This window comes from Salmo salar, chromosome ssa04, assembly GCF_905237065.1.
Source record: "Salmo salar chromosome ssa04, Ssal_v3.1, whole genome shotgun sequence".
NCBI lineage: Eukaryota > Metazoa > Chordata > Actinopteri > Salmoniformes > Salmonidae > Salmo > Salmo salar.
In genome coordinates this window covers 87,466,512-87,538,600 of record NC_059445.1, presented here as the reverse complement: position 1 = coordinate 87,538,600, position 72,089 = coordinate 87,466,512, and the positions used below count along the sequence as shown (strand labels likewise).

The 72,089-nt window shown below is 45.2% G+C and overlaps 1 protein-coding gene and 1 pseudogene across 2 annotated transcripts; one reads left to right on the top strand and one right to left on the bottom strand.

Annotated features, from left to right (window-relative positions):
• Nucleotides 1–12,765: 12,765 nt before the first annotated feature.
• LOC123742588 (piggyBac transposable element-derived protein 4-like) lies at nucleotides 12,766–17,298 on the bottom strand (annotated as a pseudogene).
• Nucleotides 17,299–21,208: 3,910 nt separating this feature from the next.
• Nucleotides 21,209–43,294, top strand: LOC106604045 (solute carrier family 46 member 3). 2 transcript variants are annotated; one of them, XM_014198386.2, is made up of 7 exons: nucleotides 21,209–21,327; nucleotides 23,927–24,141; nucleotides 28,822–29,698; nucleotides 33,422–33,505; nucleotides 35,398–35,554; nucleotides 41,451–41,555; nucleotides 42,185–43,294. In XM_014198386.2, the coding sequence occupies exons 2-6, from the start codon at nucleotides 23,962–23,964 to the stop codon at nucleotides 41,548–41,550; spliced, it is 1,398 nt and encodes a 465-aa protein (XP_014053861.1). In that variant the 5' UTR covers nucleotides 21,209–21,327; nucleotides 23,927–23,961; the 3' UTR covers nucleotides 41,551–41,555; nucleotides 42,185–43,294. The 2 variants fall into 2 exon arrangements, with proteins under 2 accessions (XP_014053861.1, XP_014053862.1); XM_014198387.2 differs by lacking the exon at nucleotides 21,209–21,327 and adding an exon at nucleotides 21,667–21,850.
• Nucleotides 43,295–72,089: the final 28,795 nt, after the last annotated feature.

Genomic DNA, 72,089 nt, shown 5'->3' with positions numbered 1-72,089 from the left:
ATCAATTAACTGTTTAATTATTACGATGGTTAAATGAATCATGTAACAATTAACTCATTAGCAATCTTTGGGCACCACGGAAAAAGTTTGTTTTATGAGTTACCGTTTCCCAAACTAACTCAAGAATATCAGAATATTGGTCAAAGACGAGACGTGTAAATTTGGTGTCCGAAGGCCATTCATTTAACATAAAAAGATAAATATAATATTAAAACACTCAACTCTTACCCTTCTTTTGACCCAGAAATGTTTGTGTTGCAAACTATTAAATTAAGGGAGTTGCTGAGCTGTAAAGTGTCAAAACGTCCTTCAGTGTAACTGTCCGGGTTAAAATTCTAATGACAAAAGTGTTTTTAAAATGTAGAAATTCATCCTAAAAATATAAATGAACACCCACGGCATAATTGTGTTAGTGTTTGCAACAATATATAGAATAATGGGCGTTACATACTGTATCTAAAACATATTTAACTTGAATAACTTTTGTCCGGACTTTTGCGCTTCATCAATGTCATTCAGTATAACAAAGGTAAAAAGCCATTTTAAAGCATGTGAGACATCAGCACAGGCTGAGACAAAGCACCAACGGGCTGAGACACCACCAACGGACATGGGAACAATAACCGACAGCCCAATGGGGGAAACAAAGGGCACATTTATACAAACACAAATCAGAGAAGAATTGGAACCAGGTGTGCGTAATGACACAGTTCAGTGCAGACTAGAAGGCCCGTGACGTCGACCTACGGAACTGGTGAACAGAATGAGCAGCAGTACCGGGGGGGAATCCGTGACAATATGTTTACGTATGAAATCCGTCCTTCAGTATCACGCTTTTGTCCTTCAGCACAACAAAAGTTTCATGTTATACCACAATGTCACCAGTTATGCTGAATGATAGTAGCTTTGATCTCCCATGTTTTCACTAGTTTACAACATTTAATCATGCAATTCATATTTACTTGTTGTATGAATACTGAATATTATAATTTTCATCTATTTTATGTCATTTTAAGGTATTTCAAGGCACATTATATTTATACTGTAGATGCCTTTGTCTAATAAGGAGTGGGCTGCACGGCACAGACAAAAGATTAACGCAGATCCAGTTGCTACGGAGGAAAGACTAGCCAGAAGAAAAGCAAGGCATTGTTTTCATGGTTTCATGCTACTGTCAGCAACAGAATAGGATATAATTGTATATAAAGTTGGGTGGATAACACAACATTAAATTTCACTATTACACTGTAGTTAAAGTAAAAATAAATAAAAAACAGACGGGCACGTGGCCCGATCTGGTTAACTACTTAAAAGAGAAACTTGATTCTCTTGCGAGGCCCCAGTTTAACTGGCTGCACCAAGTTGAGCAGTGCCGAAATGTAAAAGACACACTTAAAGATCACGAGGTTGTAATCCACATGGACTTTTCTCAAAATGATGCGCGTCAGCTGCATACAGAGGTTCATGCTTTTCATTTTGGGGGTCGGCCGTAAGCAGGCAACTATACACACACAGGTGTTGTGTACACATCACAGGAATAACAATCCTATGCCTCCATTTCAGAGTCCCTCCGGCATGACGAGCGTGCCGTGTGGGCTCATCTGAAGCCAGTCTTCAATGATATGAAGGAAAAACTGCATGAGTGATGGCCCAGTCACGCAATATAGAATTTTTAAAAAATAAATCTACTTCCTGAGCATGGTGCCATTTCTCAAAGGTTTCAAAGAAGTAATGTGGAGTTTTTCCAGAAAAGTCCCACGGAAAACCCGATGGGGTTGGTGGTTCCATGAAACGTTGTGCAGATGAGTTTGTCAAAAAAGGGCGGTGACCTCCAAAGGAGCTCCACACGCTGGAGGAAAACGCGTAAAGTACTTCTGGATTGGATGAGATTAACCGATTTGATGAAGCAGTTCCAAATGAGTTACCAGCTGTCAAAGGAACCTTAAAAACATCCACCAGATCATCGCAAAGGAACCTGGAAAAGATCCACCATCGGGAGGTGGAGGAGGCATCTCCTGTGAGTGTAATGCTCCAACAGAGGTGGACTTTCAGAACCAAAATGCAGAAGTATAAACAGAAGATAGCCTGTCCACGACTGTGAAAACCAACCACAGGACTTAAAAGGAAAGTTTGCAATAGTCAATTTACGATTACCAGCTATTTGTCGGCCAAGTTCTGAAGGTTGTGGGAGAGGAGATGTAAATCAGTTGCATGCAACTAGCTGCAGAAAGAAATAATTAACTTGCGTGGCCCCAAGTTAAGGACATCACATACTACTTCAAGTCGGATGTCCAAGCAGTAATCTCCGAACCAGAGCCGTTTACTACAAAACGAAGGAATTCAAAAAAGTTTACAGAGCTTTATTAGTCCAAATTCCAAGTTGCACACCAGTTAGGCTACAGAATACTACACAAGAAAATGTCATACACAAGCAATCTAAAAAGAAATCCATGTTTTAAAGATGTTATTGAATGATGAGTTCAGTTTGAAAACGTTGATAAGTTCCATTTGATGTTCAGACAATGAATTTGGTTAATATTCTGATGTTCAGAATACAGAAATGTTTTGTATGTTGGTGGAATAATTTTTTTATGCAATTTCTTTCAAATTCCTGATGTGACGTAATTTAATTGAGAAAGATATCCACTGTTTCGTGATGATTTTAAGCAAAACTACAGTTTTTTTTCTTCACAATGTTTATGGAATGTTATTTTTTTAAATTAATGATTAGTTTGAAATGTTCAATGCTGATTTAATCCTATGTGAATTAAATTGTACCTCATGTTTCCGTTAAACCATGATGCATAGTAAAACCCATGTTCTTTATGTGTATGGGTAATTTCTCTCTCTAGTATGAAAGAGATCTAAATTCAGCTAGCCTGCGCATTTTAAAAATCTTATCCTGTTTTTTTTTTTACACAGTTTTATACCTTAAAAATAGGAAAAGAAAAATACTATTGCTGCTACAAATAATAGTTCATAGGATCATTATTGTTATTGCTGAAGGAATCACATTTAATCAATATTTGTGGGCCGTAGTGATATGTATCATTCAGGGTAACAAAATATTGTCATACAGTACAACACCAACATCAAATCTGCACGCACTCTAGTCTACATGATGACTCAGCGATAGTAAATAAATAATTTTAGTCAAAGTCAATTTGTGTAACTAACTAATCACACAGAATGATTTCTTATTTTACGATCCGGGTTGTTAAGTCATGAAACTCTGGTGGGAGAGAGAGCGAGAGAGAGATGGAGAGAGAGAGAGAGGGGGAGAGAGAGATGGAGAGAGAGAGATGGAGAGAGAGCGAGATGGAGAGAGAGATGGAGAGAGAGAGACGGAGAGAGGGGGATCTGGCTATCTGTCAGCCCTGTGCCGAGCTGATCTGACGCCTTTGAGTCATGACAGCCTTTCATTGTCTCTGTTATTAAATTCTAGTTTTCTATTTCTACTATTGAATGTTAACATTATGTTGTTGTTGTTTACTATTATTTAATTGTATTATTATTATTAACTTCTGTTTTATATTATTATTTCTAATTATTATATTAAAACACTGTTGCTAAGGCAATATTCACGCAATGTTTTTCATGCCAATAAAGCAGCTTGAATGAGAGAGAGAGAGAGAGAGAGAGTCCTTTGAATTGAATGAGAGATCCAGACCTCCAGCCTCTTAACTAGTTAAACCCAGACCTCCCAGCCTTGTAACTAGTTAAATCCAGACCTCCAGGCCTCGTAACTAGTTAAATCCAGACCTCCCGGCCTCTTAACTAGTTAAATCCAGACCTCCAGGCCTCGTAACTAGTTAAATCCAGACCTCCCAGCCTCTTAACTAGTTAAATCCAGACCTCCCAGGCCTCGTAACTAGTTAAATCCAGACCTCCCAGCCTCGTAACTAGTAAAATCCAGACCTCCAGACCCCTTAACTTGGTACGCCCAGAGAATTGCCCTAAAGGCGGTTACGCCTACTTCTGACCCGAGGGTATAAGACATGTGAGTTAAGAATTAACATGTCAGACTAAGTGACCCGAGCTGCAGCCCAGGTCTGAGTAGTCAACGAACCCAAGACGCAACACGAGGTTGAAGACAAAGGAACCCTCTTCTACCCATGCTACAGATGAGTAGCTGCGTATAAGAGGTTGAATTCAAGCAGGACCACCCGGCCTCCACTCTCCATCGAATCGTGGTATCTACACTGCTTTCATTCCTACGCTGTGAGCCCTGAGCTACAGGGCTGGCTGTCCTCAGAAGACCCCTTTCAGAACGAGGAAACAGAACGCTAAGCCAAAGGACAACCAGAGAGTTACGCCGGAGAAGTGCGTCATCCGAGAAGCCGAAATGGCCCACGCAGAGACCCCCCCATCGGAGACCTTCAACAATGTAATTACATCATTATATTCTGACCCATAAGAGCGGAAGTTCGGGGCAAGGCTAGGGTTAAAATAAGCATAGCTGACAAATGCACCCGAATGTATATTTCTCTCACGTACTTTCTCTCTCTCTTTTAAATCCCCATTTTGGGTAACACGCGCCATAGTGTGTTGGCCCGTTATACTAAGTCTTAATCAATAGCCTAGACTGTGTATCTTATATTATCATTTTAACTTGCTAGTAAATAAATCATCAACTAGTGTCACGTTCGTTGGAATAATGGTCGGACCAAGGCGCAGAGTTCCACATAATTTGAATTAATAAAGTGAAAACTTCAACAAATACAAAACAAATAAAGAATAACCAAACCGTGACGACAATGCAGTGCTAACAGGCAACTAAACATAAACAATATCCCATTACCCACAGGTGGAAAAAAATGCTACTTAAGTATGATCCCCAATTAGAGACAACGATATCCAGCTGCCTCTAATTGGGAATAATACAAATCACCCAAACATAGATAAAAACTAAACTAGAACCCCACATAGAAAATATAAACTAGATGAACCTCCTAGTCACGCCCTGACCTACTCTACCATAGAAAATAAAAGCTTTCTTTGGTCAGGACGTGACAACTAGATTGGTGTGGTACAGACTCATTGGTGGGACCCGGGTCCGTGCAGATTCCCGGATTATGCGACGTTCAAAATGAGACTGTAGAGGAAGTTGATTAATTAGCGACTGTTGTAAAAAAAAAATTACAAAAAAAAAAAATTCGACATTCTGATATTCTTTGAGTTAATTTGGGAAATAGAAACTCAATAACACCATGTGCACAATCGTGATTTGATCTTGTACCCCCACACCAAACGCGATCGAGACACGTAGGTTGAAATATCAAAGCAAACTCTGAACCAATTATATTCATTTGGGGACAGATCGAAAAGCATTAAACATTTATGGCAATTTAACTAGCTAGCTTGCAGTTGCTAGCTAATTTGTACTATTTAGCTAGCTTGCTGTTGCTAGCTAATTTGTCCTGAGATATAAACGTTGAGTTGTTATTTTACCTGAAACGCACAAGGTCCTCGACTCCGACAATTAATCCACACAAAACGGTCAACCAAATCGTTTTCTAGTCATCTCTCCTCCTTCCAGGCTTTTTCTTCTCTTGACTTTATATTGCGATTGGCAACTTTCATAAATTAGGTGCATTACCGCAACTGACCTATTTTGTCTTTCAGTCACCCACGTGGGTATAACCAATGAGGAAATGGGAGAGGCAGGACTTGCAGCGTGATCTGCGTCAGAAATAGAACTGTCTTCTATTTTAGCCCTTGGCAAAAAAAATTAAAATTCTTCACCTTTATTTAACCAGATAGATGTGGAGATAGTTTATTGCCTAAAATAAGGGGATACATGTAAAGAAATAAGTATGCATCGCAGCTTTGAACGCAGAGTTTTCTCGGCGTTTTGAGTATTTCAAAGTGTTGTAAAATGACATGCTGTTGGTTTCCTCTCCTTTCACCTTCAATGTGGATAACGCTCCCACTGACCTGCAACTTGAGCTTATCGCTCTTCAGTCTGATGCAGTGATTGGAGAACTATTCAAAACAAATGTTCACTGACGAGGTTCTATGCATCTCTCGATGAACACAACTTTCCAAAGATTAGGAGTCATATTCAGATGATGTGTGTACTGTTTGGGTCAACCTATGTATGTGAACAGACATTTTCAGTGATGAAATATAACAAGTCAAGGCACAGATCATCTCTTACAGATCATCTCTCACCTCTCAGCAATCCTGCACGTAGCGACGTCAGAAACTATACCTGGCTTCACTGCTCTAGTCAATGCCCATCAGAGACTTCACTCCTCACACTGATTGAGTAGTTTCTCTCTCTCTCTGTGTACTTTTCCCTCCGTGTAGTTCATTGCATGTTTAATAATGAAAATACCTACCAAAAGGAGAACATGGATGTGGTTTATTTCTGTGCTTACTGTAAACCAGTAAAATAAGTAGCATATCTGAATGTGATTTACAGTAGATATATCTGTCAACACAGTCATACACATGGTGTATAATCTTGTAATATGATTCTATCCCGCGATGGCAAAAATATATTCGAATGTGGCGCCCCATGAAAAAATAATTGCCCAAGCCTGTTCTAGAGGGTTAAGGACAATAACTATATAAAAAAAATACATTTAAAGTTATAATTCTAGTGAACAGCAGTGTTCAGTCACATTTACAACAATCACTACAAAAACGGAGGAGAACGATAGATAGCTATCGTTGGGAGGGATCACTTTTCAGACATTAACAGGGCATCAGACTTACAGTTGAAGTCAGAAGTTTACATACACTTAGGTTGGAGTCATTAAAACTCGTTTTTCAACCACTCCACAAATTTCTTGTTAACAAACTATAGTTTTGGCAAGTCAGTTAGGACATCTACTTTGTGCATGACACAGATTATTTCACTTATAATTCACTGTATCACAATTCCAGTGGGTCAGAAGTTTACATACACTAAGTTGACTGTGCCTTTAAACAGCTTGGAAAATTCCAGAAAATGATGTCATGGTTTTAGAAGCTTCTGATAGGCTAATTGACATCATTTGAGTCAATTGGAGGTGTACCTGTGGATGTATTTCAAGGTCTACCTTCAAACTCAGTGCCTCTTTGCTTGACATCATGGGAAAATCAAAAGAAATCAGACAATACCTCAGAAAAAAATTGTAGACCTCCACAAGTCTGGTTCATCCTTGGGAGCAATTTCCAAACGCCTGAAGGTACCACGTTCATCTGTACAAACAATAGTACGCAAGTATAAACACCATGGGACCACGCAGCCGTCATACCGCTCAGGAAGGAGACGCGTTCTGTCTCCTAGAGATGAACGTACTTTGGTGCGAAAAGTGCAAATCAATCCCAGAACAACAGCAAAGGACCTTGCTGGAGGAAACAGGTACAAAAGTATCGATATCCACAGTAAAACGAGTCCTATATCGACATAACCTGAAAGGCCGCTCAGCAAGGAAGAAGCCACTGCTCCAAAACCGCCATAAAAAAGCCAGACCACAGTTTAACTGCACATGGGGACAAAGATCGTACTTTTTGGAGAAATGTCTTCTGGTCTGATGAAACAAAAATAGAACTGTTTGACCATAATTATGTTTGGAGGAAAAAGCGGGGGCTTGCAAGCCGAAGAACACCATCCCAACAGTGAAGCATGGGGGTGGCAGCATCATGTTGTGGGGTGCTTTGCTGCAGGAGGGACTGGGGCACTTCACAAAATAGATGGCATCATGAGGTAGGAAAATTATGTGGATATATTGAAGCAACATCTCAAGACATCATTCAGGAAGTTAAAGCTTGGTTGCAAATGGGTCTTCCAAATGGACAATGACACCAAGCATACTTCCAAAGTTGTGGCAAAATGGCTTAAGGACAACAAAATCAAGGTATTGGAGTGAAGCCCTGACCTCAATCCTATAGAAAATGTGTGGGCAGAACTGAAAAAGCATGTGCGAGCAAGGAGGCCTACAAACCTGTCTCAGATACACCAGCTCTATCAGGAGGGATGGGCCAAAATTCACCCAACTTATTGTGGGAAGCTTGTGGAAGGCTACCCGAAACGTTTGACCCAAGTTAAACAATTTAAAGGCAATGCTACCGAATACTAATTGAGTGTATGTAAACTTCTGACCCACTGGGAATGTGATGAAAGAAATAAAAGCTGAAATAAATCATTCTCTCTACTATTATTCTGACATTTCACATTCTTAAAATAAAGTGGTGATCCTAACTGACCTAAAACAGGGAATTTTTTACTAGGATTAAATGTCAGGAATTGTGAAAAACTGAGTTTAAATGCATTTGGCTAAGGTGTATGTAAACTTCCGACTTCAACTGTAAGTGTTCAAAATTCCTCTAGTCTCCCCCTCATAAAGGTTTAATTAGAGTGGAGGCCAGGCAGGGTTTAACTAAACAACACTAAAACTAAAAAGCCTATGTGTAAACACTAACACTATAGCACTGTTTAGCTAAGTAAATACTCATTAAACTATACCATCAAATATGTCTGAGAAAATGGGATGATTGCTCCCTTGTAATACCAAACAGAAGGACGATATTGGCGGATGTGGTGGATTGACATTTACATTTTAGTCATTTAGCAGACGCTCTTATCCAGAGCGACTTACAGTAGTGAATACATACATTTTTTTCTCTTTTTTTCTCCTTACTGGTCCCCCGTGGGAATCGAACCCACAACCCTGGCGTTGCAAACACCATGCTCTACCAACTGAGCCACACGGGACCACTTGATTGAGACGCAGCTCATGCAGAAAAACAGATATCTTTAACTTAAACAGATTTGTTTTATTATGTTAATTACATTTCTGCGGGGGGCGTGGAAATTGTAGGCTAATTAAAAGAACTAGCAGTGTTTTAGCACCATTAAATATTATGAACAGGCTGGTTACCTGGCTACCCAGACTCCTTGCGCCAGCCAAACGCTACACATTTCTCTTAGTCAATCGTCCTTGCCTGGCTTCCACTGTAGTAAAACATGGCAGTAAACCCCCTTACCTAGCTTAGTAAAACAATGGTGATAACATGTTAAAGTCAATTTGAATAACCAATTGGATTCAGAAATCAACCCCTAGTCCAGACCATTAGCGAACAGAGTTAAGACTACATCAACCCCTAGTCCAGACCATTAGCGAACAGAGTTAAGACTACATCAACCCCTAGTCCAGCCTATTAGCGAACAGAGTTAAGACTACAACCAGTTCAGTAATCAACCCCTAGTCCAGATCATTAGTGAACAGAGTTTAGACTACATCAACCCCTAGTCTAGACCATCTTTTTTTTTAACTGTTATTTTACCAGGAAGTTGACTGAGAACACATTCTCATTTACAGCAACAACCTGGGGAATCGTTACAGGGGAGAGGAGGGCCAATTGTAAGCTGGGGATGATTAGGTGGCCATGATGGTATGAGGGCCAGATTGGGAATTTAGCCAGGACACCGGGGTTTAACACCCCTACTCTAACGATAAGTGCAATGGGATCTGAGGTCGCAATGGGATCTTTAATGACCTCAGAGAGTCAGGACACCCGTTTAAGATCCCATCCAAAAGATGGCACCCTACACAGGGCAGTGTCCCCAATCACTGCCCATTAGTGAACAGAGTTAAGACCACCACCCTGTCAGTAATCAACCCCTAGTCCAGACCATTAGCGAACAGAGTTAAGACTACTGTTACGAATCCCTTTGGCCCAGCAGTCTAGGGGGGGATGGATACGAGACCCGTAACATAAATCATGCAAATTATAATAGTGATAAAGAACAGTGAGAACCAAAAACCACAGACAACTGAAATCTACCGTCAAACTCAAAAGGTTTATTTTAAACACACGGTAAAGGGGTGTGAGAAAAGGGGCTGAGCTGGACCCAAGCAAAGAAACAATAATCGAAAACACCCCTAAGCTAGACTAGCCTATTTCCACAACAGCTAGCTAACTAACCAAAAATACAGAGGGTGGTCCGCCCAGTTCTAACTAGGGTACTTAGACACAGTATTCCTACGGGTAATGTATGCCCATGGGCGACTTGTCTTGGTACCCCCTTTTCTCACCAAACAAACAAACAGTCAACACTTTAACAAAAACAATACTCACAGGTGGGATGGACAAAGTGACATGTAGTTTCAAAACAAAAGAGATCAACACAGATGTAGAGCTAGGGACAGAGAGAGAGCGAGAGATTGAACACAGAGCGATTGAGAGAATGAACACAAAGATCGATCTAGGGAGAAAACAACTGACTGGGTTTTTAAACCAAGGGAAAGGGGCTGTGATTTTTGATTTGATTAGGATCTCTTTTAGTCCCCATTTGGACTAATCTTCCAAGAGTCCTTAAATATTAAAATACAATTTATATACGAACACAATTTCACATATAACACACTATTACAAACATACATAATAAACTAATGTAATAAACCAATAAGTAATCAATCTAAAAAAAAATATGGATTCTTCTTCATGTACTGTAATCCCACAACATTTCTGTGTATTATATTTAAATTGTTTTAAAATAATGTTTAAATTTATATATTGAAAGGTTTCTGATTTGCTCAGTTAATTTATTCCATTTCTTTATTGCGCTAAATCAAAATGTTCTTTTGCCTATTTCTCTTTTCTGTCTGGATAACGCATAGATGGTGGACAATGTATTCCTAGTATTTACGGAACGTCTGTCTCTTACCAACTGATTACCGTTGTGAATAGAACTTGGCCGTTTTAAATGATGTATATTATGAAATAAAATAAGCATGTTTTTTTCAATTATCTTGTCGATTGATGACCAACCAAGAACATTGCGTATGACTGCAACAGAAAAAACCATATCTCCACCGTAAAACAATCCTTGCTGCTTTGTTCTGTTCAATCTGCAGCCTCCTAACTTCACTTGATGATGCATTTCCCCAGACCACTGAACAGTAGTTCACTTGACTCTCAATTAAAGCTTGTGTTATTTGCTTAAGAATGTTTCCTGGTAAATATATAGCTATCCTTCTGATTATGCATGCTGTTTTAATTATTTTTTTTACATAGATTAGTTATTTGAGATGACCATGATAAGCAGTTGTCTAGCTGCACTCCTAATAGTTTGGTTTCTGCCACTTCTTCAATTTGTACTCCTCCCATACTTAATTGAATCCCATGCTGTTTTGGCCTTTTCCTAGTGGAACAGACCAACATAACTTTGGTTTTCTTGGTGTTTAAAACAAGTTTATTCTGGCAAACCCACTCCCTGATATTCTCCAAATCTCCTTGTAAAGCTTGCTGTACCTGTTGGACCGATTGTCCTGCTGCATAAATTGTAGTATCATCTGCAAATATAGTAGCTTGAGTTTCAGCTAAGGCATCGGAAAGGTCGTTGGTATATATTAAATAAAGAAGTGGCCCAAGGCAGCTGCCCTGCGGTATTCCACAGTTTAAAGCACGAGGGGAAGAAAATGAACCATTGATATAGGTGGACTGTTTCCTGTCAGTTAGATATGACTGTACCCAATTCGATGCTACCTCCTTAAAACCATAATGCATTAATTTTGTCAAAATTATCTCATGATCCACTAAATCAAATGCTGCACTGAAATCTAAAAATAGTACCCCCACAAACTTGCCATTATCCATAGCATTGAGCCACTGGTCAGTCATGTCAACCAGTGCAGTGGTAGTGGAATGATTTTTGCGATAAGCATGCTGATTGGCTGTAATCAAATCATTATTTTCCATGTACTCCCATATTTGTCTACTCACAATACCCTCCAATATCTTACTGAGTGTAGGGAGTAGACTAATTGGTCGACTATTGGCAGGAGTAGCGGGTTCTTTGCAGTCTTTTGGAATAGGACAAAGTTTAGCATGCTTCCATACATTTGCAAACATCCCCTTTTCCAGTGACCAATTAAATATGTATCTCAGTGGAACTGCAATCTGGGGAGCAGCACAGCGAAGCAAAAAATTTACCATAAGATCATAACCTGTAGATTTCCCATCAGGTAATGACTTCAAAAGGTTTAACACCTCCTCCACTGACACCGTTTGCAGACTACAAGAGCAGGTCTTGTTGCTCATAATATGATCATCAATCCATTGGACAATAGCTTGTTTGGAAGAATGTATGTTTACATTGTTGCTCAGTAAATTAATTTTCTTTGTGAAAAAATCTGCAAAATGATTGGCAATATCAACTGGTTTTGTTATTATTCTCCCGTCAACCTCCACACTAGATGGGCATGATGAGATAGATGTACCAAGTAAACCCTTAACTGTATTCCATACCTTTTTAGAATCATTTTTACAATCAATAAAAGCATTGTTGAAAAATAACTTTTTTTCCCTTCGATTCAATTTAACTGCATAATTACGCAATGTTCTATAATTCTGTTCATCAATTTCTGATTTTGATTTGGCTGCTAAGACTTTTAACATATTTCTTTGAGAAAAAGCCTCACCCAGTTCATCATCAATCCATGGAGATGGACGAGCACCAACTGTACTCTTTCTTATAGGGGCATGATGGTCCATAACCTCAATGAGCAAAGCCATAAAACATTCTGTAGCGTGATTTAAATCATCCTCTAGATAAATCAGCTCCCAGGGTACAGCAGCCAAATCATTTAGAAATAGCTCATAATTAAATGTTTTAAAATTTCTCTTGACCACAATCCTAGGGGGTTTCTTTGGAACCTTGGTGTTCATGGTTATGGTTACAATATTATGGTCTGTCCAGCCCACTGGCATTGATCTGGCTTTTAAGCATTGCGATGGTATATTACAGAAAATCAGATCAATGCATGTGTCTGAACGATGACCCAACTTAATTGATGATCTAGTAGTATCATTAACCATTTGTTTCAAACCACAGTTCTCCGCATATCTCATCAATTTTGTTCTATTCAAATTATTGTGATCCTTCCAATTTATATTAAAATCCCCCAAGATAAATACATCTCTGTTGCTATCTGTGGCCTGGTCAAAGCCAGTACATAAGTCATCCAAATAGGACACCTTAGAGCTAGGAGGTCTATACACACATCCCACCAATATGGCTGCCTGGTGAGGCAGATGTACCTGAGCCCATAGTGCTTCTACTTGACATACATTAAGGTCATCCCTCCTCTTAAAAGGTATATGATTCTGAATGTACAGTGCTACACCCCCACCATTCCTATTCCAGTCTCTTCTCAGTAGACTATATCCATGAATGTTCATTTGCCCATCATTTACAGATGCATTTAAATGCGTTTCGGTCAAAGCCAAAATATGATTATTATTTATCTTGACCAAGTTAATAACCTCGTGTATTTTGTTAGGAAGGCTACATACATTAACCTGAGCTATATGCAAGCCTTTCCTTGTCAAGTGAAGATCAATAGAGCATGTATCTGTTATAGTTGAAGTTGTCATGATACACTACAACATACAAACTCAAATTTGAACATTAAATTAAAATAGCCAGGGAGTTACTCTAGAGTCCCGATACAATTGCCCGTTGATATAAAGTTTATCCATCACCATGGAGACTCGTTGATTCAGGCAACGTTTTTCCTTCATGATGGGATATAGTTTTTTTCTCCTTTCATTGATCTCAGTGGGGAAGTGATCATTCATTCTAAAATCAGTGTTTCTGAGTTCTCTGTCCATGTTCTTCGTCATTTCCTTTTGCTTAAATTTTGTCAAAACATGCAATAATAGCCCGTGGCCTATTTCCAGAGGCCTTACCTACTCTATGGACTCTGGAGAAAGTGACATCACGCACAACAATCAGTGGGCAGTTTTAGTTGAGTTGACATAAAATCTCGGACTGTGTCCTCACAGCCTCTGCTGTTGTCATTCTCCGGTATCCCTGAAAATATTAGATTGTCCCGCATTGATCGACACCGTACATCAAGCAAGGTTTCTTTAAGTTGTTTGTTCTCCCTTTGTACCACCTCCACCTTGCTATGAATAGAGTCTACAGTACCTTTCAGCTCCGTGTTCTCTTTCCTTAGATCATCAATCTGACGTTGGCTAAATTCTAGACCAGCACATAATGCATTGATGTCCTCTCGTAATATATCCAAGATATCAAGTTTGGCAAGCCTTTCATTGATGGATTTTAACAAGTCAACATCCATATCTGTAAACCACTCGCCACACGCACCCTCTTACTAGGGGATGGTTTGGTTCCATCGTTGATACCAATTGTCCAACCTGATTTTGGTTTGTTTTGTTGATTGTGTTGGTTGTCCTTAACAATGCTTTGAGTCCTCCGAAGCTAGCGACATGTTTCTAAGAGTTCGTAAGTATCTCTCGTCAATGAATCGTTCAAGCTCTTCAATGGATTCTGAATCATCCAGCGTGTTTACAGACAGAGTTTAACAAACAAACAAATTGTTCAGCTGCGAATAAACCGACTTCAGCCCGTGGCTTCCTGAGCGGTGATGGGTACACTGAGCCTCCCCTCACCACCTCTTGGCCACCTCTTGATAGGTTGAGGGAAAAGGAACAGGCGTCTTCTGATTGGGGACTGATTGGGGAGTGATGATGGTCACCTGTGAGGGGAGAAGGAGAGACAAGAAACACACACCGGATACATACACAGGATACCTGTATCCGTAACAACTACATCAACCCCTAGTCCAGACCATTAGTGAACAGAGTTAAGACTACAACCCTGTCAGTAATCAACCCCTAGTCCAGACCATTAGTGAACAGAGTTAAGACTACATCAACCCCTAGTCCAGACCATTAGTGAACAGAGTTAAGACTACAACCCTGTAAGAAATCATCCCCTAGTCCAGATCATTAGTGAACAGATAACCCTCCCGTTGTCCTCCCATTCTGCCTACTCCCCGTGTCCCCGGGCGGGTCACCCTGTCCCGTCTCGGCTAAAGGCCCAGAGGGCACAAGTGTGACAGTAGGCGTGCGAACAGCCTTTGCAGATGTATTTCTTACACCTGCAGCACGCCGTGTGTGTCTTGGCGTCCTTCTTGGGCGGGCAGAGCTGACACCTCTTCCTCTTACTCGCCACTAGCGGGGCGGCGTCCGGGCCGGCGGAGGAGCGGCGTCGCAGTCGGCACTCTGCAGGACTTTGACGAGCACGGACGCGGCTTCGGTGCGGGGGAGACGCTGCCTTCTTTGTATCAAGGGCTTGACAAGCGCCTTTCCCAGCTGCTCCAGGAACACCCTCTTGTTCCGCTTCCGAGGCATCCAGTCGGGCTTGATCTCTCGCCATATGACAAAGGCGTTGTAGGAGGACACGTCGAGGATGTTGTGGAAGATGACCAGGGGCCAGCGGGCAGTCATCCGTCTGCAGCTGTAGGTGCCGACCACCTTGTCTAGGTTGTCCATGCTGCCCTTGTTGCGGTTGTAGTCTAGGATGAGGGCCGGCTTCCGGTCGCGGCGATCGCTGACGTCGGCCTCCGTGTGCAGCGTGCTCAGGAGCAGCACGTTCTTATTTCTCTTTGCCAGGTAGGACACCAGAGTGGCGGTGGGCGTGAAGGCGAACCTGGAGGACGAGACGTGTCTGCCCTTTCACTTGAGCAGCGCGGGAGGGAGGCTCGGGCTTGTTCTTTCGCACCGTGCCGACCATGGTGAGGTTCCTCTTGAGGAGCCGCTGGCCGAGTTCGTAGGAGGTGAAGAAATTGTCGCAGGTGACGTTGTGACCAGCGGGCAGCCCCTGCGTGAGATCGAGGACGACGCGGGCGCCCTGGTTCTTCTCGGGGGCTCCGCCGGCCGCCTTACCGGTGTAGACTTGCATCTTCCAAGCGTAGCTGGACTTTGCGTCGCAGGCCACCCACGACTTGATGCCGTATTTGGCCGGCTTGCTGGGGATGTACTGTCGGAAAGGACAGCGCCCTTTCGGGAGAGGAAGGAGATTAGCGGCGGCGGCGGCGTCACTGATGCTACCTCTCTATACTACCGCTGGCTCATCATTGGGGGGGCGAAGGGCGTTTGTTACACGCCGCCGATGCTACCGCTGACGCTACCTCTCTATACTACACAGATACACAGACGGTACCTCTGAACGGGACCAGTTGTTGGTCCACCGTCAAGTCAGACCCCGGGTTGAGAGGAAGGAGATTAGCAGCGTCGTGCTGCTGATGCTACTGCTGCTGCTGCTGATGTTGCTGACGATGATGATGCTACTGCTGATGATGCCGCTACCCCTCTATACTACCGCTGGCTCATCATTGGGGGGCGAACGGCGTTTATGTTACACGCCGACGCTGCCGATACTGCTGTTGCTGACGATGATGCCGATGATGATGCCGGTGCCGCTACCCCTCTATACTACCGCTGGCTCATCATTGGGGGGGCGCACGGCGTTTATGTTACACGCCGACGCTACCTCTCTATAGTACACGCACAGATAGTCACAGATACTCACAGCAGATACGCACAGACACTCACAGCAGACGCACAGACACACACACGGTACCTCTGAACGGGACCAGTTGTTCGTCCACCATCAAGTCGGGCCCCGGGTTGTAGAGGGCCGGCAGCCGCTCCTCCCACAGGTCCCAGACCTCTCTTATGGCCGCCAGTCTGTCGGCGGCGAGTCTCGCGGGTCTCGACCGGCGGTCGTCAAATCGCAGCAGCCTCGAGTACTTGTGAAAGACCTTGAGCGGCATGGTGGCTCGGAACACGGTCCTGCCGCTCTCCGCGTCCCACAGGCTGGCCGCGGCCTCGCCCCGGGACCTGTAGACGCCCGCTAGGATTAGCAGCCCTAGGTAGGCGCGCAGGTCGACCGAGTCCATGGGTCGCCAGCCGTCGCCGTATTTTCTCACCCCCTGCAGATTGGTCATGTCCACGACGATCCTTTCTATCGCCGGCGTGACAAACAGCCGGAAGGTGGACTCGATGTCGAGCGCGTCACCGCGGGGCCGGGGTGGCGGACGGCGCGGGGCGGGTCCGGGCCGCGATAGGCCTCGGAGGACCATTTGATTTTGCCATTTTTTGACAGCAACGTCTCCCTTCGGGCCCTTTGGGCAGAGGCCGCCGCCGCGTCCTCTCGCTCTGGCTCTCTGTCTCGCTCTCGGGCGGCGGCCGTGTCTCCCTCTCCCTCTTCCTCCGAAGACGAAGAAGAACAAGAAGAAGAAGAGGAGCGCGACCGCAAGGCCGAGTCGTCCGCATCACGTTCGGGGTCGTATTCCTCGCCGTCTTCGTCTTCCGAAACGTCCTCCTCTTCGGAATCGCAAAAGTCTTCTTCGTCTTCTCGGTCGACGCTGGAGGCTATCTGTTCCAGGACCTGAGCCGCACTGAAATCGGGACCGAGGCGCCGGCTGCGGCCTCGCGCTCGGCGGGGCCGTACACCTCGCCATCGTCGTCCTCGTCTTCTTCTTTTTCTTCTTCTTCCTGACAATATTAGTAGCCTCTCTACGGCCGGCCGACTGCACGCTGACGCGCCCGGGGGGGTGTCTCTCTGACCCGGCCTGGACAACTGCAGAGGGGGTTACGACGTACGCGTTGCTGACGCACAGCCGAGCCGGGGGGGTCTCTCTGACCCGGCCTGGACTACTGCAGAGGGGGATATAACATACGCGTTGTTGACGCTTCCCCCGGGGTCTCTCTGGACTCGGGGGTGGAACGGCTCCTAACGCGCCGCCGACGCATTGCTGATGCGCGGCCGAGCCGGGGGGGGGTCTCTCTGACCCGGGCCTAGACAACTGCAGAGGGGGGTTACGACATACGCGTTGCTGATGCGCGGCCGAGCCGGGGGGGGTCTCTCTGACCCGGGCCTAGACAACTGCAGAGGGGGATATAACATACGCGTTGCTGACGCACGGCCGAGCCGGGGGGTCTCTCTGACCCGGGCCTGGACAACTGCAGAGGGGGATATAACATACGCGCTGCTGACGCTTCCCCCGGGGTCTCTCTGACCCGGCCTGGACAACGGGGGAACGGCTCCTAACGCGTGGCCGAGCCGGCGGGTCGCTCTGACCCGGCCTGGACGCGGGGGAACGGCTCCTAACGCGTGGCCGAGCCGGCGGCTCGCTCTGACCCGGCCTGGACAACGGGTGGGTTAAGACTACATCAACCCCTAGTCCAGACCATTAGTGAACAGAGTTAAGACTTAAACCCTGTCAGAAATCAACCCCTAGTCCAGACCATTAGTGAACAGAGTTAAGACTTAAACCCTGTCAGAAATCAACCCCTAGTCCAAATCATTAGCAAACAGAATTAAGACTACATCAACCCCTAGTCCAGACCATTAGCAAACAGAGTTAAGACAACATCAACCCCTAGTCCAGACCATTAGCAAACAGAGTTAAGACTACATCAACCCCTAGTCCAGACCATTAGTGAACAGAGTTAAGACTACAACCCTGTCAGAAATCAACCCCTAGTCCAGATCATTAGCGAACAGAGTTAAGACTACATCAACCCCTAGTCCAGACCATTAGCGAACAGAGTTAAGACAACAACCAGTTCAGAAATCAATCCCTAGTCCAGATCATTAGCGAACAGAGTTAAGACTTCAACCCTGTCAGAAATCAACCCCTAGTCCAGATCATTAGCGAACAGAGCTAAGACTATATCAACCCCTAGTCCAGACCATTAGCAAACAGAGCTAAGACTATATCAACCCCTAGTCCAGACCATTAGCAAACAGAGTTAAGACTACATCAACCCCTAGTCCAGACCATTAGCAAACAGAGCTAAGACTATATCAACCCCTAGTCCAGACCATTAGCAAACAGAGTTAAGACTACATCAACCCCTAGTCCAGACCATTAGCAAACAGAGTTAAGACTACATCAACCCCTAGTCCAGACCATTAGTGAACAGAGTTAAGACTACAACCCTGTCAGAAATCAACCCCTAGTCCAGACCATTAGCGAACAGAGTTAAGACTACAACCCTGTCAGAAATCAACCCCTAGTCCAGATCATTAGCGAACAGAGCTAAGACTATATCAACCCCTAGTCCAGATCATTAGCGAACAGAGTTAAGACTACAACCCTGTCAGAAATCAACCCCTAGGCTTTAATGGAGCTTCCACTATGTTGTTACCACCCCTAGTTCATTCAGAACTGCAGATACTAAGGGCTGGTTTCCAGGACACACATTAAAACTGAACCTGGACTAAACAGCATGTTTTGATTGAGCGTTTTAGTCCAGGTCAGGATTAGTTTTACCTAATCTGTGTCCGGGAAACAGGCCCCAAAAGGCTAGGAGTTGTTTTGGGACCAAGTTTTATTTTCTGACTGATGAACTCTATAGGTTTGTAGAAACCAGGCAGAGAAACAGAGAGAGAAAGCCCCTTTACCAGAACTCAGCATCTGTCCCTTTTCAACCTTTACATAATATCTGTCCTGATGGTCCAATGGTTTGAAAAGGCTACCTGAAAATTCAGCCTGTTCTGGTGGGATGGAGCTTTGTCCTTTCCATGGTGACATCACCATGCCGTAAATTGGTTACTAGACCAATAAGAAAGAGAGTTCCAGACCTCTCTTCCAATAACAGCTAGTTTTCAGTTTCCCCCTCCCCATTCCCAGACAGTCCTATAGCAAAATGTATTGTTTATTTATTTCTGACCATTTTAATTTAAAACAAATCACATTAAATGTACTTAAATTGTTAGAAATTATTTTATATTGAGATAAAAAAAACTGCATTGGACCTTTAATACCAAAAACATAAACAATCATTGGCTACATAAGTACAACATCCAGTGGTGTAAAAATACAACTAAAGTAGTTTTGTGGGGGTATCTGTACTTCACAATTTATATTTTTGACAACTTTTACTTCACTACATTCCTAAAGAAAATAATGTACTTTTTACTCTATACATTTTCCCTGACATCCAAAAATACTCGTTACATTTTGACAGGAAAATGGTTAAATTCACACACTAAACAGAGAACATCCCTGGTCGTCCCTACTGCCTCTGATCTGGAGGACTCACTAAACAGAGAACATCCCTGGTCATCCCTACTGCCTCTGATCTGGAGGACTCACTAAACAGAGAACATCCCTGGTCATCCCTACTGCCTCTGATCTGGAGGACTCACTAAACAGAGAACATCCCTGGTCATCCCTACTGCCTCTGATCTGGAGGACTCACTAAACAGAGAACATCCCTGGTCATCCCTACTGCCTCTGATCTGGAGGACTCACTAAACAGAGAACATCCCTGGTCATCCCTACTGCCTCTGATCTGGAGGACTCACTAAACAGAGAACATCCCTGGTCATCCCTACTGCCTCTGATCTGGAGGACTCACTAAACACACATGCTTTGTTTGTAAATTATGTTGGAGTGTTTCTCTGGTTACCCAAATTATTATTATTTATATACGTTTTAAATGGTGTCATCTGATTCGCTTAATGTAAGGAATATGAAATGATTTATACTTTTGATACTTAAGTATATTTAAAAAAATAAATAATACTTGTATATTTTTATTGACTTTCACTTTTACTTGAGTCATTTTTCTATTTAAGGGTATCTTTACTTTTACTCAAGTATGACCGTTCAGTACTTTTTTTCACCACTGACGTCATCTTACCAATTATTTCCAAAATACAATAACGGTATGTTGAATAATAGCGAACACTTAACGGCTTGGCTGATACAGTATGGCAGGACCAACATGTTTTAGTTAACTAGACCAGTCAGTTAAAGAACAAATGGTTATTTCCAGTGACGGTCTACCTGGGAACAGAAAGACAGATGTCCTGGTCCTGGTCCATCCTCTAACCACTAGACTACCTGTCGCCCCGACTAACTAACTCAAACCGGAGTTATTTCCCCGTGTTTATCCATCCTTTTAAATGGTACACCGTAGACAAATGACATTTCGCTACCGGGTTTTTCGTCTCGGTCCTCCAACAATAATAATAATAACAACGTATTTCTCCTGCCACTGCGGTACGTTTCAACGTGACGTGACGACACGTTAACCTTAAATCACATTTACACAAAGTTATGGATAATTAGAAGAAAAGTCACTTAACTGACGGAGGAAAAGTGAATACAGCAACACCAAGATAAACTAATTCAAGAGGAGATTCCATACAGGTAAATTAGTTCCCTTTGTACGTCATATTTTGGTTAAATAATTCAGATTTAATACTAATTAAATAATAATAAAAAAAAAACAATTAGATGTGTAGGAAAACAGAAAAAGGAAGAAGGCTGTCAGTGACTGTGTAAATGTTGTGCTGTGTGCGAAACAAGCCTCACGGTACTCCACTGAGTGCTATCCAATCACAGGGCAGAGGGGGCTGAACACAGGAAATTAAACCTTTCATAAGTGGTAAATATCACCAAACTCTCAACAGATGTCCGCAGAAATGGTCTGAACATCCAGGACCAGTGGGAAAGGCGGTTTAACATACTTACTCTGAACCAAATGACAAACTAAAAGGTGAGAAATTGACTTATTTTTTTTGTTGTTGTTGCATGTTCTTAATAATTTACATTACATTTATCCTACTTTATCCTATGAACTTGGTCAGTCAGTGAGCAAAGTGTTGGCATGGTTACACTTTACTCACTTTTTTTTTTTTATAGTAGCAGGCTACATCTCGTCAGTTCCTGTTTGTGTCAGCTAATCTTGACACATCATAACAGCAAACAGCTCACTAAGACACTAAGCGTACCCAACAAGACATGCCTCCAGAGATCTCTTTACAGTCCCTAGTCCAGAACAGACTCCGGGAAACGCACAGTACTACACAGAGTCATGATTACATGGAACTCTATTCCACATTATTGAATAGTGATATTACACATTTTGTGTTGTAGATCTGTAGTGGTGTAATGATGTACTGATTCAGTTAGTTTTTTTGTGTGATGTACCTTAACTTCTCTAGGATAGGGGGCAGTATTTTTGACGTCCGGATGAAAGGCGTGCCCAAATTAATCTGCCTGCTTCTCGGGCCCAGAAGGTAGGATATGCATATTATTAGTCGATTTGGATAGACAGCACTCTAAGTTTCTGTGAGTATAACATAACTCATATGGCAGGCAAAAACCTGAGGAAAAAATCCAACCAGGAAGTGACTTGTAGTTTTTCTATCTAATCCCTATTCAAACTACAGTGTCTGTGGGGTCATTTTGCACTTCCTCAGGGCTTCCATTGGCTTTCAACAGCCTTTTAGAAACATGTTTCATCCTTCTCCTGTTACTGGGCAGAAAATAGGAGCTCAGTCAATCAGTGGACTGCCTGGGACCAGTGAGTTGTTTATGCGCGGGCACGCTTGGCGCGCCGCTCCTTCTTTTTCCTCTATAATGAATATGCTATTGTCCAGTTGGAATATTATCGACGTTTTATGTTAAAAAGACCCTAAGGATTGATTATAAACATCGTTTGACATGTTTCTACGAGCGGTAATGGAACTATTTGACTTTTCGTCTCTGGTTCTGCGCTCTCGCGTTATGCCTTTGGATTAGTGATCTGAACGCGCGAACAAAACGGAGGTATTTGGACATAAATATGGAGTATTTCGAACAAAAATAACATTTCTTGTGGGAGTCCTGGTAGTGCATTCCGACGAAGATCGGCAAAGGTAAGGGAAGATTTATAATACTAATTCTGAGTTTAGTTGACTCCAGAACTTGGCGGGTAACTGTATTGCTTGCTTTGATGGCTGAGCTCTGTACTCGGAATATTGAAAAATGTACTTTCGCCGAAAAGCTATTTTAAAATCTGACACAGTGGTTGCATTAAGGAGTAGTATATTTAAATTTCTTTCAATAACTGTTGTAAAGTTTATAAACGTTTATGATGAGTATTTTTGTAAATTGATGTGCTCATTCACCGGTGGTTTTGGTGGGAATACATTTTCTGAACATCACGCACCAATGTAAAATGGGGTTTATGGATATAAATATGAACTTTATCGATCAAAACATACATGTATTTTGTAACATAATGTCCTAGGAATGTCATCTGATGAAGATCATCAAAGGTTAGTGATTAATTTTAGCTGTATTTCTGGTTTTTGTGACACCTCTCCTTGCTTGGAAAATGGCTGTGGTTTTTCTTGTCTCGGCGCTGTCCTAACATAATCTAATGTTATGCTTTCGCTGTAAAGCCTTTTTGAAATCGGACACTGTGGTTAGATTAAGGAGAATCGTATCTTTAAAATGCTGTATAATACTTGTATGCTTGAGAAATTTGAATTATGAGATTTTTGTTGTTTTGAATTTGCCGCCCTGCTATTTCACTGGCTGTTGATAGTGTGTACCGCGGGTGGGACGCTAGCGTCCCAGATGTCCCAGAGAGGTTATTAATGTGGTTGGAACCCAGGAAGAGTAGCTGCTGCCTTGGCAGGAACTAATGGGGATCCATAATAAACCCCAGGAAGAGTAGCTGCTGCCTTGACAGGAACTAATGGGGATCCATAATAAACCCCAGGAAGAGTAGCTGCTCCCTTGGCAGGGGGGAACCATAATAAACCCCAGGAAGAGTAGCTGCTGCCTTGGCAGGGGGGATCCATAATAAACCCCAGGAAGAGTAGCTGCTGCCTTGGCACGGGGATCCATAATAAACCCCAGGAAGAGTAGTTCCTGCCAAGGCAGCAGCTAATGGGGATCCATAGTGATTATGTTAAGAAGTTTAATGCTAGCTAGCAACTTACCTTGGCTCCTTGCTGCACTCAGTCTCCTCGTGGAGTGCAATGTAATTGTCTATAATCACCGTCCAAAAATGCCGATTACCGATTGTTATGAAAACTTGAAATCGGCCCTAATTAATCGGCCATGTCGACTAATCGGTCGACCTCTAGTCCACTCCCCTCCCAGGGATCTCTGTCCACTCCCCTGGAAGACAAGGTAGGAGAGCTCAGTGGATAGCTATGCAGATCCGATCATTGAGGGATCTGTCTGTAGTGTCCTCTCCCGTCTCAAGGATCTGTATGTCCACTGAACTCTCCTACCTTGTCTTCAAGGAATCTGTCTGTTTGTCCTCTCCCCTCTCAAGGATCTGTATGTCCACTGAACCCTCCTACCTTGTCTTCCAGGAATCTGTCTTTGTGTCCAATCTCCCCTGGGAAGAATGAAGGGGTTATTTCTGATAGAGCCACTGGTAGCCTTCTATGCTTTCGCCAATTTCCTGGTCTATCCTCTGGTACCGCAGTATGTCTACAGGAGGCTATGGCAGGAGCTAACCAACAGCACCTACCCTGTCTCTGACAACACATCACGCTGCGATCCCTCCAACACCAGCAGCCATGAGGTTAGTTACTGTAGAAACCTACCCTGTCTCTGACAACATATCCTACCCTGTCTCTGACACCACATCCCACCCTGTAACATACCCTACCCTGCCTCTGACACCACATCATACCCTGTCTCTTACACCACATCCTACCCTGTAACAAACCCTACCCTGTTGCTGACACCCCACCCTGCCCTGTTGCTGACACCCCACCCTGCCCTGTTGCTGACACCCCACCCTGCCCTGTTGCTGACACCACCACACCCTACCCTGTCTCTGACAACACCACATCCTACCCTGTCTCTGACAACACCTATCCTACCCTGTCTCTGACAACACATCCTACCCTGTCTCTGACACCACATCACGCTGCGATCCCTCCAACACCAGCAGCCACGAGGTTAGTTACTGTAGAAACCTACCCTGTCTCTGACACCACATCCTACCCTGTCTCTGACACCACATCCTACCCCTCTCTGACACCACAACCTACCCTGTCTCCACCATGAGGTTAGTTACTGTAGAAACCCTCACCAACACAACTACATTTACTCTTGTTTTGTTTTACTTGTCATTGCAGACTGTAATCAAATGTATATTTAGTGTATAGATTCAAATCATTTTTGAAAAAGTAACTGTGGACTGTCATTTCTTGAGCACTGTCTACATTTCTCAATAACATGTCTACATTTCTCAATAACATGTCTACTGTCTACATTTATCAATAACATGTATCTCGATGACGTCTACTGACAGTGCTAGAAGACCCGTTACTATGTCGGTCTCACTATGCAGGAGAAACATTCCTAGTTGAGAAATATATATATATAATATCTCCATCACGTGATCGTGTCTACCCTGATAGATAAATATATAATATAGCCTACTGTTTCCACACTATAAGCTGAGTACTAAGGAAAACCAGGCACCTAAAATCTTAGTCCCCACGGCTGGTACATTTTTGTAATGGGGTAAGACCCTATGATTCTTTAGCGACATACTGAATCCTATACATTAGTGTATGAAGCAGGCTTTTTAGGCCTTTTTATAGTAGCAGGTCACTGTAATTGTAACTAGGGCTGGTACTCGGCACTCTATTGTCCCTCTGATCACTCTGACATAAATGTAATGGAAAATCTAATCAAACACTTCATGAGATCTCATGTTGCTCAACATTTCTATAGGCAATTGCGCAAGAAAAAAAAGCACTTTTTTTTTTTTTTTTTAAATAATAAAATCATTACATGCACAATTGCATTTGTGGTCACTTTTGATAATGTTGTTTTTCCTGCAAATGGAACATTCATGCTTATATCCTACTACCATGTGTGCATTGCTGCGCTTATAATGTGAATAAATAGACTAATAGTTTATCAACATTTTAAGCTAAACGTTCTGATCTGTCGCGTCAGCCACATTGCGTAAAAAAATATATTTTTATTTGATTTTTTTATTCTAGTGGTTGTATTCATTTGGGATCTATCGCATCCCATAATAACATCCCACAACTGTCCCAGACTTTTTGGAATATTTATTTCTCGCATAGACTAGGTGAACTGTTGTACTATGGGGGGGGGGTAGTAGATTGACATAGGCTAGTGCTTTTGCTGTTCGTTAGACCTACTCATCTTGTTGGCTGACATAAAGTAAATGTGGACAGTTCTTCCAATATCTTCAATATTTATTTAAAAAAATATATATATATATTTCACCTTTTATTTAATATGCACCACGGAATAAAGACACACGCTGTTGCTTCCTCGACGTGTCTGTCTTCACTTGTAGCCTGTGAGAAAGACACGATCACGTGACGGAGAGCTGTGTGAGTGAGCGGTGCTTCGGCGCAGGCAGCACTCAGGGAGAAGGGTACAACGGCCACTGGCCGCAAAGGGCATAGATTTTTTTTTTTGGGGGGGGTGGGATTTCTTTACGGCCACGAATGGGATGCTGCCGGGAAATTCGAGGCATTATCAAATGCTTGTCAAATTGTCAGAGAGAGACTGAAGTGTGTACAGCCTGCGCACAAAAAAAAAGCAGAGCTCATGCCTTTCCAGCGACTTTTTCAAATCATCATCTGAGTCTCATCATGCAGCCTTACAATGTATTAAACATCAACACATACAGCATTTGTAGAACAACTAAAGTTACATTTAATAACGCTAAAATTAATCATATAGGAACAGTTATTTCTTTGTTAACCGCTCAACACAGACTAGCCTCATGCTCACTTCCTCAAATCGTTTTGGAGGAAAATATCCTTTCTATTTTATTCAGCTTTGTTCAATTGTATTTTTCGTACTATAATATAAAATAATACCACGGAATTCTAAACAAATCTTATCTGCTAAATGAACTAGTGTCGCCCACAGCCACATCAGGGCCTGCTAAATGAACTAGTGTCGCCCCACAGCCAGATCAGGACCTGCTAAATGAACTAGTGTAGCCCCACAGCCACATCAGGACCTGCTAAATGAACTAGTGTAGCCCACAGCCACATCAGGACCTGCTAAATGAACTAGTGTCGCCCCACAGCCAGATCAGGACCTGCTAAATGAACTAGTGTCGCCCACAGCCACATCAGGACCTGCTAAATGAACTAGTGTAGCCCCACAGCCACATCAGGACCTGCTAAATGAACTAGTGTAGCCCACAGCGACATCAGGACCTGGTAAATGAACTAGTGTCGCCCCACAGCCACATCAGGACCTGCTAAATGAACTAGTGTAGCCCACAGCCACATCAGGACCTGCTAAATGAACTAGTGTCGCCCCACAGCCACATCAGGACCTGCTAAATGAACTAGTGTAGCCCACAGCCACATCAGGACCTGCTAAATGAACTAGTGTAGCCCCACAGCCAGATCAGGACCTGCTAAATGAACTAGTGTCGCCCCACAGCCACATCAGGACCTGCTAAATGAACTAGTATCGCCCACAGCCACATCAGGACCTGCTAAATGAACTAGTGTCGCCCACAGCCACATCAGGGCCTAACATCAGGACAACTCAGAGTTATGCTATTCTGTTCTTCTGAAATAGACTACATTTTCTTCATATCATGTTTCTTTAGACCTGTCTAAAATAAATAATGGATTTATTGTGGTGCTGTAGACTATATTATATTGGATTTATTTTACTTTTTAAAATGTAGATGTTCCACAGGTCTGTATCAGTGGTTTGTAGTCTGTGTGTGGAAGCCAGGAGATGATAAATATGTTTGTTAATTAACGGTCAATTACCGTGAGACCGACTGTTATTTGCTTGACAATCACTGGCTGATGAAATTTACATTTTATTTTGTAACCGACTAGGAGGTTACAGTAGCTGGTTGACAGGAGACTGATTCATTACTTGTTCAGGAGATGCCTGCTTGTTCTCGATTTCTGAAAGGCAAGGAACCACCTGTAGCCTACACCTGTTGTGGGTTAGGCAAGGGTTAGCTTCCTCCGGCTTGAAACCTAGATTGACATAAATAACATTCTATTTCCATGTAGAGCTGTCAAACTGACCTATAACAGAGCAGAGCATTGCCACATTTCTCCTTTTCACTTTGTGTACTTCCTCTTTTTCATCATGGCCATATAATAGTCTGCAGTCAACCTCTGTGGATGGATAGTGTGTGTTCTGTCTGCCTGTGAAGCGTGTTCTGTGTGTTCTGTCTGCCTGGGAAGAGTGTGTTCTGTCTGCCTGGGAAGAGTGTGTTCTGTGTGGAACTGTCTGCCTGGGAAGAGGTGTGGAACTGTCTGCCTGGGAAGAGTGTGTTCTGTGTGGAACTGTCTGCCTGGGAAGAGGTGTGTTCTGTCTGCCTGGGAAGAGGTGTGTTCTGTCTGCCTGGGAAGAGTGTGTTCTGTCTGCCTGGGAAGAGTGTGTTCTGTCTGCCTGGGAAGAGTGTGTTCTGTCTGCCTGGGAAGAGTGTGTTCTGTCTGCCTGGGAAGAGTGTGTTCTGTCTGCCTGGGAAGAGGTGTGGTCTGTCTGCCTGGGAAGAGTGTGGTCTGTCTGCCTGGGAAGAGTGTGGTCTGTCTGCCTGGGAAGAGTGTGTTCTGTCTGCCTGGGAAGAGTGTGTTCTGTCTGCCTGGGAAGAGTGTGTTCTGTCTGCCTGGGAAGAGTGTGTTCTGTCTGCCTGGGAAGAGTGTGTTCTGTCTGCCTGGGAAGAGTGTGTTCTGTCTGCCTGGGAAGAGTGTGTTCTGTCTGCCTGGGAAGAGTGTGTTCTGTCTGCCTGGGAAGAGTGTGTTCTGTCTGCCTGGGAAGAGTGTGTTCTGTCTGCCTGGGAAGAGTGTGTTCTGTCTGCCTGGGAAGAGTGTGTTCTGTCTGCCTGGGAAGAGTGTGTTCTGTCTGCCTGGGAAGAGTGTGTTCTGTCTGCCTGGGAAGAGTGTGTTCTGTCTGCCTGGGAAGAGTGTGTTCTGTCTGCCTGGGAAGAGGTGTGTTCTGTCTGCCTGGGAAGAGGTGTGTTCTGTCTGCCTGGGAAGAGGTGTGTTCTGTCTGCCTGGGAAGAGTGTGTTCTGTGTGGAACTGTCTGCCTGGGAAGAGTGTGTTCTGTGTGTTCTGTGTGGAACTGTCTGCCTGTAATATGTTACAGTTCCGTCTGTTTTCTCCCATCCATCAGTGACATTATCCATTACCCCGTGTGTTTAACTGATTGTGTTTTCAGCAGAGGTAACGTTAATAACTTGTTTACCTTGTTGTTTTCTGTTTACACCAGGAGGTCCAGAAGGCGGCGTCTCTCTTCTCCCTCTACACCGAGCTCTTCTCCATGATCCCCTCTCTGGCCGTCACCTTCATCCTCGTCGCCTACAGCGACCAGCGCGGACGCAAGATCACCATCATCCTGCCTCTGATTGGCTCTCTGTTCTACGCGCTGTCCTTCCTGGCAGTCTCCTTCTTCGAGCTTAACCTCTACCTCCTCATCGTTGCGTCGTTCGTCAGCGCCCTGTTCGGGGGCTCGGGGACCTTCCTGGGTGGCTGTTTCTCCTACATCGCTGACCTGTGTGAGGACGGACAGCAGAAGACCCTGCGTATGGCCGGGGTGGACATGGTGATCGGCCTGCTGTCTGGAGTGGCCTCTCTCTCTACGGGATACTTCCTCCGAGCAGCAGGCTTCAACTGGCCCTTCTTCACCTCTGCTCTGTTCCTGTGTTTCAACCTGCTCTACGCCGTCTTCATCCTGGAGGAGACGCTCCAACGACCTCCAGACGACCCCCTGGACGGCTCCCTGCGTCGCACCGCCATGCGTCAGCTGGCCTACGGGGTCTACCAGCTGTTTGCAGGGGCCAGCAGGAGGCGCCAAGTCCTCCTGATCCTTCTCCTGCTCCTCTTCGGCTCTTTCTCCTTCGCCAACATGGGCGGGCTCTCCATGATCACGCTGTACGAGCTCAACCAGCCGCTGTGCTGGAACGAGATCCTGATTGGCTACGGCTCTGCGCTGTCCATGACGGTGTTCCTGACCAGCTTCGTGGGCGTGACGGTGTTCTCTCGCTGCGGCGTGCCCGACGTCGTCATCATTCTCATGGGGATACTGAGTGTCATGGCGGGTATGACCCTGGTGGCCTTCGCCAAGACTACGCTCATGATGTTCCTGGGTAAGGAATAAGGAGGGTATTCACATGGTAACATGGTCAGGACTAAGGAGGGTATTCACATGGTAACATGGTCAGGACTAAGGAGGGTATTCACATGGTCGGGACTAAGGAGGGTATTCACATGGTCGGGACTAAGGAGGGTATTCACATGGTCAGGACTAAGGAGGGTATTCACATGGTCGGGACTAAGTAGGGTATTCACATGGTCGGGACTAAGGAGGGTATTCACATGGTCGGGACTAAGGAGGGTATTCACATGGTCAGGACTAAGGAGGGTATTCACATGGTCAGGACTAAGGAGGGTATTCACATGGTCAGGACTAAGGAGGGTATTCACATGGTCAGGACTAAGGAGGGTATTCACATGGTCGGGACTAAGGAGGGTATTCACATGGTCGGGACTAAGGAGGGTATTCACATGGTCGGGACTAAGGAGGGTATTCACATGGTCAGGACTAAGGAGGGTATTCACATGGTCAGGACTAAGGAGGGTATTCACATGGTCAGGACTAAGGAGGGTATTCACATGGTAACATGGTTGGGAATAAGGAGGCTATTCACATGGTCAGGACTAAGGAGGGTATTCACATGGGTAACATTCTATCCTCTGACAGGTGTCTGGGTTCCAGCTCTGCTTGACCCAATTTTTGTTGGTGCGCATGTAACCGATGTGAAATGGCTAGTTAGTTAGCGGTGGTGTAACCGATGTGAAATGGCTAGTTAGTTAGCGGTGGTGCGCGCTAATAGCATTTCAATCAGTGACGTCACTCGCTCTGAGACCTGAAGTAGGGTTGCCCCTTGCGTTGCAAGGGCCGCGGCTTTTGTGGCGCGATGGGTAACGATGCTTCGTGGGGTGTCAGTTGTGTGCAGAGGGTCCCTGGTTCGAGCCCAGGTTGGGGCGAAGAGAGGGACGGAACCTACACTGTTACACGCACAGTACGATTTTGACAGTTCCTGGTTCTACTGGGGATGAGGTCTTCTATGATAGGGGTCGTTCTCCTGGGACTATAATTGCTGCGGCTGTTCCAGCGCTGGGTGCTAGCAAAGCGCTTGGATGGGAACAGACCCTCTGGCGCGCCAGTGGCACCGGACCCTCCTATACATGTTTCCGGCGGTGGTTCTGGTTCAGCCCACGGTGGCATGCGCCCCGGGAGGGATTACCGTTGATTCTTGTGGCTCCCCAGTGACACAGCAGCGTTTATTCGTGGGGATCATTTGTCTAATAGGCATGGACTCGTGGCTTCTCCCATTGGCAGGGACCCTTTGACCCCGCTGTGCAGGGACCTGTTGACCGCCGCTGTGCAGGAACCTGTTGTCCCAGGCACACGGGCAGGTTTGGCACGCGATGCTAGATATTCCTATGGGCCTGGCTACTGACAGGGACAATCTGATGGCTAGAGGTTTACCTCTGAATGTTATTGCTACCATCCAGTCTCCAGGGCCCCCTCAATCCCTCCAGTCTCCAGGGCCCCCTCAATCCCTCCAGTCTCCAGGGCCCCCTCAATCCCTCCAGTCTCCAGGGCCCCCTCAATCCCTCCAGTCTCCAGGGCTCCCTCAATCCCTCTCTGAGGCGGCCGTATAGGTGCCAAGATTAACTCCAGTAGAAACAAATGGAGTCCTTTATCGAACTGGGACGCACATTCTCCACGTTAAAAGTCTACCTGGCTGCGATCTCAGCATGTTATGGTAGAGTTGACGCAGCCTCACCGGGGCGTCCTGGGGGACGTGGTTCCTGAAAGGTGTACGTCTTGTCAGGGCCGGTTTCTAGAACCTATTGCGCCCACGTGGGTCTTGGTGCTGGTTTTGGAGGCACTGTGTGCGGCCACCTTTTGAGCCTCTGGAGTTAGTGGATCTGAAAAACCTCTCCTACAGAACCTCGCTGCTCATGGCTTTGGGCTCGGCTAAACTTGTTGGAGAACTCAACATGTTGCCTGTACACCCTTCCTGTAAGTCATGGTTAAGCAGTGTCTCTCCCATTGGATTGTGGAGGCCATATAGCAGCAGGGGTAAGGGTTACCTAGCGGTGAACCAGCCAGGGGTCTGGCAGCGTCTTGGGCATTGTTTAAAGGGTTGACTATAGGAGATATTTGGGCTATGGAGAGCTGGACATCACCACATACTGGTGTGAGGTTTTATTGGTTGGATGGTACCGCTCCCAGTTTAACCCACAGGATACTGATGGGTCAGGGGGAGGGTCTCCACGGGGTGGGTGTTGGCTTTGGGGATGACCAGTGGGTGTTGCTATGGTGACCAGTGAGATATACCAGCTGGAGCGTGTGCTACGAGCGGGTGTTGCTATGGTGACCAGTGAACTGAGATGAGGCTTATAGATGACCTGGAGCCAGTGGGTTTGGCGACGAGTATGAAGCGAATGCCAGCCAACGAGAGCGTACAGGTCGCAGTGGTGGGTAGTATATGGGGCTTTGGTGACAAAACGGATGGCCCTGTGATAGACTGCATCCAGTTTGCTGAGTAGAGTGTTGGAGGCTATTTAGTAAATGACATCGCCGAAGTCGAGGATCGGTAGGATGGTCAGTTTTACGAGGGTATGTTTGGCAGCATGAGTGAAGGATGCTTTGTTGCGAAATAGGAAGCCGACTCTAGATTTAATATTGGATTGGAGATGTTTAATGTGAGTCTGGAAGGAGAGTTTACAGTCTAACCAGACACCTAGGTATTTATAGTTGTCCACATATTCTAAGTCAGAACCGTCCAGAGTTATGATGCTGGACAGGCGGGCAGGTGCAGGCAGCGATCGGTTGAAGAGCGTGCATTTAGTTTTACTTGTATTTAAGAGCAGTTGGAGGCCACGGAAGGAGAGTTGTATGGCATTGAAGCTCGTCTGGAGGTTTGTTAACACAGTGTCCAAAGAAGGGCCAGATGTATACAGAATGGTGTCGTCTGCATAGAGGTGGATCAAGGAATCACCTACAGCGAGAGCGACATCATTGATGCATACAGAGAAAAGAGTTGGCCCGAGAATTGAACCCTGTGGTACCCCCATAGAGACTACCAGAGGTCCGGATTTGACACACTGAACTGAATGATGCGCAGCCTGAATAGGACGATTTACTTGGTAACGTTCTGAGGCTGTTTTATTTGATTACGGCTGTGAAATCTGATTTCATGACGTTAAGACACACATTCAGATAGACATTACATCATAATACAACAACTAGATTTCAATGATCTTTGTAAAACGTGAATTACCGCAAAGGTTTAGCCAATAGTTCTGTCAGTCAGGTCTCGATCTAGCTCCTTTCCAAAAGGGACAACAAACAAAAATGACATCACCTGATGCTGTTCAGATATGGATGGAGAACCTAGTGAGTCAATAATGTGATGTAAGCCCTCTCTGTCCCTGGCTCTGTCCCTGGCTCTGTCCCTCTCTCTCTCTGTCCCTCTCTCTCTCTGTCCCTCTCTCTCTCTGTCCCTCTCTCTCTCTGTCCCTCTCTCTCTCTGTCCCTCTCTCTCTCTGTCCCTCTCTCTCTCTGTCCCTCTGAATTCAATTCAATAAATTATTGACATGAATGGAGGGTTTGCCATGGTTTCCACTGTTGCCAAAGAGGAAATATTACAACAAATGAACAATATGTTTGAGCAACAATATTACTTAAAATCAACAACAAAACAATCATACAATGTTATAAACAATTAAAACTAACAAGTTACAATTCAGGAAATGAAACCTACAAGTAAATCTGTCCTGTTTGTTCTTCTCAGTCAGGCTTCCAATGCTTCTGGCCATCATGCCATTCCCCGTGTTGAGATCCATGATGTCGAAGATCGTGTCAAAGACCGAGCAGGGTGAGTTTTTAAGTTCAGTTTCTTTGACTAAACTAATGCTTTAAAACCCGATTTAACAAAGCACATCCGTTAATAAAATTATTGAGAATGAAACATACAGATTTATTTAGACTTATTTCCGTGCCTTTCAGCAGCTACTCTTCCCGGGGTTTATTATGGATCCCCATTAGTTCCTGCCAAAGCAGCAGCTACTCTTCCCGGGGTTTATTATGGATCCCCATTAGTTCCTGCCAAGGCAGCGGCTACTCTTCATGGGGTTTATTATGGATCCCCATTAGTTCCTGCCAAAGCAGCGGCTACTCTTCCCGGGGTTTATTATGGATCCCCATTAGTTCCTGTCAAGGCAGCAGCTACTCTTCCCGGGGTTTATTATGGATCCCCATTAGTTCCTGCCAAGGCAGCAGCTACTCTTCCTGGGGTTTATTATGGATCCCCATTAGTTCCTGTCAAGGCAGCAGCTACTCTTCCTGGGGTTTATTATGGATCCCCATTAGTTCCTGCCAAGGCAGCAGCTACTCTTCCTGGGGTTTATTATGGATCCCCATTAGTTCCTGCCAAGGCAGCAGCTACTCTTCCCGGGGTTTATTATGGATCCCCATTACTTCCTGCCAAGGCAGCAGCTACTCTTCCTGGGGTTTATTATGGATCCCCATTAGTTCCTGCCAAGGCAGCAGCTACTCTTCCTGGGGTTTATTATGGATCCCCATTAGTTCCTGCCCAGGCAGCAGCTACTCTTCCTGGGGTTTATTATGGATCCCCATTAGTTCCTGCCCAGGCAGCAGCTACTCTTCCTGGGGTTTATTATGGATCCCCATTAGTTCCTGCCCAGGCAGCAGCTACTCTTCCTGGGGTTTATTATGGATCCCCATTAGTTCCTGCCAAGGCAGCAGCTACTCTTCCTGGGGTTTATTATGGATCCCCATTAGGGTTTATTATGGATCCCCATTAGTTCCTGCCCAGGCAGCAGCTACTCTTCCTGGGGTTTATTATGGATCCCCATTAGTTCCTGCCCAGGCAGCAGCTACTCTTCCTGGGGTTTATTATGGATCCCCATTAGTTCCTGCCAAGGCAGCAGCTACTCTTCCTGGGGTTTATTATGGATCCCCATTAGTTCCTGCCAAGGCAGCAGCTACTCTTCCTGGGGTTTATTATGGATCCCCATTAGTTCCTGCCAAGGCAGCAGCTACTCTTCCTGGGGTTTATTATGGATCCCCATTAGTTCCTGCCAAGGCAGCAGCTACTCTTCCTGGGGTCCAGCAAAATTAAGTTAGTTATACAATTTAAAGTTACAATACATTAACATATTTCACATCATACTGTGTGCCCTCAGGCCCCTACTCCACCACTACCAGATATATACAGTACTAAATCCATGTGTATATGTCATCATGTTGCCATGTGTCTGCGCCTGTGTTTGTCCATTCCTGACCCGTGGTTTGTTTTTAAACGGAGAACGTTCTAGACCACGGAGTAGGACCCTTCTCCGACCAGAGAGCCATGTCTGAAGTGCTCTTCTTTTCAAAGCCGTCCTCTCCTACAGGGACACTTGACGAAACGATGTGGAATGCAAAGCAACCCTTCTGTCCTGGACCTAGATAACAGGAGATGTACCCTGCTCTTTCTGTCTCAACGTTAGGCTGCAGTGTTGTCATGGAGACCGTCTCAACGTTAGGCTGAAGTGTTGTCATGGAGACTCTTTCTGTCTCAACGTTAGGCTGCAGTGTTGTCATGGAGACTCTTTCTGTCAACATTAGGCTGAAGTGTTGTCATGTAGGAACTTTTTCAGCACTTCTGCGGGGCAGTGATGCTTAACCTACGGTATGTGGTTTTGAACCAATTTACCTGACCGTGTATTCTCTCTCGCTCTCTCTCTCTCTCGCTCTCTCGTGTAGGAGCATTGTTTGCGTGCTTGGCTTGCCTGGACAGTGTGAACAGCAGTGTGGCGATATCTGTGTTCAGTAGTCTCTACGCTGCCACCGTAACCTGGTACCCTGGATTCTGCTTCCTGTTGTCTGCTGGACTCTGTGTCATCCCATTGGCCCTGCTAGTGTGAGTATTATATACTACTAATAATATACATCTAATATACTTCCTACTACTACGACGACTCTGTCATCCCCTTGGCCCTGCTAGTGTGAGTAATATACACTACTAATAATATACTACTAATATACACTACTAATAATATACTACTAATAATATACCAGTGTGAGTACTCTACTTAGTCTCCTCCCTACGACCCAGTGTGAGTACTCTACATTGTCCTATGACCCAGTGTGAGTACTCTACGTAGTCTCGTCCCTACGACCCAGTGTGAGTACTCTACATTGTCCTACGACCCGGTGTGAGTACTCTACGTAGTCTCCTCCCTACGACCCAGTGTGAGTACTCTACGTAGTCTCATCCCTACGACCCGGTGTGAGTACTCTACGTAGTCTCATCCCTACGACCCGGTGTGAGTACTCTACGTAGTCTCCTCCCTACGACCCAGTGTGACTACTCCTGGGTGTGAAAAGGAGGTGAATATCTGCAGTGTGATATCAGTCCACGGGCCAACAAAGATTTTGTCCGTTGTGGCAAAGGTTTGATGTTATTAAATTGGGACCTTAACTCTTGGCCTACAATTTACATTCCCAAGTGGAAATCAAGTTAACGTCATAGAAACATCTCCATCAAAATGTATCTGTTTTTACTGGGCTGTGCCTCAATCCATCACAACCGCCGATATTGCCCTTCTCCATCTGGGGTGGAAGGAGACAGACCAGGAGACGTCCCATCTGGGGTGGAAGGGAGACAGACCAGGAGACGTCCCATCTGGGGTGGAAGGAGACAGACCAGGAGACGTCCCATCTGGGGTGGAAGGGAGACAGACCAGGAGACGTCCCATCTGGGGTGGAAGGAGACAGACAAGGAGACAGACCAGGAGACGTCCCATCTGGGGTGAAGGGAGACAGACCAGGAGACGTCCCATCTGGGGTGAAGGGAGACAGACCAGGAGACGTCCCATCTGGGGTGGAAGGAGACAGACAAGGAGACAGACCAGGAGACGTCCCATCTGGGGTGGAAGGAGACAGACCAGGAGACGTCCCATCTGGGGTGGAAGGGAGACAGACCAGGAGACGTCCCATCTGGGGTGGAAGGGAGACAGACCAGGAGACGTCCCATCTGGGGTGGAAGGGAGACAGACCAGGAGACGTCCCATCTGGGGTGGAAGGGAGACAGACCAGGAGACGCCCCATCTGGGGTGGAAGGGAGACAGACCAGGAGACGTCCCATCTGGGGTGGAAGGAGACAGACAAGGAGACAGACCAGGAGACGTCCCATCTGGGGTGGAAGGAGACAGACCAGGAGACGTCCCATCTGGGGTGGAAGGGAGACAGACCAGGAGACGTCCCATCTGGGGTGGAAGGAGACAGACCAGGAGACGTCCCATCTGGGGTGGAAGGAGACAGACCAGGAGACGTCCCATCTGGGGTGGAAGGGAGACAGACCAGGAGACGTCCCATCTGGGGTGGAAGGGAGACAGACCAGGAGACGTCCCATCTGGGGTGGAAGGGAGACAGACCAGGAGACGTCCCATCTGGGGTGGAAGGGAGACAGACCAGGAGACGTCCCATCTGGGGTGGAAGGGAGACAGACCAGGAGACGTCCCATCTGGGGTGGAAGGGAGACAGACCAGGAGACGTCCCATCTGGGGTGGAAGGGAGACAGACCAGGAGACGTCCCATCTGGGGTGGAAGGGAGACAGACCAGGAGACGTCCCATCTGGGGTGGAAGGGAGACAGACCAGGAGACGTCCCATCTGGGGTGGAAGGGAGACAGACCAGGAGACGTCCCATCTGGGGTGGAAGGGAGACAGACCAGGAGACGTCCCATCTGGGGTGGAAGGGAGACAGACCAGGAGACGTCCCATCTGGGGTGGAAGGGAGACAGACCAGGAGACGTCCCATCTGGGGTGGAAGGGAGACAGACCAGGAGACGTCCCATCTGGGGTGGAAGGGAGACAGACCAGGAGACGTCCCATCTGGGGTGGAAGGGAGACAGACCAGGAGACGTCCCATCTGGGGTGGAAGGGAGACAGACCAGGAGACGTCCCATCTGGGGTGGAAGGGAGACAGACCAGGAGACGTCCCATCTGGGGTGGAAGGGAGACAGACCAGGAGACGTCCCATCTGGGGTGGAAGGGAGACAGACCAGGAGACGTCCCATCTGGGGTGGAAGGGAGACAGACCAGGAGACGTCCCATCTGGGGTGGAAGGAGACAGACCAGGAGACAGACCATCTGGGGTGGAAGGAGACAGACCAGGAGACGTCCCATCTGGGGTGGAAGGGAGACAGACCAGGAGACGTCCCATCTGGGGTGGAAGGAGACAGACCAAGGAGACAGACCAGGAGACGTCCCATCTGGGGTGGAAGGAGACAGACCAGGAGACGTCCCATCTGGGGTGGAAGGGAGACAGACCAGGAGACGTCCCATCTGGGGTGGAAGGAGACAGACCAGGAGACGTCCCATCTGGGGTGGAAGGAGACAGACCAGGAGACGTCCCATCTGGGGTGGAAGGGAGACAGACCAGGAGACGTCCCATCTGGGGTGGAAGGGAGACAGACCAGGAGACGTCCCATCTGGGGTGGAGGGAGACAGACCAGGAGACGTCCCATCTGGGGTGGAAGGGAGACAGACCAGGAGACGTCCCATCTGGGGTGGAAGGGAGACAGACCAGGAGACGTCCCATCTGGGGTGGAAGGGAGACAGACCAGGAGACGTCCCATCTGGGGTGGAAGGAGACAGACCAGGAGACGTCCCATCTGGGGTGGAAGGGAGACAGACCAGGAGACGTCCCATCTGGGGTGGAAGGGAGACAGACCAGGAGACGTCCCATCTGGGGTGGAAGGGAGACAGACCAGGAGACGTCCCATCTGGGGTGGAAGGAGACAGACCAGGAGACGTCCCATCTGGGGTGGAAGGGAGACAGACCAGGAGACGTCCCATCTGGGGTGGAAGGGAGACAGACCAGGAGACGTCCCATCTGGGGTGGAAGGGAGACAGACCAGGAGACGTCCCATCTGGGGTGGAAGGGAGACAGACCAGGAGACGTCCCATCTGGGGTGGAAGGGAGACAGACCAGGAGACGTCCCATCTGGGGTGGAAGGGAGACAGACCAGGAGACGTCCCATCTGGGGTGGAAGGGAGACAGACCAGGAGACGTCCCATCTGGGGTGGAAGGAGACAGACCAGGAGACGTCCCATCTGGGGTGGAAGGGAGACAGAGAGGTGTTGGACAGACCAGGAGACATCCCATGTGACTGCGTGCGTGTGTGAGAGTACTTGTGTGTTTGTGAGACAAAGAATGCATCTCAAACTTCTCTCCTCTCTTTCATCTGTACTGAAATAGGAAGGAAAAAAAACATGCCTGCTGAAAGCAGTGGCCTTGTGGTTTGTGTCCAACCTAAGATGGGAAGGTTAAGAGATCGATCTCCGGCCGAGTCACACCAAATACTGTTCAAATTAGACCTGATGCATCTCTGTTTGACACTCAGCATTAAGGCCCTGCGATAGACCAGCGTCCTGTCCAGAGAGTGTACTTTTACATCAAGCTGCCTCACGCTACAGAACCAGGAGATTCAGCCTGAACGCAGGTCCCAGTAGAGAACAAGAGGACGATACTGGACACGTGATGATGATGTCAGTCAAGAAGAGGAAGGACGATTCTGGAGACGTGGTGATGATGATGTCAGTCTAGAAGAGGAAGGACGATACTGGACACGTGATGATGATGATAGTCTAGAAGAGGAAGGAAGATACTGGACACGTGATGATGATGATGTCAGTCTAGAAGAGGAAGGACGATTCTGGAGACGTGATGAAGAGTTGTATCACATGACCTTTCCCTGGGTGATTTTTAAGATCACTTTATTTGTCAGCTGTAAACAAGGTCCAACCGAAATTGGTCTTCCTCTTAATCCCAACCCCTCCGAAAGGACGAACAGGCTGGAGAGGGGGGGGGCTGCCACAATGGAGGCCCGTGGAGCAGTTGCCCTGGGGGGGGGGTTTAAGTGCTTTGCTCAAGGACACAACGGTAGGCAACGTCCTCTAGGATTTCATACCAGCAACCCTACTGTTTCCAGCTCACTTCCCGACAGATTTTTTTTTTTTTTCTTCCCCGTCAGACCCAAGATTTTAAACTGGCATCCCAGCAATTGCTGACTCACCTCTCTTAACAACAAGGCCATCTTCTGCCCCATGTTACTCAGTCAACCACATGACTTCACGGACTCACTGACTCATATCCGCTTCTGTTTCCTTATCGAGGGCTGGCTGTTGTGAGTGGTTACACAGGTATGTCTTTGTATGCGTTTTCATTGGACGCGTATGTCTTTGTAGGCGTTTTCATTGGACGGGTATGTCTTTGTAGGCGTTTTCATTGGACGCGTATGTCTTTGTAGGCGTTTTCATTGGACGCGTATGTCTTTGTAGGCGTTTTCATTGGACGCGTATGTCTTTGTAGGCGTTTTCATTGGACGCGTATGTCTTTGTAGGCGTTTTCATTGGACGGGTATGTCTTTGTAGGCGTTTCATTGGACGGGTATGTCTTTGTAGGCGTTTCATTGGACGGGTATGTCTTTGTAGGCGTTTCATTGGACGGGTATGTCTTTGTAGGCGTTTCATTGGACGGGTATGTCTTTGTAGGCGTTTCATTGGACGGGTATGTCTTTGTAGGCGTTTCATTGGACGGGTATGTCTTTGTAGGCGTTTCATTGGACGGGTATGTCTATGTAGGCGTTTCATTGGACGGGTATGTCTATGTAGGCGTTTCATTGGACGGGTATGTCTTTGTAGGCGTTTCATTGGACGGGTATGTCTTTGTAGGCGTTTCATTGGACGGGTATGTCTTTGTAGGCGTTTCATTGGACGGGTATGTCTTTGTAGGCGTTTCATTGGACGGGTATTTCTTTGTAGGCGTTTCATTGGACGGGTGTTTCTTTGTGGGCGTTTCATTGGACCGGTGTTCTGATACTGTTGTTTTGGTTACGGTTGTGGCTGGATGGAGTGGGCCGACAGCGCCATCTAGTGGTCGCGTCAGTTGACAACTGTAGCATTATAGCTAAGCCTAACTCTTTTCATAACCTTAACCTCGCTGTCCCGTCCTGCCGCGCTGGCTCTCCCGTCCTGCTGGCTCTCCCGTCCTGCTGGCTCTCCCGTCCGGCTGGCTCTCCCGTCCTGCTGGCTGGCTCTCCCGTCCTGCAGCGCTGGCTCTCCCGTCCTGCAGCGCTGGCTCTCCCGTCCTGCCGCGCTGGCTCTCCCGACCTGCCGCGCTGGCTCTCCCGACCTGCCGCGCTGGCTCTCCCGTCCTGCCGCGCTGGCTCTCCCGTCCTGCCGCGCTGGCTCTCCCGTCCTGCCGCGCTGGCTCTCCCGTCCCGCCGCGCTGGCTCTCCCGTTCTGCCGCGTAAACAAACCAACAGTTTCTCTGGCTGTCTGGAACCACTGCTGACTCACCTAGTGTGCATCTCTAACTTTTAAGAGGCTTCTCCTCCTTGTCTCCTTTCTTTTCATCTGCCCTGAATTAAAAGCCCCGGATAGGTGAAAACTGTAATCCACAGGGAATCTGCCTTTTCACCTGTCCAGTTTTATAATGTCAGACTCTGTGTAGGTCAAAGGATGTAGTGAGACTGGAGGCAGGACTCCCTGTTTCTCTCTCTCGCTCTCTGTCAATCTCTCCGTCTCGCTCTCTCTCTCTCCCTGTCTCTCTCAATCTCCCTGTCTCCCTCTCTCTCTGTCTCTCTCTCAATCTCTCTGTCTCCCTCTCGCTCTCTGTCTCTCCCTGTCTCCCTCTCGCTCTCTCTCTTTCAATCTCCCTGTCTCCCTCTCTCTCAATCTCCCTCTCGCTCTCTCTCAATCTCTCCCCGTCTCTCTGGCTCGTTCTCTTGCTCTTTCTGTGACCTACAGGAGTGTGGGGCTGCTGGGGGTGGATGAAAGTAAGGAGGCAGAGGTCCTCATCCCAGAAGAGGAAGTCCTGGCTGGAGATGATGACCCTCTTCTCACCTGAGGCTGGTGAGGCAAGACTAGAGACTTTGTCCTGGTGCTTTTTGATTTGTTCGTTCTCTCTCTCTCTTTCTCTTCCTCTGCGGGAGTCTGTTCTGGCGCCTACTGTAGATCTATACTTAATCTGTGTTTTGGGAAATCGGCCCATGGTGGCATATGGTTGGACGAACAGAGCTGGACTCGTAAACCAATCAGCAGACTAGGACTCTGAGAGATCGATTACCTCAGTTGAATTGTTCTGATATATAAAGTTAGATTTTCATTTCAGGGTAAATAGTGAACGGATGTTTTCAGTAACATAATATATAAAGAGGTTTTGTCAGAGCTCAGAACTGTTTCCTTCAAACTGGTCACGTTTTATCCATACATATGTTATATTTCTGCCGTTTAATAATAATAACAACGTAGGTTCCTGTGTGGCTCAGTTGGTAGAGCGTGGTGTTTGCAACGCCAGGGTTGTGGGTTCGTTTCCCACGGGGGACCAGTACGGAGAAAAAAAATGTATGAAATGTATGAATTCACTACTGTAAGTCGCTCTGGATAAGAGCGTCTGCTAAATGACGTAAATGTAAAAATGTATGTGTCAATGTGTGCTATGATTAAAGCAGTCAGTCCAATGCATCTTTTTTTATTTACAGGGTTGCAGGTAGCGGTCGGGCCAGTAACCAAAAGGTCCTTGGTTCAAATCATCGAGCCGACAAGGTGTAAAAATCTGTTTTTGAATGTGGCCTTGAGTTGCTCTGAATGAGACGGTCTGCTGAATGAGCTGTAGCCTCTAAACTCAGCGACAATTTCTCTGTAAAGTAAGACCGCGTTTTCTTAAAACACACAGCCCAATTTCTTCTGATCAATCACGGTTGGAATAATTAGTCGATTTTTTTTTTTATAACGTTGTACATGATTTAATTATTCACGTTGTTGTTGCAAAAAAAAAAAAAGGGGAAATAAACTAATTGATTTTCCAAAATGTTTTTAAGTAGCTAATGACTAGAAGTCTCTGAAGGGGAAATGAATTACTGGCTAGATATGGAACAGAGTGACTGTAATAGCAGACAGAGGTAGTCTACCTCATCACAGATGGGTACTGACTGTTTATCACGTCGTGTGTCCGTTTTTTATATTCCTGGTCTCGCGTCTGTAGGTGTTGTCGTTACATGACAAGGAGAGACGGCTCAAACTGACAGGCTACAACTCATTTAGCACTTTCTCAATGACTGCCTTACACAAACATGACAAGGAAATGCACTTTCTGTCTGAACTATGTCATTTCAATGGTAACTGGTTGGAAAGATGTCATTTCAATGGTAACTGGTTGGAAAGATGTCATTTCAATGGTAACTGGTTGGAATTACATGTTTTTTTCAACCAGTGTTGCTCTCTGGGCCCCAGACCAGTTCAGGGCTCTTGGTGTCGTTGTCGTCATGTCACAAACAGATCAGGATAACAACTTTATGTTGGTTGATACACTTCAACTACACTGTTACAGTAGGTTACCTCCACTTTAATGATTGATGAACCACAACGATCAATAACTCAGAACTGATCATGTAAAAAACCAGCATAGTCACATGAATGTGAAGGACAGTATTGGGAAAATACTACTTTAGAGGGAAATGTAAAAATAAAGTTGTATTTTGAACCATTGGATGGATGTGTGCTGTTATTTTTACAATCATTTACGACTGGCACAAATGTTTGTGGAATTGTAAAAAATATAAAATAGAAAAAATAAATTGGTATAACATGTGTGACGGATTCTATGAAACTCATCTTTTTTCCTACGTCTTCTGACAACTAAACATTGAAGTGGCTGGATTGTGTTATTTGCTGTCATTGGTTTTCTAGAAAAGCAAAAGCTGTGTAATTCCTATAGTGGCCACCAGGGGTCCCTATTGGTTTAGGATGAAACCCCAACCAAGTGATGTATTAAACCCCTAGATAGCAGAATGTTATGTATTGGGCATAGAGAGGCTTTTGTTGCCACTGGTCGGCCATATTGGCACTCCCCTGTAGGAGCAGTCTTCCATATAAAATGAATGGAATTAAACAGTATTTCAATTAAATGTTTCAAGGACAAAATTACATGTATTTTTGTTGTTTATATATTTTTAGATCACATAATATAATTTTAAAAGTATGCATTAAGATGTCTGTAATAGAATAAAACATGGCAAAAAAAGGAATGTACTGTAAACATAAAAGCAGTTCTATAGCTTCCAAAATATGTTTTAAAATGGAGGGGCGGTGGTTTCTATACGGTGCCCCTTATCAGTCATCGTGTGTGTGTGTGTGTAAATATATATATATATGTGTGTGTGTGTGTGTGTGTGTGTGTGTGTGTGTGTGTTATGTGTATATATATATATGTATGTGTGTGTGATAATGGCCTTTACTGCCTAGTACAACTGATATTGGGCGCGTTCCTCTGCCCAGGTGTTGCTGGCGCCTGACGGCAGCGTTTCTTAATTGAGTTCACATGAATGGATACAACTGCTATTGATGACTTCCAATGGATACAACTGCTATTGATGACTTCCAATGGATACAACTGCTATTGATGACTTCCAATGGATACAACTGCTATTGATGACTTCCAATCGATACAACTGCTATTGATGACTTCCAATCGATACAACTGCTATTGATGACTTCCAATGGATTGATGACTTCCAATGGATACAACTGCTATTGATGACTTCCAATGGATACAACTGCTATTGATGACTTCCAATGGATTGATGACTTCCAATGGATACAACTGCTATTGATGACTTCCAATGGATACAACTGCTATTGATGACTTCCAATGGATACAACTGCTATTGATGACTTCCAATGGATTGATGACTTCCAATGGATACAACTGCTATTGATGACTTCCAATGGATACAACTGCTATTGATGACTTCCAATGGATACAACTGCTATTGATGACTTCCAATGGATACAACTGCTATTGATGACTTCCAAGCTGGAAAATTCCCATCTCCCACATGGTTACGAATGCAGCATAAGACTGTATCTATATATATCTATATATCTATCTCTATATATCTATATATCTATTGAATTGGAATTCAAATCAAAGTTTATTTGTCACGTTATTTCGAGACCAACAGTGACATTTAAAACCTCTTGAGGATACCCTAGGATAGGGGGCGCCACAGCGCATTTTGAAAAAAAATCGTTCCCATTTTCAACGGCCTACTAATCAAACTCAGAAGATAGGGCATGCATATACTTATTATATATGGATAGAAAACACTCTAAAGTTTCTAAAACTGTTTGAATGGTGTCTGTGAGTATAACAGAACTCAAATGGCAGTCAAAACCCCGAGACCGATTGAAACAAGAAGTGGAATTCTGAATTGTGGACTTGACTTCTCATCTTTCCTTATTAATCACACCGTTAACCATGGTTCAGTGAGCACTTCCTATTGCTTCCACTAGATGTCGCCAGTCCTTTCACAGTGGTTTGAGCCTTATAGAGTCAAAACTCAGTGAATGAGACGAGTTTGAAATTGGTCACAGGGGATGGGCCATCACCATTATGACGCCGGCGGCCATGTCTGCCCCCACCTTTGGAAACGGTTTTAAAGGCCATGACATCATCCCCCTCGAATCTTATTGGCTCTCTTGGTGTTAGAGTCCCTGAAGATTTATTTTATACAACGTTTGACATGTTTGAACGAACCTACATGCGCGAGGATTGCTTTCATTATGAACTTCAGAGCTGCGCTTGGAGAGAGCCATAGGACGCGCTACCAACATCAGGCTAATGGAACGTGAAGTATGGACTTTTTGACCGAAAATACATCTGTTGTGGACCTGGGATGCTTTCTGATGAAGACAACTAAAGGTAGGCGATTATTGACAATATTATAGAAGATGAGATGGTTCATGCTTTTGCGTCCAAGATGGCGCCGAGCACTGTATATTAGGTCATTTTCTGAGTATCGCATCTCCTTTTATCGCAAAGTGTGATTACCCAGTAAAGTTAATTTAAAATCTGGTATGACGGGTGTTCTCAAGAGATATTCATCTATAAATGTTAGATTGACAATATACATTTAAAAAATCGTTATAGTATAGCAATTTATTGAAACGTAGCATTGTTTACCGGGACGCTTTTGAGGGGAAATTAGGTAGTCAACGTCAGACAGAGATGTAAAATGCTGTTTTTATATATAAATATGACCTTTATTGAACAAAAGAATGCATGCATTGTATAACATGATGTCCTAGGGGTGCCATCTGATGAAGTTTGTAAAAGATTAGTGCTGCATTTAGCTGTTTAGTGTTTATATGTGATGCAAGTGGTTGGTCGGAAAATGGCTATGAAGCTGCTTTTTACGATGGACTCATCTAATATAATCTAATGATTTGCTTTTCCTGTAAAACCTTTTTGAAATCGGACGACGTGGGTCGATTCAGGAGAGGTGTATCTATAAAAAAAAAATATATATATTTTTTTTTTTGTAAAAAAATTATGATATTTTTTTAATGCTAATTGGCGATATGATTTTTCGCTGGATTTTGATCCCGCTAACGGGATCAGATGCTGAAGAGGTTTTAAGTAAAAAAATATATATTAGTTGAACTATAGATAAGTAAAAAGACAGTGAAAAATAACAGTAGAGAGGTTAAATACAGTAGAGAGGCTATATACAGTAGAGGCTATATACAGTAGAGGCTATATACAGTAGAGAGGCTATATACAGTAGAGGCTATATACAGTAGAGAGGTTAAATACAGTAGACAGGCTATATACAGTAGACAGGCTATATACAGTAGAGAGGCTAAATACAGTAGAGAGGCTATATACAGTAGAGAGGCTATATACAGTAGAGAGGCTACATACAGTAGAGAGGCTATATACAGTAGAGGCTATAAACAGTAGCGAGGCTATATACAGTAGAGGCTATATACAGTAGAGAGGCTATATACAGACACCAGTTAGTCAGGCTGATTGAGGTAGTATGTACATGTAGATATGGTTAAAGTGACTATGCATATATGATAAACAGAGAGCAGCAGCAGCTTAAAAGCTTAAAAAAGGGGTTGGTGGGTGGTGGGACACAATGCAGATAGCCCGGTTAGCCAATGTGCGGGAGCACCGGTTAGTCAGGCTTATTGAGGTAGTATGTACATGAATGTATAGTTAAAGTGACTATGCATATATGATAAACAGAGAGTAGCAGTAGTGTAAAGACGGGTCTGATTAGCTGTTCAGGAGTCTTATGGCTTGGGGGTAAAAACAGTTTAGAAGCCTCTTGAACCCAGACTTGGCACTCCGGTACCGCTTGCCGTGCGGTAGCAGAGAGAACTGTCTCACTAGGGTGGCTGGAGTCTTTGACAATTATATGGGCCTTCCTCTGACACCGCCTGGTGTAGAGGTCCTGGATGGCAGGAAGCTTAGCCCCAGTGATGTACTGAGCAGTACGCACTACCCTCTGTAGTGCCTTGGTGTTGGAGCAGAGCAGTTGCCATACCAGGCAGCGATGCAACCAGTCAGGATGCTCTCGATGGTGCAGCTGTAGAACCTTTTGAAATGTTTAAAACATTTCCTCAGCCTAATTCCCCTCAGTGTTTAAGAAAGAGTTGCTGTGGCGTCTGTATCTGACAGAACAGCTCACAACATGAAGATCTCTCTGTCTCCTAAACCTCATTAGCCTCTCTGTTCTGTTCTAACCACAATGCACTCTGTTCTGTTCTTATACACACTCCCACTCCTTCATACCAGGAAGCTATGCTGGGGTTTGATGATGTCCTATCTGACAGTATGACTCTCTGAAGAGTTGCAGTTATACACCTGTGGAGGTGATCTAATAGCTACTTCGTAAAGATGGCTGCTTAAATCGTCCCACCATCAGGTTACCTGGAGCCACGGTCAGTACGGAAACGTTCTCACAGAATTACCGCAAATACAGACGATGTGATTCCTTATCCTACATGTCATAGATGCACGTTTATTTCTACGTAGAAATATTTCTATCTGAGCGTTCCAGTCCCGTTGTGTCCTGAAGGAACGCGCCCCTGGAAGATAAGCCAGAGATATTACAGAAAGGAGACGCCACTCCCTCATTTCGGTCTGATGAGGGGGCGGGGCCACTCTGGTCTGCTTAATGAGGGAGTGGGTCTATGAGGGGTGTCTCGCTTTCTCAACTCTCTCTGGATAGGCTACCAAAGGTAGGTAAGTCACACCCTCGTCCTCCCCTCCTGCCTCCTGTATCTCCTCCTGCCTCCTCTCCTCCTGTATCTCCTCCTGCCTCCTCTCCTCCTGCCCCCTGTCCTCTCCTCCTGCCTCCTGTATCTCCTCCTCTGCTCCTGCGTCCTGTATCTCCTCCTGCCTCCTCTCCTCCTGCCTCCTCTCCTCCTTCCTCCTGTATCGCCTCCTCTCCTCCTGCCCCCTGTATCTCCTCCTGCCCCCTGTCCTCTCCTCGTATCGCCTCCTCTCCTCCTGACCCCTGTCCTCTCCTCGTATCGCCTCCTCTCCCAGCATGCTCTATTGCAGGGAGATTGTCAGAATTGTTTGTTTGACTGTGATATCTGTGTTTTTGCATGTACATTTCATTGATTGATTTTAATTTTATGCTACACAAAGATAAATAACATACCATTTTCTAAACTCATCCAATCTGTTGGATTTATAGCGCCTGTTACTGAGATGGTTGTTCCAGTTTAGATCATTAGTCTCAGTATTACATCTTCTCTACCCTGGCTGTCATTCTGAATGCAGGTGATTAACTATTTCACTTGTTGGATAGCCTAACTCTAGCTGGATTCCAATAGGAATGAACTATTCCACTTGTTGGATAGCCTAACTCTAGCTGGATTCCAATAGGAATGAACTATTCCACTTGTTGGATAGCCTAACTCTGGCTGGATTCCAATAGGAATGAACTATTCCACTTGTTGGATAGCCTAACTCTAGCTGGATTCCAATAGGAATGAACTATTCCACTTGTTGGATAGCCTAACTCTGGCTGGATTCCAATAGGAATGAACTATTCCACTTGTTGGATAGCCTAACTCTGGCTGGATTCCAATAGGAATGAACTATTCCACTTGTTGGATAGCCTAACTCTGGCTGGATTCCAATAGGAATGAACTATTCCACTTGTTGGATAGCCTAACTCTAGCTGGATTCCAATAGGAATGAACTATTCCACTTGTTGGATAGCCTAACTCTGGCTGGATTCCAATAGGAATGAACTATTCCACTTGTTGGATAGCCTAACTCTGGCTGGATTCCAATAGGAATGAACTATTCCACTTGTTGGATAGCCTAACTCTAGCAGGATTCCAATAGGAATGAACTATTCCACTTGTTGGATAGCCTAACTCTGGCTGGATTCCAATAGGAATGAACTATTCCACTTGTTGGATAGCCTAACTCTGGCTGGATTCCAATAGGAATGAACTATTCCACTTGTTGGATAGCCTAACTCTGGCTGGATTCCAATAGGAATTACACATCACTTTGCAAACCAGCATAATGTGACTTGCAGGTCTGATGTGGCCTGTAAACCAGGAGTTTCCTAACACCACTGTGTTAGGGTATAACTAGGTCCTCAACAAAAGGCCTTATGATATACAGTATGCAATGTATTTACATAAATAGTTATGTTTTAAAGGTTAATAAGGCTGGTGGAACCATTTCATAGAGGGTTCTAGGAAGAACCCTCCAAAGATAAAAAGGTTCTAGGTAGAACCATATACAGGGGTTCTATGAAGAACCCTACAAAGAGGGTTATAGGTGGAAACCTCTGCAAAGGGTTCTACCCAGCACCAAAATGGTTCCCCTATGGGGACAAACTGAAGAACCCTGCATGGTTCTACTGACCGACCCTGTATGGTTCTACTGACCGACCCCTGTATGGTTCTACTGACCGACCCCTGTATGGTTATACTGACCGACCCTGTATGGTTCTACTGACCGACCCTGTATGGTTCTACTGACCGACCCTGTATGGTTCTACTGACCGACCCTGTATGGTTCTACTGACCGACCCTGTATGGTTCTACTGACCGACCCTGTATGGTTCTACTGACCGACCCTTTACGGTTCTACTGACCGACCCTGTATGGTTCTACTGACCGACCCCTGTATGGTTCCATGTACGTGTGTGTCCAGCCCCTGCTCTGTTCTGCCAACCAGTCAGCCAGCTTGGTTTAAATCAGATTCTCACTGGGTTATACATAACTATTTTCCTTTATACTTTATTAACATGGGTTTACTCTGTGCTTTTGCATTCTGGCTGTATTAAGTTAGGGTTGCATTTCTAATGACACCCTATTCCCTATATAGTGCATTACTTTTGACTAGAGCCCTATGGAACCCTATTCCCTATATAGTGCACTACTTTAGACCAGAGCCCTATGGAACCCTATTCCCTATATAGTGCACTACTTTAGACCAGAGCCCTATGGCACCCTATTCCCTATATAGTGCATTACTTTTGACTAGAGCCCTATGGAACCCTATTCCCTATATAGTGCACTACTTTAGACCAGAACCCTATGGAACCCTATTCCCTATATAGTGCACTACTTTAGACCAGAACCCTATGGAACCCTATTCCCTATATAGTGGACTACTTTAGACCAGAACCCTATGGCACCCTATTCCCTATATAGTGCACTACTTTAGTCCAGAGCCCTATGGAACCCTATTCCCTATATAGTGCACTACTTTAGACCAGAGCCCTATGGCACCCTATTCCCTATATAGTGGACTACTTTAGACCAGAACCCTATGGCACCCTATTCCCTATATAGTGCACTACTTTAGACCAGAGCCCTATGGAACCCTATTCCCTATATAGTGCACTACTTTAGACCAGAGCCCTATGGAACCCTATTCCCTATATAGTGCACTACTTTAGACCAGAGCCCTATGGAACCCTATTCCCTATATAGTGCACTACTTTAGACCAGAGCCCTATGGAACCCTATTCCCTATATAGTGCACTACTTTAGACCAGAGCCCTATGGAACCCTATTCCCTATATAGTGCACTACTTTAGACCAGAGCCCTATGGCACCCTATTCCCTATATAGTGGACTACTTTAGACCAGAACCCTATGGCACCCTATTCCCTATATAGTGGACTACTTTAGACCAGAACCCTATGGAACCCTATTCCCTATATAGTGCACTACTTTAGACCAGAGCCCTATGGAACCCTATTCCCTATATAGTGCACTACTTTAGACCAGAGTCCTATGGAACCCTATTCCCTATATAGTGGACTACTTTAGACCAGAACCCTATGGCACCCTATTCCCTATATAGTGCACTACTTTAGTCCAGAGCCCTATGGAACCCTATTCCCTATATAGTGCACTACTTTAGACCAGAACCCTATGGCACCCTATTCCCTATATAGTGCACTACTTTAGACCAGAACCCTATGGCACCCTATTCCCTATATAGTGGACTACTTTAGACCAGAGCCCTATGGCACCCTATTCCCTATATAGTGCACTACTTTAGACCAGAGCCCTATGGAACCCTATTCCCTATATAGTGCACTACTTTAGACCAGAGCCCTATGGCACCCTATTCCCTATATAGTGCACTACTTTAGACCAGAACCCTATGGAACCCTATTCCCTATATAGTGCACTACTTTAGACCAGAACCCTATGAGCACCCTGTTCCCTATATAGTACACTACTTTAGACCAGAACCCTATGGAACCCTATTCCCTATATAGTGGACTACTATAGACCAGAACCCTATGACACCCTATTCCCTATATAGTGCACTACTTTAGACCAGAGCCCTATGGCACCCTATTCCCTATATAGTGCACTACTTTAGACCAGAACCCTATGGAACCCTATTCCCTATATAGTGCACTACTTTAGACCAGAGCCCTATGGCACCCTATTCCCTATATAGTGCACTACTTTAGACCAGAGCCCTATGGAACCCTATTCCCTATATAGTGCACTACTTTAGACCAGAGCCCTATGGCACCCTATTCCCTATATAGTGCACTACTTTAGACCAGAACCCTATGGAACCCTATTCCCTATATAGTGCACTACTTTAGACCAGAACCCTATGAGCACCCTGTTCCCTATATAGTACACTACTTTAGACCAGAACCCTATGGAACCCTATTCCCTATATAGTGGACTACTATAGACCAGAACCCTATGACACCCTATTCCCTATATAGTGCACTACTTTAGACCAGAGCCCTATGGCACCCTATTCCCTATATAGTGCACTACTTTAGACCAGAACCCTATGGAACCCTATTCCCTATATAGTGCACTACTTTAGACCAGAGCCCTATGGCACCCTATTCCCTATATAGTGCACTACTTTAGACCAGAGCCCTATGGCACCCTATTCCCTATATAGTGCACTACTTTAGACCAGAGCCCTATGGAACCCTATTCCCTATATAGTACACTACTTTAGACCAGAGCCCTATGGCACCCTATTCCCTATATAGTGCACTACTTTAGACCAGAGCCCTATGGAACCCTATTCCCTATATAGTGGACTACTTTAGTCCAGAGCCCTATGAGCACCCTATTCCCTATATAGTGCACTACTTTAGACCAGGGCCCTATGGAACCCTATTCCCTATATAGTGCACTACTTTAGACCAGAACCCTATGAGCACCCTGTTCCCTATATAGTACACTACTTTAGACCAGAACCCTATGGAACCCTATTCCCTATATAGTGGACTACTATAGACCAGAACCCTATGACACCCTATTCCCTATATAGTGCACTACTTTAGACCAGAGCCCTATGGCACCCTATTCCCTATATAGTGCACTACTTTAGACCAGAACCCTTTGGAACCCTATTCCCTATATAGTGCACTACTTTAGACCAGAGCCCTATGGCACCCTATTCCCTATATAGTGCACTACTTTAGACCAGAGCCCTATGGCACCCTATTCCCTATATAGTGCACTACTTTAGACCAGAGCCCTATGGAACCCTATTCCCTATATAGTACACTACTTTAGACCAGAGCCCTATGGCACCCTATTCCCTATATAGTGCACTACTTTAGACCAGAGCCCTATGGAACCCTATTCCCTATATAGTGGACTACTTTAGTCCAGAGCCCTATGAGCACCCTATTCCCTATATAGTGCACTACTTTAGACCAGGGCCCTATGGAACCCTATTCCCTATATAGTGCACTACTTTAGACCAGAACCCTATGAGCACCCTGTTCCCTATATAGTACACTACTTTAGACCAGAACCCTATGGAACCCTATTCCCTATATAGTGGACTACTATAGACCAGAACCCTATGACACCCTATTCCCTATATAGTGCACTACTTTAGACCAGAGCCCTATGGCACCCTATTCCCTATATAGTGCACTACTTTAGACCAGAACCCTATGGAACCCTATTCCCTATATAGTGCACTACTTTAGACCAGAGCCCTATGGCACCCTATTCCCTATATAGTGCACTACTTTAGACCAGAGCCCTATGGCACCCTATTCCCTATATAGTGCACTACTTTAGACCAGAGCCCTATGGAACCCTATTCCCTATATAGTACACTACTTTAGACCAGAGCCCTATGGCACCCTATTCCCTATATAGTGCACTACTTTAGACCAGAGCCCTATGGAACCCTATTCCCTATATAGTGGACTACTTTAGTCCAGAGCCCTATGAGCACCCTATTCCCTATATAGTGCACTACTTTAGACCAGGGCCCTATGGAACCCTATTCCCTATATAGTGCACTACTTTAGACCAGAACCCTATGAGCACCCTGTTCCCTATATAGTACACTACTTTAGACCAGAACCCTATGAGCATTGTGAATCTGGTACCACTTGTGACTCAGAAGGGTTTGGTAACCGTTCTGTTTTAGAAGGATTTAAACAATATAAAAACAAAACAAAATAATAATAATAATTGATAAGTGGTGTGTTCATATGTATGTATTCACCCCCTTTGCTATGAAGCCCCTAAATAAGATCTGGTGCAACCAATTACCTTCTGAAGTCACATAATTAAATTAAGTCCACCTGTGTGCAATCTAAGTGTCACATGATCTGTCACATGATCTCAGTATATGTACACCTGTTCTGAAAGGCCCCAGAGTCTGCAACACCACCAAGCAAGCGGCACTATGAAGACCAAGGAGCTCTCCAAACAGGTCAGGGACAAAGCTGTGGAGAAGTACAGATCAGGGTTGGGTTATAAAAAATATCCAAAATTTGAACATCCCACGGAGCTCCATTAAATCCATTATTAAAAAAATTGAAAGAATATGGCACCACAACAAACCTGCCAAGAGAGGGCCGCCCACCAAAACTCATGGACCAGGCAAGGAGGGCATTAATCAGAGAGGCAACAAAGAGATCAAAGATAACCCTGAAGGAGCTGCAAAGCTCCACAGCGGAGATTGGAGTATCTGTCCATAGGACCACTTTAAGCCGTACACTCCACAGAGCTGGGCTTTACGGAAGAGTGGCCAGAAAAAAAGCCATTGCTTAAAGCAAAAAAAATAAGCAAACATGTTTTCTGTTCACCAAAAGGCATGTTGGAGACTCCCCAAACATATGGAAGAAGGTACTCTGGTCAGATGAGACTAAAATTTAGCTTTTTGGCCATCAAGGAAAACGCTATGTCTGGCGCAAACCCAACACCTCTCATCATCCCGAGAACATCATCCCCACAGTGAAGCATAGTGGTGGCAGCATCATGCTGTGGGGATGTTTTTCATTGGCAGGGACTGGGAAACTGGTCAGAATTGAAGGAATGATGGATGGTGCTGAATACAGGGAAATTCTTGAGGGAAACCTGTTTTAGTCTTCCAGAGATTTGGGACTGGGACGGAGGTCCACCTTCCAGCAAGACAATGACCCTAAGCATACTGCTAAAGCAACACTCAAGTGGTTTAAGGGGAAACATTTAAATGTCTTGGAATGGCCTAGTTAAAGCCCAGGCCTCAATCCAATTGAGAATCTGTGGTATGACATAAAGATCGCTGTACACCAGCGAAACCCATCCAACTTGAAGGAGCTGGAGCAGTTTTGCCTTAAAGAATGGGCAGAAATCCCAGTGGCTAGATGTGCCAAGCTTATAGAGACATACCCCAAGAGACTTGCAGCTGTAATTGCTGCAAAATATTGATTTTGGTGGGAGGGTGAATAGTTTTGCGCGCTCAAGTTTTCAGTTTGTTTTGTCTTATTTCTTGTTTGTTTCACAAGAAAAAATATTTTTCATCTTAAAAGTGGTAGCTAGGTTAGAATTGTCAAACGTTTTCCCTGAGAACAGTGTTGGCAGTCTATCTCTTTTTGTTTTCACGCAGCAAAGACCTTGGAAGTCGTCAGCCCCCTCAGTCTTGTTAAAATACTCCAAACCAGCAGGTGGCAGTAGCGTCGTTTTGACAACGCATATCCGAAACATGTTGCTTATGGTCTGGATTCCAAGCTGTCTGCGCTAATGGTGTTATTTTGTAGAAAGCCCTTGTCGACCTAGATGGTCACACCTCGATATCTACCTAGCAAGATGACGAATAAACTGTTTAATTCACTCTCTGTAATCAAATAACATGTGAAACGGCTTGATAATGTATGTGATATCAACAGAGAGGTATATTTTCTGGGTGATTTACATATTGACTGTCTTTCATCAGGCTGCCTACTCAAGAAAAAGCTTCAAAACTGTGACTAGTGCCTGCTACTTGGTTCAGGATATCAGTCAATCTACCAGGGTAGTTAGAAACAGCACAGGAATGAAATCATCAACATGTATTGATCACATCTTTACTAACGCTGCAGAAATTTGCTTGAAAGCAGTATCCAGATCCATCAGATGTAGTGATCACAATATAGTAGCCATATCTAGGAAAACCAAAGTTCCAAAGGCTGGGACTAATATAGTGTATAAGAGGTCATACAAGAAGTTCTGTAGTGATTCATATGTTGATGATGTAAAGAATATTTGTTGGTGTGTGGCTGCTAAAGCCACTTTCTACCTCTCTAAATGTCAAGCTTCTGCCTCTAACCCTAGGAAACTATTTTCCACCTTCTCCTCCTTCCTTAATCCTCCACCCCCTCCCTCCTCCCTCTCTGCGGACGATTTTGACTGCTTTGAGAAAAAAAATAAAAAAAGGTTGATGACATCCGCTACTCATTCACTCAGCCTATTGAGTCCACTGGTCCCACTCATTCACTCAGCCTATTGAGTCCACTGGTCCCACTCATTCACTCAGCCTATTGAGTCCACTGGTCCCACTCATTCACTCAGCCTATTGAGTCCACTGGTCCCACTCATTCACTCAGCCTATTGAGTCCACTGGTCCCACTCATTCACTCAGCCTATTGAGTCCACTGGTCCCACTCATTCACTCAGCCTATTGAGTCCACTGGTCCCACTCATTCACTCAGCCTATTGAGTCCACTGGTCCCACTCATTCACTCAGCCTATTGAGTCCACTGGTCCCACTCCTTCACTCAGCCTATTGAGTCCACTGGTCCCACTCATTCACTCAGCCTATTGAGTCCACTGGTCCCACTCATTCACTCAGCCTATTGAGTCCACTGGTCCCACTCATTCACTCAGCCTATTGAGTCCACTGGTCCCACTCCTTCACTCAGCCTATTGAGTCCACTGGTCCCACTCATTCACTCAGCCTATTGAGTCCACTGGTCCCACTCATTCACTCAGCCTATTGAGTCCACTGGTCCCACTCATTCACTCAGCCTATTGAGTCCACTGGTCCCACTCATTCACTCAGCCTATTGAGTCCACTGGTCCCACTCATTCACTCAGCCTATTGAGTCCACTGGTCCCACTCCTTCACTCAGCCTATTGAGTCCACTGGTCCCACTCATTCACTCAGCCTATTGAGTCCACTGGTCCCACTCATTCACTCAGCCTATTGAGTCCACTGGTCCCACTCATTCACTCAGCCTATTGAGTCCACTGGTCCCACTCATTCACTCAGCCTATTGAGTCCACTGGTCCCACTCATTCACTCAGCCTATTGAGTCCACTGGTCTCACTCACACAGAACTACCCTACGCCTTGACCTCTTTCTCCCCTCTCTCTCCAGAACTAACCTACGTCTTGACCTCTTATGAAATTGCTTATTCCAGTTACTAATAAGCATACACCCATTAAGAAAATTACTGTAAAAACGATTAAATCCCCGTGGATTGATGAGGAATTGAAAAATTGTATGGTTGAGAGGGATGAGGAAAAATGTATGGCAAATGAGTCTGGCTACACAACCAACTGGCAAACATATTTGCCGTGGCGGCAGGTAGACTAGTGGTTAGAGTGTAGGGGGGGCAGGTAGACTAGTGGTTAGAGTGTAGGGGGGGCAGGTAGCCTAGTGGTTAGAGTGTAGGGGGGCAGGTAGACTAGTGGTTAGAGTGTAGGGGGGCAGGTAGCCTAGTGGTTAGAGTGTAGGGGGGGCAGGTAGCCTAGTGGTTAGAGTGTATGGGCGGCAGGTAGCCTAGTGGTTAGAGTGTAGGGGCGGCAGGTAGTCTAGTGGTAAGAGTGTAGGGGGGGCAGGTAGCCTAGTGGTTAGAGTGTATGGGCGGCAGGTAGCCTAGTGGTTAGAGTGTATGGGCGGCAGGTAGCCTAGTGGTTAGAGTGTAGAGGCGGCAGGTAGCCTAGTGGTTAGAGTGTAAGGGGGGCAGGTAGCCTAGTGGTTAGAGTGTAGGGGCGGCAGGTAGCCTAGTGGTTAGAGTGTAGGGGCGGCAGGTAGCCTAGTGGTTAGAGTGTAGGGGCGGCAGGTAGCCTAGTGGTTAGAGTGTAGCGGGGGGCAGGTAGCCTAGTGGTTAGAGTGTAGGGGCGGCAGGTAGCCTAGTGGTTAGAGTGTAGGGGCGGCAGGTAGCCTAGTGGTTAGAGTGTGGGGGGGCAGGTAGCCTAGTGGTTAGAGTGTAGGGGCGGCAGGTAGTCTAGTGGTAAGAGTGTAGGGGGGCAGGTAGCCTAGTGGTTAGAGTGTAGGGGGGGCAGGTAGCCTAGTGGTTAGAGTGTATGGGCGGCAGGTAGCCTAGTGGTTAGAGTGTAGGGGCGGCAGGTAGTCTAGTGGTAAGAGTGTAGGGGGGGCAGGTAGCCTACTGGTTAGAGTGTAGGGGGGGGGCAGGTAGCCTAGTGGTTAGAGTGTAGGGGCGGCAGGTAGTCTAGTGGTAAGAGTGTAGGGGGGGCAGGTAGCCTAGTGGTTAGAGTGTATGGGCGGCAGGTAGCCTAGTGGTTAGAGTGTAGGGGCGGCAGGTAGTCTAGTGGTAAGAGTGTAAGGGGGGCAGGTAGCCTAGTGGTTAGAGTGTAGGGGCGGCAGGTAGCCTAGTGGTTAGAGTGTAGAGGTGGCAGGTAGCCTAGTGGTTAGAGTGTAGGGGGGCAGGTAGCCTAGTGGTTAGAGTGTAGGGGGGCAGGTAGCCTAGTGGTTAGAGTGTAGGGGTGGCAGGTAGTCTAGTGGTTAGAGTGTAGGGACGGCAGGTAGCCTAGTGGTTAGAGTGTAGGGGGGCAGGTAGCCTAGTGGTTAGAGTGTAGGGGCGGCAGGTAGCCTAGTGGTTAGAGTGTAGGGGGGGCAGGTAGCCTAGTGGTTAGAGTGTAGGGGCGGCAGGTAGCCTAGTGGTTAGAGTGTAGGGGGGGCAGGTAGCCTAGTGGTTAGAGTGTAGGGGGAGCAGGTAGCCTAGTGGTTAGAGTGTAGAGGGGGAGCAGGTAGCCTAGTGGTTAGAGTGTTGGGGGGGGCAGGTAGCCTAGTGGTTAGAGTGTAGGGGCGGCAGGTAGCCTAGTGGTTAGAGTGTAGAGGAGGCAGGTAGCCTAGTGGTTAGAGTGTAGAGGGAGGCAGGTAGCCTAGTGGTTAGAGTGGAGGGGGGCAGGTAGCCTAGTGGTTAGAGTGTAGGGGGAGGCAGGTAGCCTAGTGGTTAGAGTGTAGGGGGGGGGGCAGGTAGCCTAGTGGTTAGAGTGTAGGGGCGGCAGGTAGCCTAGTGGTTAGAGTGTAGGGGGGGCAGGTAGCCTAGTGGTTAGAGTGTAGGGGGGGGTAGGTAGCCTAGTGGTTAGAGTGTAGGGGCGGCAGGTAGCCTAGTGGTTAGAGTGTAGGGGGGGGGGCAGGTAGCCTAGTGGTTAGAGTGTAGGGGCGGCAGGTAGCCTAGTGGTTAGAGTGTAGGGGGGGGCAGGTAGCCTAGTGGTTAGAGTGTAGAGGGGGGGGCAGGTAGCCTAGTGGTTAGAGTGTAGGGGCGGCAGGTAGCCTAGTGGTTAGAGTGTAGGGGCGGCAGGTAGCCTAGTGGTTAGAGTGTAGAGGAGGCAGGTAGCCTAGTGGTTAGAGTGTAGGGGGGGGGGGGGCAGGTAGCCTAGTGGTTAGAGCATTGGACTAGTAACCGAAAGCTTGCGAGTTCGTAATCCCCAAGCTGACAAGGTACAAATCTGTCTGTCCATAATAAATACAAATTATCCCATACTGCCAGTGCAAGCCCATAGCCAAATGTTTCGCTAGCTAGCTAACGTTAGCATATTTGCTAGCTAGCACAACATAGCTAACTAAGGACACTGCACTAACTCGGCAGCTAACACAGGCAGCGGTTTCATAAAAACTAGTTGATCCATTGTGATTTAATCATAATGTCAATACTAGCTACAATGGTTAGCTAGTTTGGAGGAAGTACTTTATTTAGTGTTGTGTGACTGTGTGTTGCATCCGTGGACTTAGCTAGCTACCATCCCATAGCCTATAGGATGGGCTCATCCCGTGGACTTAGCTAGCTACCATCCCATAGCCTATAGGATGGGCTCATCCCGTGGACTTAGCTAGCTACCATCCCATAGCCTACACGATGGGCTGATCTGATTTAGACCGTACACACGTTTCCTCTCCAAATGACATTTTCATTCTTCCTTCCTCTCCTCTCTACTTTCCCCTAAACTACCATTCCTCCAGCCTTCTCTCCCCTCTTTCAATTCCTCTCCTCTCCCAACCTCCATCGACACACACACACACAAAGATTTGCATGTCCTTTTTATCAGAAGATTCTAGATTAACTCTGGTCCTAATCAGAGTGCTCTCTTTATTGAGCCAAACTCCCGCTCCGTTGAGGGAGAGAGAGGGGGAGAGAGAGAGAGAGGGCAGCTTAGTCAGGACAGGAAGAGAAAGAAAAAACCCTCTAATGCTTTCGCTTTTTCCACTCTCCCTCCGTCTTTCTTTCTAATGGCTTCCTAATCAAGGCACTTCATCTTTAGGCAAATCATTACATTTCAGGAGCAGCCAACATTCCGGCTGCGTTGCCAGGTTTGGACACATCTACAGCAGACAGAGAGCACAGTGCGATTGTTCTACCTGATATATATATATATATATATATATATATATATATATTTATATATTTCAATCATATATTTTATCGTGTGGTCCAGCCCAAATGTTTCCACATTGAAAAAAAACGTATTATTACGTCTGGGGCCTAATAGTTGAATAAACCTGTACTTAATTACTCTAAACTATTATTAATGTGTTATTAACTGCCCTTCGTGAGTAGCATTTATATTAGGTATACATTTTATAGTGTGTTTGTTTGATCTCAAATGCTTCCTCTGTCCATATTTAAGGGTTGAGGTGGCTAATAGAAAGGGATATTTCGGGATGGATTAGAGGGGGGGGGGTCTTCCAGGGGGGGGGGTCTTCCAGGGGGGAGGGGTCTTCCAGAGGGGGGGGGGGGGGGTCTTCCAGAGGGGAGGGGGGGTCTTCCAGGGGGGGGTCTTCCAGAGGGGAGGGGTCTTCCAGGGGGAGGGGTCTTCCAGGGGGGGGGGTTCTAGAATGTAGTTTTCCGTTGTTTGTCCTTATTTGGAGTACTTCATTGTCTTTCTCTTCGTGCTGATGTCTTGTTGTATCCATTTAGTGAACAAGGAGCCCATTATACAAATCTGTATGTTTCATATCATATATAATCTGTGTTTCATATCATATATAATCTGTGTTTCATATCATATATAATCTGTATGTTTCATATCATATATAATCTGTATGTTTCATATCATATATAATCTGTGTTTCATATCATATATAATCTGTGTTTCATATCATATATAATCTGTATGTTTCATATCATATATAATCTGTTGCTCCCGAGTGCCCACGCTGTTATCCAGCGACACCCTAAGTGAGAGACTGATCAACCACTACAGGAAGTGAGAGACTGATCAACCACTACAGGAAGTGAGAGACTGATCAACCACTACAGGAAGTGAGAGACTGATCAACCACTACAGGAAGTGAGAGACTGATCAACCACTACAGGAAGTGAGAGACTGATCAACCACTACAGGAAGTGAGAGACTGATCAACCACTACAGGAAGTGAGAGACTGATCAACCACTACAGGAAGTGAGAGACTGATCAACCACTACAGGAAGTGAGAGACTGATCAACCACTACAGGAAGTGAGAGACTGCTCAACCACTACAGGAAGTGAGAGACTGCTCAACCACTACAGGAAGTGAGAGACTGATCAACCACTACAGGAAGTGAGAGACTGATCAACCACTACAGGAAGTGAGAGACTGCTCAACCACTACAGGAAGTGAGAGACTGCTCAACAGCCACAAGTAAGTCATTGCAGCTAAATGTGGCACAACCAGTTATTGAGTGTAAAGAGGGCAATTACTTTTTCACACAGGGGCATAAGGTGTTACATAACTTAGTTTATTAAATAAATGTAATAAGTTATGAAAATGTTGTGTTATTTGTTTCAGTCCCTTTTATCTAATATTAGGTTTTGCTTGAAGATCTGATAACATTCAGTGTAAAAAAAAATATGCGCACACACACACACACACACACACACACACACACACACACACACACACACACACACACACACACACATTGGCAATCACTGATACAGCATTCAGAAAAACTCCACTTGAGTGAGTTGGTCCATATCTCTCCTCCTGGGTTGGGTTCAGTGAGGTGGTCCATATCTCTCCTCCTGGGTCGGGTTTAGTGAGGTGGTCCATATCTCTCCTCCTGGGTCGGGTTCAGTGAGGTGGTCCATATCTCTCCTCCTGGGTCGGGTTTAGTGAGGTGGTCCATATCTCTCCTCCTGGGTCGGGTTTAGTGAGGTGGTCCATATCTCTCCTCCTGGGTTGGGTTCAGTGAGGTGGTCCATATCTCTCCTCCTGGGTCGGGGTTAGTGAGGTGGTCCATATCTCTCCTCCTGAGTCGGGTTTAGTGAGGTGGTCCATATCTCTCCTCCTGGGTCGGGTTCAGTGAGGTGGTCCATATCTCTCCTCCTGGGTCGGGTTCAGTGAGGTGGACCACCTCTCCTCCTGGGTCGGGTTCAGTGAGGTGGTCCATATCTCTCCTCCTGGGTTGGGTTCAGTGAGTTGGTCCATCATATCTCTCCTCCTGGGTTTGGTTCAGTGAGTTGGTCCATATCTCTCCTCCTGGGTTGGGTTCAGTGAGGTGGACCACCTCTCCTCCTGGGTCGGGTTCAGTGAGGTGGTCCATATCTCTCCTCCTGGGTCGGGTTCAGTGAGGTGGTCCATATCTCTCCTCCTGGGTCGGGTTCAGTGAGGTGGTCCAAAACTCCTCCTGGGTTGGGTTTAGTGAGGTGGTCCATATCTCTCCTGTTGGGTTCAGTGAGGTGGTCCATATCTCTCCTCCTGGGTCGGGTTCAGTGAGGTGGTCCATATCTCTCCTCCTGGATTGGGTTTAGTGAGGTGGTCCATATCTCTCCTCCTGCTAGAGCTGGTTTGGGTTAAACTGGGCATGAAATAGCAGGAAATTATTTATATAATCCATGTTCCTTTTTTTGTTGTTGGTGTTTTGCAGTTTCTCATGCAGTCGTGGGTCTCTCATGGGACAGGGAACATGCTGTGGCCAAAGACAGACTCCAGTGTTAGGAGATTGTTGCGACCTTAGAACTTATTCCTCTTCATCCTGGGTGGGACAAAAGACTTAGTCCTCTTCGTCCTGGGTAGGACATAATACTTAGTCCTCTTCGTCCTGGGTGGGACATAAGACTTAGTCCTCTTCGTCCTGGGTGGGACATAAGACTTAGTCCTCTTCGTCCTGGGTGGGACATAAGACTTAGTCCTCTTCGTCCTGGGTGGGACATAAGACTTAGTCCTCTTCGTCCTGGGTGGGACATTAGACTTAGTCCTCTTCATCCTGGGTGGGACATAAGACTTAGTCCTCTTCGTCCTGGGTGGGACATAAGACTTAGTCCTCTTCGTCCTGGGTGGGACATAAGACTTAGTCCTCTTCGTCCTGGGTGGGACATTAGACTTAGTCCTCTTCATCCTGGGTGGGACATTAGACTTAGTCCTCTTCGTCTAGCTATAGCTAGACTTGGCCTATTGGTTGACTACTGGTGGTGATGTATTGGTTGTTCTAACTATAACTAGACTAGTCATGGTGATGTATTGGTTGATCTAACTATAACTAGACTACTAGTGGTGATGTATTGGTTGATCTAACTATAACTAGACTACTAGTGATGTATTGGTTGATCTAACTATAACTAGACTACTAGTGGTGATGTATTGGTTGATCTAACTATAACTAGACTACTAGTGATGTATTGGTTGATCTAACTATAACTAGACTACTAGTGATGATGTATTGGTTGATCTAACTATAACTAGACTACTAGTGATGATGTATTGGTTGATCTAACTATAACTAGACTACTAGTGGTGATGTATTGGTTGATCTAACTATAACTAGACTACTAGTGATGTATTGGTTGATCTAACAATAACTAGACTACTAGTGGTGATGTATTGGTTGATCTAACAATAACTAGACTACTAGTGGTGATGTATTGGTTGATCTAACTATAACTAGACTACTAGTGATATATTGGTTGATCTAACTATAACTAGACTACTAGTGATGATGTATTGGTTGATCTAACAATAACTAGACTACTAGTGATGATGTATTGGTTGATCTAACAATAACTAGACTACTAGTGATGATGTATTGGTTGATCTAACTATAACTAGACTACTAGTGATGATGTATTGGTTGATCTAACTATATCTAGACTACTAGTGATGTATTGGTTGATCTAACTATAACTAGACTACTAGTGATGTATTGGTTGATCTAACTATAACTAGACTACTAGTGATGTATTGGTTGATCTAACTATAACTAGACTACTAGTGATGTATTGGTTGATCTAACTATAACTAGACTACTAGTGATGTATTGGTTGATCTAACTATAACTAGACTACTAGTGATGTATTGGTTGATTTTATTTATTTATTTTGATGCTCTTTGAGATTATGAAACGTGCCATAAATCAAATCAAATCAAATGTATTTATATGGCCCTTCGTACATCAGCTGATATCTCAAAGTGCTGTACAGAAACCCAGCCTAAAACCCCAAACAGCAAGCAATGCATGTGAAAGAAGCACTGTGGCTAGGAAAAACTCCCTAGGAAAAACTCCCTAGAAAGGACAAAAACCTAGGAAGAAACCTAGAGAGGAACCAGGCTATGAGGGGTGGCCAGTCCTCTTCTGGCTGTGCCGGGTGGAGATTATAACAGCACATGGCCTAGAAGTTCAAATGTTCATAAATGACCAGCATGGTCAAATAATAATAATCATAGTAGTTGTCGAGGGTGCAACAAGCACGTCCGGTGAACAGGTCAGGGTTCCATAGCCGCAGGCAGAACAGTTGAAACTGGAGCAGCAGCACGGCCAGGTGGACTGGGGACAGCACGGAGTCATCATGCCAGGTAGTCCTGAGGCATGGTCCTAGGGCTCAGGTCCTCCGAGAGAAAGAGAGAAAGAGAGAATTAGAGAGAGCATATTTAAATTCACACAGGACACCGGATAAGACAAGAGAAATACTCCAGATGTAACAGACTGACCCTAGCCCCCCGACACATAAACTACTGCAGCATAAATACTGGAGGCTGAGACAGGAGGGATCAGGAGACACTGTGGCCCCATCCGATGAAACCCCCGGACAGGGCCAAACAGGCAGGATATAACCCCACCCACTTTGCCAAAGCACAGCCCCCACACCACTAGAGGGATGTCTCCAACCACCAACTTACCATCCTAAGACAGGGCCGAGTATAGCCCACAAAGATCTCCGCCACGGCACAACCCAAGGGGGGGGCGCCAACCCAGACAGGAAGACCACGTCAGTGACTCAGCCCACTCAAGTGATGCACCCCTCCCATGGACGGCATGGAAGAACACCAGTACGGCCAGTGACTCAGCCCCTGTAAAAGGGTTAGAGGCAGAGAATCCCAGTGGAAAGAGGGGAACCGGCAAGGCAGAGACAGCAAGGGCGGTTCATTGCTCCAGCCTTTCCGTTCACCTTCACACTCCTGGGCCAGACTATACTTAATCATAGGACCTACTGAAGAGATAAGTCTTCAGTAAAGACTTAAAGGTTGAGACTGAGTCTGCGTCTCTCACATGGGTAGGCAGACCATTCCATAAAAATGGAGCTCTATAGGAGAAAGCCCTACCTCCAGCCGTTTGCTTAGAAATTATAGGGACAATTAGGAGGCCTGCGTCTTGTGACCGTAGCGTACGTGTAGGTATGTACGGCAGGACCAAATCGGAAAGATAGGTAGGAGCAAGCCCATGTAATGCTTTGTAGGTTAGCAGTAAAACCTTGAAAATCAGCCCTTGCCTTAACAGGAAGCCAGTTACTGGAGTAAAATGATCAAATTTTTTGGTTCTAGTCAGGATTCTAGCAGCCGTATTTAGCACTAACTGAAGTTTGTTTAGTGCTTTATCCGGGTAGCCAGAAAGTAGAGCATTGCAGTAGTCCAGCCTAGAAGTAACAAAAGCATGGATTAATTTTTCTGCGTCATTTTTGGACAGAAAGTTTCTGATTTTTTGCAATGTTATGTAGATGGAAAAAAGCTGGGTTTGAAACAGTCTTGATATGTTCTTCAAAAGAGAGATCAGGGTCCAGAGTAACGCCGAGGTCCTTCACAGTTTTATTTGAGACGACTGTACAACCATCCAGATTAATTGTCAGATTCAACAGAAGATCTCTTTGTTTCTTAGGACCTTGTACATTTGTATAAGCAAGTCAGCCATATCAGCTTTGGTGGCATGCATCCCACATAAAACATTTTTTACCCCACCAAGATTTACATGCTAAAATCGCCAATTAGTTTTGCATGGCCCGGTGCCCAGATTGGGTGGAGATGTTGTTTAAGGACCAATGGAATGGTCTAAAATGGGTAAACTCTGCTAGCCCGGGGTACCGGACCATGCAAAACGAACTCGCCTAATGCTTCGTGGAACTGACAACTTTTCAGCACTTTTTTTTTTCTGGACAGCGTAATGCGTTTTCGAAGACTTCCACTGTGTGCGTGCTTCAATTGTTATGGTGCACTACGGTGAATGAACAGCGAGGGGCACTGCAGACCGTGTTTGAGGAATGAACAGCTAGGGGCACTGCAGTCCGTGTTTGAGGGATGAGGAATGAACAGCTAGGGGCACTGCAGTCCGTGTTTTGAGGGATGAGGAATGAACAGCTAGGGGCACTGCAGTCCGTGTTTTGAGGGATGAGGGATGAACAGCTAGGGGCACTGCAGTCCGTGTTTGAGGAATGAACAGCTAGGGGCACTGCAGTCCGTGTTTGAGGAATGAACAGCTAGGGACACTGCAGTCCATGTTTGAGGAATGAACAGCTAGGTTTCACTGCAGTCCGTGTTTTGAGGGACTTGGACGAAAAAAGTCTAATTCAATCAATCAAGAGAGGAGGTGATTGATTGTAGGCCATACACACACAGGACATGGGACAGTACAGTAGTACAGTGTGGCTATACGTTATTTTCTACAGTGTTAATGTAGAAATGAGGTAGCTATCATAGCTATTAAACAACCTGGTCTCAGACCGTTTTGTATTACAACCTCTCTTTCGTATCATCTGAGATCCCTAAAGATTGGAAAGCTGCCGCGGTCATCCCCCTCTTCAAAGGGGGTGACACTCTAGACCCAAATTGTTACAGACCTATATCTATCCTACCCTGCCTTAACAAACAGATCACCGACCATTTCGAATGCCACCGTACCTTCTTCGTTATGCAATCTGGTTTCCGAGCTGGCCATAGGTGCACCTCAGCCACGCTCAAGGTCCTAAACGACATCGTAACCACCATCGATAAGAAACAATACTGTGCTGCCGTATTCATTGACCTGGCCAAAGCTTTTGACTCTTTCAATCGCTGCATTCTTAATGGCAGACTCAACAGCCTTGGTTTCTCAAATGACTGCCTCGCCTGGTTGACCAACTACTTCTCAGACAGAGTTCAGTGTGTCAAATTGGAGGGCCTGTTGTCTGCATCTATGGCAGTCTCTCTACGGGGGTGCCACAGGGTTCAATTCTCGGGCCGACTCTCTTCTCTGTATATATCAATGATGTCGCTCTTGCTGCTGGTGATTCTGTGATCCACCTCTACGCAGACTACACCATTCTGAATACATCTGGCCCTTCTTTGGACACTGTGTTAACCTCTCTAGGGTAGGTGGGACGAAATCGTCCCACCTGCTCAACAGCCAGTGGAATCCCGTGGCGCGTTATTCAAATACCTTAGAAATGCTATTACTTCAATTTCTCAAACATATTTTACACCATTTTAAAGACAAGACGCTCGTTAATCTAACCACACTGTCCGATTTCAAAAAGGCTTTACAACGAAAGCAAAACATTAGATTATGTCAGCAGAGTACCCAGCCAGAAATAATCAATTTTTCAAGCTAGCATATAATGTCACATAAACCCAAACCACAGCTAAATGCAGCACTAACCTTTGATGATCTTCATCAGATGACAATCCTAGGACATTATGTTATACAATACATGCATGTTTTGTTCAATCAAGTTCATATTTATATCAAAAACCAGCTTTTTACATTAGCATGTGACGTTCAGAACTAGCATACCCACCACAAACTTCCGGTGAATTTACTAAATTACTCACGATAAACGTTCACAAAAAACATAACAATTATTTAAAGAATTATAGATACAGAACTCCTTTATGCAATCGCTATGTCCGATTTTAAAATAGCTTTTCGGTGAAAGCACATTTTGCAATATTCTGAGTAGATAGCCCAGCAATCACGGGCTAGCTATTTTGACACCCACCAAGTTTAGCCCTGACCAAAGTCAGATTTACCATAAGAAAAATTGGATTACCTTTGCTGTTCTTCGTCAGAATGCACTCCCAGGACTTCTACTTCAATAACAAATGTTGGTTTGGTTCAAAATAATCCATAGTTATGTTCAAATATCCTCTTTTGTTCGTGCGTTCAAGACACTATCTGAAGGGTGACGAAGGGTGACGCGCCCGACGCGTTTCGTGTCAAAAGAATTCTAAATATTCCATTACCGTACTTCGAAGCATGTCAACCGCTGTTTAAAATCAATTTTTATGCTATTTTTCTCGTAAAAAAGCGATAATATTCCGACCGGGAAACCCTGTTTACGTTCAAAGAAAATAAAAACATGGTGTCGCCTCGTGCATGCGCCTCAGTCTCATTGTCCTCTGATCGACCACTTACCAAATGCGCTAATGTTTTTCAGCCAGGGGCTGCAAAGACATCATTCAGCTTTTTGCCGCCTTCTGAGAGCCTATGGGAACGTTAGAAAATGTCACGTTACAGCAGAGATCCCCTGTTTTGGATAGAGATGATCAACAAGGCCAAGAAATGTTCAGAGAGGGCGCTTCCTGTTTGGAATCTTCTCAGGTTTTGGCCTGCCAAATGAGTTCTGTTATACTCACAGACACCATTCAAACAGTTTTAGAAACTTTAGGGTGTTTTCTATCCAAAGCCAATAATTATATGCATATTCTAGTTTCTGGGCAGTAGTAATAACCAGATTAAATCGGGTACATTTTTTATCCGGCCGTGCAAATACTGCCCCCTACCCTAGAGAGGTTAATCTCTCTTGGGTGCCTGTTACTCAGGCCCAGAAGCTAGGATATGCATATAATTGGTAGATTTGGATAGAAAACACTCTAAACTTTCTAAAACTGTTCATATGATATCTGTGAGTATAACAGAACTGATATGGCAGGCGTAACCCCGAGGACAAACCATCCCAAAATATAATAATTTCAGCCTTCCACTGTTTCCAATGGCTTTCATGTTTATTATGAGGCGAAGTCCTCCCAGATTGCAGTTCCTAGGGCTTCCACTAGATGTCAACAGTCTTTAGAAAGAGTTTCAGGCTGGTTTTTGATAAATGAGCCAGAAATTGTAGTTTTTCTAAGTGGCTCCCATTTTGGCTGTAGTGTTTCCATGCGCGTGGGTGAAAGCGCGTTCTTTGTTATTTATCTCCGGTAATGAACATACTATTCTCCGTCTTAAATTTGATTGTTTATTTATTTCTGCTGGTGATTTTGCATTTGTGTGGGCTAATCTTTTTTATAAATATCTTTTTGGGACACTATAATGATGATCTCAAATTTGTCATTGACTTTGTATCCAATTTTGAATCATTAGCAACTGTCATGCTGATTTGTCGATTTTCGTTTGTTACAGTTATTATTTTTTTTACCATCTCAAGCGGTACTTGAGGAACACTCAGTGAAACCATTAACTCATGTACCTAATCTTCAGACCAAGTCTGCAAAACTGCAAGCACATTCTACTGCTTTACACTCAGTTTGCAATTGTAAAAACACACGTTTTGCTAAACACAGTTCACTAAACACAGTTCACTAAACACAGTTCACTAAACACAGTTCTCTAAACACAGTTCACTAAACACAGTTCACTAAACACAGTTCACTAAACACAGTTCACTAAACACAGTTCTCTAAACACAGTTCTCTAAACACAGTTCACTAAACACAGTTCATTAAACACAGTTCACTAAACACAGTTCTCTAAACACAGTTCACTAAACACAGTTCACTAAACACAGTTCACTAAACACAGTTCACTAAACACAGTTCTCTACATTAGACACATAATTTGAAAACTAACAGGTCTTGTGTTTGGTTTGGAAAACACTGCCATTCCAAATGCCACACTCATTTACCCATTACCTTCACCCAGTGCTCACGTGTGAAAACACTTAGAAAGCAGTGCTATAAATAGGCTTCAGGTTGTCTTTCTTGATTTGGACAACAAAGGAGGCCAATTTTGGAGAGTTAGAGGAAGAGGAGGAAGGGGAGGAGGAAGAGGAGGAGGAAGAGGAGGAGGAGGAGTAGGACGAAGAGAAGGAATAGGAGGAGGCTTGTGGGGACATAGACGAGGGGGCATGCCAGGGCTGGATACGCCACTCCAGATGCTACTTCCCCCCGCTGTTTAGCCAGAGAGCACATCGCTTGTGATGTTGATGAGGTGCTGTGGCCAGATCCAAATAGGAGACAGGATGCACCCTAATTGTATTTTTCTTTATAGTAACAAGCCTATTTGTTTATCTTCTACTGTATTTGTTTAGTCTGTTACTGTTCATCCTGAAATCTGGATGAAAATACAATGTTTTGTTTTCCCACCTTGCATTTCTGTTTATAGTGTAAATATGTACTGAATATGCATACATACTGTATATATTTGTGCACATACATGTACGTGTGAGTGCTATGACAATCTGCCGTGGACTCCACTGAACATGCAAAAGACACAAGATAGTAGTATTTTACATTTGTCACATCCGTGTGTAGTTGGCATTTATAAGAGCTAATCCTTTGATGGTTTGTGTGTAGAGTTTTGATGCAAAAACACAATTTTGAGAAGAGTTCAAATAGTTTTTAAATAAAGTGTTTGGTTTTGCAAGAGATGTGTGACGTTTTTGCATGTTTTGGGGGGGTTTTGTGTGTAGAGTCAAGAGAAAAGAAGCCATAGCTTCAGAAATCATGTGGAAATCAACTGTAAACAACTAGCTAGCTAGAGAAAAGATTCCGCCGGAGCTCTGTGAAAAAGTCTCGCCTCAAACTGCTCGTCTCTCGGTTCGCGGCGTGGTACGAGTTAACTCCGAACCGCGGCCCTGTCTAGCGGTCTTCCTCTCTGATGCGCGTTTACTTCACCACCGGAAAACGTCCAAACTCTGACCAATCAGTGCGGCTTTGAGTGTTGCTAGGTTACTCGTGGGATTAAAAACCACACAGCGGGATATCAAAGGTAAACGGTTTATCCCGAATAATAAGACCTGAAGCGATATATGAGCTACTAACCAGAATACTGTACGCATGTAAACGTGGTTAGTGATTCCTGACTGCATTTTTTATACATTTATTTCACCTTTATTTAACCAGGTAGGCAAAGTTGAGAACAAGTTGTCATTTACAATGGAGACCTGGCCAAGATAAAGCAAAGCAGTTCGACAACATACAACAACACAGAGTTACACATGGAATACAACAAACATACAGTCAATAATACAGTAGAAAAATAAGTCTATATACAATGTGAGCAAATGAGGTAAGATACGGGAGGTAATGTAAACGTGGTCAGTGATGCCTGACTGCTCAGTTTATTATATATATATATATATATATATATAGCATTGGATTTGTGTGATAACAGGAATTCGTGTTATGGGTTAGGAACTGAACCCATTGCTTTCCTAATGACAAACAATGTCAATGGCAAGTTCAGCACAATGCCTTCTGAAGAGTACCAATATCGTGGACGGTGACTTCAGAGCCTCTCATTGGCCAAAATACAGTGTGGAGAACAAGTATTTGATACACTGACGAAATTAAATTACTTAAAAATCATACAATGCGATTTTCTGGATTTTTGTTTTAGATTCCGTCTCTCACAGTTGAAGTGCACCTATGATAAAAATTACAGACCTCTACATGCTTTGTAAGTAGGAAAACCTGCAAAATCGGCGGTGTATCAAATACTTGTTCTCCCCACTGCATAGCATATGCAATCTAGTCTTTAGATACATCATTGGGCTGGACAGTACATGTTATCGGGTACTGCAATATGAAGTTATGTTCGAGAATGATGATGTAAACCCAGTGTTACTGGTGATTGCAGGAGCACTACCTCGTGAGAAATACACTACGTTATATATACTACATTATAACATACACCTGATGCACAGAAGGACGCTGACGACAAAATCACGGATCTCTATACCATAAAACCACAATACCTGTCACCATCTCACGTCATTGACAAGTGGCAGATCAGTAACTCATTTAACCCTTTTACACTCCGTGTTTGTTTGTACAAGGACCACTGACACGCACGCACACACACACGCAAGGCGCGTGTTATGATACCGATAATTTATCGCCACAGATGGTTTGTTTACGTTTCTACCGTTGTGGCTAGATGGAGTAGGTCTACAGCTCCATCTAGTGGTGACGTCAGCTCTTTTTCCCAACCTGCCACGTTAATACACCCAACCTGCCACGTTAATACACCCAACCTGCCACGTTAATACACCCAACCTGCCACGTTAATACACCCAACCTGCCACGTTAATACACCCAACCTGCCACGTTAATACACCCAACCTGCCACGTTAATACACCCAACCTGCCACGTTAATACACCCAACCTGCCACGTTAATTCACCCAACCTGCCACGTTAATACACCCAACCT

Coding starts and splice junctions, on each gene's coding strand:
- LOC106604045 (XM_014198386.2), top strand. CDS start 23,962: ATGAAGGGGTTATTTCTGATAGAGCCACTGGTAGCCTTCTATGCTTTC. Junction 33,506..35,397: donor CGTGTCAAAGACCGAGCAGG/GTGAGTTTTTAA, acceptor TCTCTCGTGTAG/GAGCATTGTTTGCGTGCTTG. Junction 35,555..41,450: donor ATCCCATTGGCCCTGCTAGT/GTGAGTATTATA, acceptor TGTGACCTACAG/GAGTGTGGGGCTGCTGGGGG.